Here is a 72,089-nt window from a genome sequence, read left to right as displayed (position 1 = left end):
CATTTTATTTAGAATTTTGAATCTATTTTCATTAATAGAATTGTTCTAGCCAGTATTCTTTTTGTATGTGCTAACTCTGGCTTTGGTCTGAGGATTATGTCAGATTTATATAACAAACCAGGAAGTTTACCATTTTTTTCAATGCTCATTCATTAATTCATTAGTCAATAAATCTTTATGTCATTTTAGGCATAATTTTAGTTGTTTTTTAATTGAAGCATATTGATTTAAATATTTATGAGGTACAGAGTTGTATTTCAATACATGTATACAATGGGTAAGTGATTAAATTAGGGTATTAGCAAATTCATCATCACAAAAATTTATTTTTTCTTTGTGATAAGAACATTTAAGCTCCTCTCTTCTAGCCATTTGAGAACATACAGTAAATTATTGTTAATGATAGATGCCTAGTACTATTATACAACATTAGAATTTATTTGTCCTACTCAGCTGTGATTTTGTGTTCATTAACCAACCACTCACTATGCCCCTGTCCCCCTCCACTTCCCAGCCTCTGGTAATATAGTTCTACTCTCTACTTCTAAATGTTTAACTCTTTTTTGTGTGTTTTCCCACATATGAGTGAGAACATGCAGTATTTTTCTTTTTGTGTCTGAGTCATTTCACTTAATATAATGCTTTCCAGGCTAGTCCATGTCGCCGCAAATGACAGGATTTCATGCTTTTCACGGCTGAGTAGTATTCCATTGTGGAAATATATTACATTTTCTTTATCCATTTATCTGTTGATAGACACCTAGGTTGAGCCCATATCTTGGCTATTGTGAGCAGTGCTGCAATAAACATGGGGGTGCAGATATCTCTTTGGTATGCTAATTTCCTTTCCTTTTGATAGGTACTCAGCAGTGGGATTGCTGGAATATATGGTAGTTCTATTTTTAGTTTTTTGAGGAATCTCCATACAGTTTTCCATGATGACAGTATGAGTTTACATTTCTACCAACTGTGTATAAGAGTTCCCGTTTCTCCACATCTTTGCCGGCATTTGTTATTTTTTATCCTTTTGATAATAGCCATTCTAACTGGGGTGAGATGTGGTTTTGATTTGCATTTTCCTGATAATTAGTGATGCTGAGCACCTTTTCATATACCTGTTGGCCATCTGTATGTCTTCTTTGGAGAAATGTCTCTTCAGGTCTTTGCCCATTTTTTAATTAGGTTATTTGTTTTTTGTATTGTTTGGTTTGGTTTGATTTTGCTGTTCAGTTAAGTTCCTTGTATATTCTGGATATTAATCACTTGTCAGATGAATAGTTTGCAAATATTTTCTCCCATTCTGCTAGTTGCCTCTTCCCTCTGTTGATTGTTTCTTTTGTTGTGCAGAAGCTTTTTAGTTTGATGTAATCCCATTGTCTACTATTGCATTTTTTGCCTCTGCTTTAGAAGTCATCTCCATAAAATTTTTCCCAGACCAATGTCATGGAGTGTTTCCCCTGTTTTCTTCTAGAAGTTTTATAGTTTCAAGTCTTACGTGTAACTCCTTAATCCATTTTGAGTTTATTTTGGTGATCTGCATATGGATATCCAGTTTTCCCAGCACCATTTATTGAAGAGCTGTCCTTTCCTCACTGCATGTTCTTGGCACCTTTGTCAAAGATACGCTGGCTTTAAATATGTGGATTTATTTCTGGGTTCTCTATTATCTCTTGGGATAAGCCCTGGGGTGCTCTGCAGCTCCTCAGCTTAAATGGGCAACACTGGGTGGGATTGCTAGGGTTGTGGTCAGGACTTTGGACTTTGAAGGAGAAAATGAGATGCTCAGTAGCTCCTCAGCTGAAATGGATGACTCTGGGTGAGGTCACTGGGGCTTTGGGCTGAGCCCTGAACCCTGAAGAGACACACTGGGTTGCTCTGCAGTGCCACTGTCAGAGTGGACCACTGTAGGCAAGGTCATTGCAGTTGTGGCAGGACACTGTGCCCCAAGAGGAACACTGAGTCACTCTGCAACTCCTCAGCTGGAGTGGGACACTCTGGATAAGGTCACTGGTGTCATAGGCAGGACCTTGAATCTTCAAGAGAGATGCTGGGGAACTCTGCTGCTGCTTAACTGAAGTGGGCCACTCTAGGCAAGGCTGCTGTGGTTGTAGGAGGGCCCTTATTCCCCCCAAAGAAATGCTGGGTCACTCTGCAGCTCCTCAGCTGGAGTGTGCCACTGTAGGCTAGGTCACCAGGACTATAGACAGGCCATTGTACTCTCAAGAGAGACACAGGGTTACTTTGCAGCTCCCCAGCTGGGAGGGGTGGATCTGGGTGGGCTCACTGCAGCTGCAGATGGGGCTCTGTGTCCCAGGAGAAGTGTACAGGCACTCCACAGATTCCCAACTGGAATGTGTGGCTTTGGGAAGGTTTTATGGAGCCTCAGTGGGACTCTGTGCCCCTGGGCAAGGTGCACAGGTGCTCCACTAAAGACAGCAGAGCCACCAGCAGTGGCAGAAGGCCCAATCGGTTTGCTCTCTGGCTCTGGACAGTGTGTGCACTGGCTCCCTCTGTCCTGGGAGTGACTTCTGCATTGCACTGGACCAACTGTTCTTAGGGTGCAGCGCACTGTGTGGTCTTGAGTGCTGGAGTACCAGTGTGATGAGGGGCCCTTAGGGCTGTGGTGATGCCAGTGATATTGGGCCCCAGGGCAAAATGCACTTGGGTGTTGGCTCCAATACCAGAATGGTGACATGCTGTGGTAGTCTGGGGCTTGGGGGATGGGGGGATTCAGTGTGAACTCCCTCCCTGGATGAATGCATTCACGTGGGCTCCTGGCAGCTCACCACATTGGGCTCATGGCCTGCAAGGGCTGCATGGCTCCCTTGTAGTTTAGATTGCCGATGTCTTGCTTACCTTCTCCCTGCAGGCAGATCTTCCTGGTTTCCTGCTGCTCCTGGCTGGGGGATGGGGCAGCAGAGGATAAGCATTTCCCTCCATTATCTATCTGGCTATCCTGAGATTCTGTGCTCACTAGCACTTCTGTAACTTTTTTTTGATGTGCTCCAGTGCTCTCCTTTAGTTATTTTCATCCAAGTGTAGTTGCATATTCATTGTTTTATCTGTCTTTGTGGGAGAGACAAGTGGTAGAATCTTCTAGTAGGCCATCTTGCTCCACCCTCCCTACCGTGTCTTTTTAGGTTTTGTAGCTGCAATGATCTGAATGTTTGTGCCCCCTCCCCCCAATTGATATATTAAAACCTAATCCCCAATGTGAGGGTATTTCGAGGTGAGGCCTTTGGGAGGTGATTAGGTCATGAGAGTGCAGCCCTCATGAATGGCATTAGTGCCTTAGAAAATAGGCCTAAGGGAGCCCATTCACTCCTTCCATGTGAGGACACAGCAAGAAAATGCCATCCATGAACCAGGAAAAGGAGTTTCACCAGACATCAAATCTTCAGGTATCTTGATCTTGGACTTCTAGCCTCCAGAACTGTGAGAAATCAATTTCTGTTGTTTATAAACAACCCAGCCAGTATTTTGTTATGGCAGCCCAAATGGACTGAGACAGGAGCTACAGAAGTAAACAACACAGACAAGGTTCCCACAGCTATGGAATAGAGCTTTAATTCTGAAGTGGCGGAGATGGTAAATAAAGAGATAAGTCAATAAGAAAAAACAAATCAGGTATAATAACTGCTTGGCAGAATATGAAAACTGAGCAACTTCATACTAGGTGGTCTGACCAGGCTTCTCTGAGGAAGTAATATGTAAGTCAAGACCCAACAATAAGAAAGGAGACAAAAAAAAAGAAATATGTAACTTATATTTAAGCAAATCCAACAAATTTTAGATTTGCCCCATGATGACCACAGTGAGTTTTTAAAGAAATATTAAACATAAAATATTTTTAAATGCTTTATTTTCTGTTGTCCCCATTTTGCTTAAGCCCTTAGCATTGATTAAGGTCAATCCTGCCAACTGGATCCCACTCATTCACTTCTACTTTAGTACTTTTCTTCTTTAATTATCTCCACTCCTCTCTACTGGACCACTAGCACTAGTCAAAAAACTTGCTTACTATCTCATTTCTTAAAAGAAAACAAAATCTTCCTTGATGCTCTGCCCCTTTCATGTACCTCCCTGTTTCTCTGCTCCTCCTTAGACCACTCAAAAATGCTATCTATACCTACTCCAGAGCAGGTGAAAGCACTCTCTCACAGTCACCGATGGCCTCCTTGTTGCCAAATCTCTAACGGTCAATTCACAGGACTTATTTTATTGGACCTCTCTGCAAGATTTGATGTAATTAATCATGTTCTTCCCTTTTACCCCTTTGTTTATTTGGCCTCTATGACTCTGAAGTCTTCTGGTTTGCCTCCTATCTCGCTGCTTTTTCTGTCTCAATTTTCTATGTTGGATTAATTCATTTTGCTGAGTTCTAGACATCTAAGTCTAAGTGCCTCAGAGTTCAGTTCTCAGACCTCTGTCTCTTTCTCTCTCTCTTATCAACACTGATGGCTTTATCAATTTGGTTTTTTATCAATAATTTATCAATGCTAATGGCTTTTTAATCTTTTAGGTCTATGGATAGAATGATATTTCAATATTATTGACTTCCTTTGTAATCCTACGTATTTTATGTTTTGAATCTAAAAAATTTTTTTTGAGAATGCATAGGAATTACCAAAAGGTTTCATGGCATAAGAAATGTTAAGAACACCTGCATAATTTCATTCAGTCCTTTAAATTCCATTTACATGAAGATTTTCCTCAAATTTATATTTCTAGCACTTAGATTTTAATCTAGTTATTATAGCTATGTAACAAATCTCCATAAAAAAATAGCAGCATAAAACAACCGTTTATTATATCTTACCATTTTGTAGGTGAGGAATTTGATGTTGACAGAGTCACTCATTGTCAATATACTAGCAGATGGCCAGGTCTGCAGAGTCTAAGACAGCTTCACTCACACATCTGGCATTCTGCCATCTGGCTGGAAAGCTGAGGTTATCTGGGACCATTGACTGAAATATCTACTATAGCCTCTCCAGCACGGCGGTCTCAGAGTGGTAAGATTTCTTTCACGGCACTCAGGGCACCCAGAGAGTGTGTTCCAAGAGGCGTGAGTAGAAACTACAAGGGCTTCTCATGGCTTAAACGTAGGTGTCCCAGAGTGTCACTTTCACAACTCTTTGTGGGTCAAGTAAGTCTTTAAAGCAGCACAGATTCAAGATGAGGGGAATTAGACTACACCTCTCAAAGGGAAGGGAAACAAAGAATCCATGGTCATCTATAAATTATCACAGAGGCCTAATAGGTATCTCACTTGTAACATGTCCATAACAACTCTTCATTTCCTCTCCAAATTTGCTCCTTCCTAGAAATCACCATCCCAGTAAATTGGACCAATTGCTCAGGCCCCAATTCTTGGCATTATCCATGACTGTCCCCTTTGTCCCATACTCTACATCCTGTTCATTAGCAAATCCTGTTGGCACTACCTTGAAAATACATCTTCAATCTGACTGCTCACTCTCTCCACTTGTGTTGTTATCCCCTTAATACAATCCGCCATCATCTTTTTCCTGGACAACTTTAATAGTCTCCCAACTGAATTATCAGCTACCACTCTTTTCCTCATGGATTCCTCTACATGATAGCCTCAGAGATCCTTTTAAAATGTAATTTAAATCATGTCATTCATATTCTCAGAATGTTCCAGTGTCTTCACATCTCAAAGTAAAATCCAAAATTTTTACTATGACCTTCAGAGTCTTATATTGCCTGTATGCTGGCCACTATTCTGACCTAATTTTCTACCTTTCTTCTTTTCCCTCACTCTATTGCAGCTTCACTGGCTTATTTGTTCTTCCTTGAGGAAGCCAAATGTGCTCTTCCACAGGGTCTTTGCACTTGCACTTCTCACTACATGGAACTGTCCTTCCTTACGTATTTGCTTGGCTTACTCCTTCACTTCATATAGGTCTTTACTCAAATGTCATTTCTCTAGAGAAGCCCTAGCTGTCACAGCAGCACCTACATTTACTCTATCTTCTCTCTCACACTATCCAATGTACTTATTTTTTTATTGCCTGCTCCATTAGAATATAAGTTCCATGAGAGCAGAAACTTAGTATTGTTTACTGTTTATTGTTTACCATTTACTCAAAACGGTGTCTATTCACATAATAGGTGCCCAATAATATTTGTTGAGTGAATAAATAAATAAAGGTGCTTAGTCTGCCTGTTGGGTGCTCCAACACTAGGAGCCAGAAGAGAATGTTCACTAAAATCTTGGGGGTAATTTGGTTCGGTGTGGAACAGCACTTTCACTGATATTAATCATGGGGTTGTTGGTTAAATTGCAAATCAAAAAAGGCACAAAAGTTTGAATCTGCTTCTCATTCATTCTCTTCTAGGGATCTAATAATAGTTCCTCACAGAATACTTGTGAATTACCAAACATAATGCAACTACTTTCTTTTTGTTCCTTCTTTACAATTTTAGGGTATTTCCTATCTCTTTCTTGCACTCTGACAGGAATCCAGTCCCACTGATAAATATATGTACCTAGCAAAGGCTAGTTAGTGCTATAATCATGGAGCAAATCAAGGCCCATGGTCAGGTGAATGGAGGACATGAAAGTGAGAAGAGATTGGGAAAGGCACTGTAATATAAGAGCTTATAAATGCTAATGAAAGTTTCCCTTTCCTAGTTACTCTTAAGTTAGGATATAGCCTGACTTTCATTGCACCATGTATGCTAAGTGGTCAGTAAAACATCCCAAGTTAGCATAAAAATATTAAGTTCTATCTTTTTGGAATGCTAAACTGCCATAGCTACAGGAGGAGCTGAGGATGGAGAATTGTGGAATATGCACAAGTGCAGGAATGAGTGGAGCACCGTTATTAAATTTGACAAAGTAAAACAAAACAAAACAAAGAAAGAGAAAAAACATTTTGCAGAATTCTCCTAACCACCTGGAGGGCAGCAAGAACATTTAGAAAGATATTGCTGTTAATCCAGATATGAATGATATGGATAGTCAGAGCCTTGCTACTCAAAGCAGGATCTGTACACCAGCATTGGCATTGCCTGGGTGCATATTAAAAATGCAGAATCTCAGGCTCCACCCCAGGCCCACTAAAATGTAATCTGCATTTTGACAAGATCCCCAGCTGATACACATGCACATTAAATTTTGAGAAGCTTTGGCTTAGAGCATTGGTAATGAGGATTGAGGAGCCAAAGTGAATTTCAAATCTATCCCAGTGGAAGAACAGTCAAATTATTGAAATTAGACTCTGCTTATTGCTTCCCTTTCCAAATTTCAAAAATGCAAAGGTTTAGATCCATTTACTAGCTGTTTGACCTTGGGTAAATTATTTAACTCCCTTATGTGTCATTAATATGGCTCTGCTGTCACTATGGTATCCAAAAACCTCTAACTGCCAACTCTATGGATTTTTTTGTAATCTTCCTCCTCTTGCATTGCCCTGCCAAAGGGTCATACTGTTCACTTTAATTTTTATGTATTTGGTCTACCCCATAGTAAAGTTAACAAATTATTGGAGGAGTGAATACCAGAACTAATAATGGGTCTAGTGGGGTCCTGCTTTTAGCTGTTGGGAATGAAAATATTGCCTCCCTATGGACTGCAACTCTGGAGATGATAGATAGTCTAATTGGAAAATTGCTCAAAAAGCTTATTAATTATGCTTTGCTTACACATAAAATAAATTTGGTGGAAATAGCTAAGCTGTATACCAAAGGAATAGCTTTCTAGATTATATAAGAATTACTTCCTCTTCCCTTAGCATGGCAATTTTGGACAAGCAGGAAATCATCACCATCATTTTTAAGCCTTAAGATAATATTCCAAATACCAGTTTATCCTCAGGGTGGAAATGGTGAGCAAGAGTAAAATAGGGCTGAGAAGAGTAAAATAAATAGAGCAGATTTTAAACTTAATTGATAATGCCTTCCAAGGACTTAAAAGCTCAGATATCGCAAGGGGAAAATTTTCCTCATTTCTTATCAATGGATAATTAATAATTCTAAACTATGTCCATTTAAACCATTTTAAACTGTTTTTATCCAACATTTGTTCCCACCTAATGCCTCATTAAACAGAACTGCCAGTAAAGTCTAGCCAGGATTAAAATGCTTCATGCCAAACAAAAGCTGGAGAACACTTTGGAATGGCAGAGAAAGGACCTCTGAAAATCTTCCCCTCCATAAAAGCAATGTGAACATTTGCAAAAAAATTGTCAAAATTAACTTTTTCAGAACTCTGGAAATCAATGAAAGATGTACAACTATCTGAGGAGACTTTATTCAAGAAAAATGGCTGAATTTAGGTAAAAACAATGAGCTTTGTGGAATTTTAATGTGCCTCCTTTCCATACTTTGAGGTAAATGGAAACAAAACTGCTACATACCTAAACTCATGGGATACAACTAAAGCAGTGCAGAGAGAAATTTATAGCTGTAAACACCTATATTAATACAAGGAAAAAGATCTCAAATTACTTCCTCCTTAAAAAGCTGGCAAAAAAATAAAAAAGGCAAACTGAACTTAGTGAAAGCAGAAGTAGGAAAATAATAAAAATTGAAGTGGAAATAAATGAAATAAAGAATAGAAAAACAATACGGAAAATCAGTGAAAATTTGACAAATGTTCAGTTAGACTGACCAAAAAGACCTATAACAAGTAAAAACATTGAAATGCTAGTTTAAAAAAAAATACTGAAAAGAAAAGCCTAAGTTCCAATAGCTTTACTAGTGAATTCTACCAACCATTTAAAGAAGAATTAACACAAGTTCTTCTAAAATGCTCCAAAAATTAGAAAAGGAGGGAACATTTCCCAACTATTCTATGAGACCAGTATTACCCTGATACCAAAACCAGAGATATTGCAAGATAATAAAACTATAGACTAATAAATCTGTAACATAACCAGCGCCACTTGAGACAAGCCCAAGTACAAAATGGTGCCGCCCACCTCCACCCCTCCCATACCCTCTCCCTTTACGAGAAGCCTCCTGACTTAAACAGAAACCCCTTTTGCTTCTGCAAGGACGCAGTTCTCCACCCCGATCCACGTTAGCATAATGACCCTCCTTGATGGTATCACCCAGCTCTTGGCGCCAACATACCAATATAATCTCTACCACCCCCACACCTGGGACTGTCCCCTTTCCAGGGCAGCTCTGAGCTGCTTGCTACTTTGAGCACAGCCCAGCAGATTTTCTTCCTTTAATAAAGCTTGAACAGTACCCAGCACCTCTGCTCACTTTCTTTCATAGACCAACATCCATTATGAATATAGGCACAAAAATCTGTAACAAAATAGTAGCAAAGTAAATTCAGCAATATTTAAAAAGAATTATACAACATGATCAAGTGGGATTTATTTCAGGAATGCAAAGTTATTTTAACATTTTAAAATCAATCAACATAATTCACCATATTAATAGAATAAAAGAAACCACATAAACATCTCAACAGGCACGGAAAAAAACGTGACAAAATTGAACACCCTTTCATGGTTAAAAAAAACTAAAAAATCTAGGAATATATGGGAACTTCCTCAACCTGATAAAGGGCACCTATGAAAAACTCATAGTGAACATCATAATTAATGATGAAAGACTGAAAGCTTTTCTCCCTATAATCAGGAACAAGACAATGATTGATGTCTGCTCTTACCACTTCTCTTTACATTATACTAGAAGTTCTATCTGGTACAAGTAGGCAAGGAAAAGAGAAAAGGCACCCAGATTGTAAAGACAGAGATAAAACTATTTCTATTTGGAGATGATGTAATCTTATACATCTTAATCAATGTGATCTTAATGGATCCACAAAAAAGCTATTAGATCTAATTAACAAGTTCAGCAAAGCTGCAGGATATGAGATCAATATACAAAATTTAATTGTACTTCTAGACACTAGCAATGAACAATCCATAGATAAAACCAAGAAAATAATTTCATTTGCAATAGGATCAAAGAGAATAAAATACTTGGAAATAAATTTAAGAAAAGAAGTGCAATACCTGTACACTGAAAACTAGAAAGCATTGCTGAATGAAATTAAAGAAGCCTTAAATAAACGGAAAGGCATCCTATATTAATGAGTCAGAGACTTAATATTGTCAAGATGGTAATACTACACAAATTGATCTACAGATCCAGTAAAATCTCTATCAAAATCTCAGCTGTCTTTTTTGCAGAAATTGACAAACTGACCCTAAAATTTATATTGAAACTCAAGAGATACAGAAGAATAAAAAATATATCTATTGAAAAAGAACTAATTTGGAAAATTCACACTTCCCAATTTCAAACTTACTACAGATTGACAGTAAACAAGACCGTGTGGTACTGGCATAAGGATAGACATGCAAATCAATGGAATAGAACTCAGAGTCCAAAAATAAATCTATACATCTGTAGTGAACTGATTTCTGACAAGGGTGCCAAGACCATTCAATGGGGAATGAATAGTCAACAAATGATGCTGAGATAACTGGATATCTACATGAAAAAGAATAAAGTTGGACCCCTATCTCACATCATACACAAAAATTAACTTGAATAGGATTAAAGACCTAAATATAGTCACTAAAACTATAAAATTCTTAGAAGAAAACATAAACATAAACATTGTGACCTTGAATTAGGCAATGGTTTCTTTGGTATGACCCCCAAAATTCCAAGTAACAAAAGAAAAATTAGATAAATTAGACCATCAAAATGAAACACTGTGTGCTTCCAATGACATCACTCAGGATGGGAAAAGAACCCACAGAATGGGAGAGTAATTGCAAATTATAAATCTGATAAGTGACTTGTATCTAGAATATAGAAAAATTCTTACAACTTAATAAAAACCCAATTAAAAAATCAACAAGATATTTTGATAGACATTTCTTCAAAGAATATAAACAAATGTAAATGAGCCCATAGAAAATGCTTAACATTATTAACCATTAAGGAAATGCAAATACCATAATAAGAAACCACTTCACGTTACTGGGATGGCTATACCAGATTTTGGTGAGGATGTGGAAAAATAGTAACCCACATATATTGCTGGTGAAATTGTAAAATGGTGCAGCCACTTTAGAAGAGTCTGGCAGTTCCTTAAAAGGTTAAACAAAGTTACCATACCACCCAGCATTCCTAGGTATATACCCAAGAGAAATAAAAATACGTTTCTACACAAAAACCTGCACATGAATGTTCATAACAGCATTATTCATAATAGCCAAAGAATGGAAATAATTCAAACCCAAATCAACTGATGAATGGATAAACAAAATGTGGAATATCCACATAATGGAATATATTTTGGCTATAAAAGGAAATGTACTGCTACATGCTACAGCATGGATGAAACTTACAGCATGCTGTGTAAGAAGGTAGTCACAAAAGGCTTCATACCGAATAACTGCATTTTTATGAAATGTCTAAGATAGGCAAATCTGTATAAAGAGAAATTAAACTAGTGGTTGCCAGTGGCTGGGGGAGGGGATGGGGGATGAGGGGTTTCTTTTTGTACTGAGAAAATGTTCTGAAAGTAGATGGTGATGGTTGTGCAAGTCTGTGAAGATGCTCACTGAAGTGTATGCTTTAAAAGAGTGAATGTTATGGTATACAACTATATCTCAATAAAGCTGCTATTAAAAAAACAGCTCCACGAGAATAATAAAAGCTGAATCAGTTTACCAGGGATCTTTTGTATTTAAAACTTCCTAGAAATGTTCATTGTTTTCGAAAAACTCAGTGTAGTGGGTATTGTGGTTATTTCTCCAATTCTATTTTTCCCCCATCCATTATGCAGCTGGCATGAAGTTTGGGTGGGACTGTCATCACTGTCAGTTTCAATGGTTCCCAATTTGACCATTCTAGTCTTCACTGTCATAGCCTAAGTCAATTAGCAAATGATATTCAAGGGTACTCCATTAGAAAAAAGCTTAAGATCTTTGTTAGGTAGTTGCTATGGTCTGAATGTCCCCTCCTAAGCTCATATGTAATTTAATCCCCAATATGGTATTTGAAAAGTAAAGCCTTTAAGAGGTGATAGGATCATGAGAATTATGACCTCATGCGTGGATTAATCCATTCACAGAGTAATGAGTTAATGGCATAATGGGTTATCAGGGAGTAGACTGAGGGCTTTATAAGGAGAGGAAAAAAGAATGTGGAAATGAGCTTTTGCTCAGCTCTCACTATGTGATACTGTGCATTGCCATGGGACTCTGTACAGCATCCCACCAAGAAGGCCCTCATTAGATGCATCCCTTGACCTTGGACTTCCCAGCCTCCAATCTGTAAGAAATAAATTTTATTTTGTTTCTTCATAAATTACCCTATTTCAGGTATTCTGTTATAAGCAACAGAAAGTGGACATTATTCACAGTAGTGGTGAATAACTAATGCATTCTCTCTCTTCCTGGATGTGAAGGGAAAACCCTAAAGTACAGATAATTGTTGGCAGCTATCTTACAATCATGAGGAAAGTCAGCTTAAAGTCTAAACTGACACATAGAGGAGTGAACCAAGACTAGCACAGAAAATAGAGCAAGAGCCCTGAGTAAACTATGTTTGACTCTTTCTTGTGTCTTTAAATGGGGTGTGACTGTGTGACTAATTTGCCTAAGACAGTATCGGTTTACAAAAGTTCTAGACTGATTTTAATAGTGCCCTCTTTCTCAAAAGCGTTCTGGTTTAGATGGCCATTTAAATGATCACACTCTCTATAATTGAATTTTCAGTTACATATCAATTAACTTATTAGCTAACCAAGGCCAACTGTTTCTTAAATTGTGTCCATTCTGGCTGTTTTATTGCTGACCCCCAGCATGCTCCCTCAGATAGTTCAATTGTTTAAAATACTTAGATTCAAAAAGTAACCAAAGAAAGGAGGGCGGGTGGAGGTTTGGGAAGTGATAGGTCAAAGAGCATAAAGAAATATCACAATTTGTAACAATAAATATGCTAATAATAAATTTAAAAATTTATAAACAAATAGAAATATTAAAAAAAAAAAAAAAGTAACCACAGAAGACATCCAACTTTCCTCACTCTTTACCTGGCAATCTCTTAGTTTCTTTTCAGGACCCAGGTGACCTTCTCCGTGAAGTCTTTCTGAACTTACCAAAATAAAAGTAATCACTCCAACTCCCAAGCAATTCTCCTCACACCTCTATATCAACACTTATTGCATTACAATGATAAGTTTTTGTATGTATCTTCCAAAGCTGACTGTGAACTTCTCTGGAAAAAAGAATTATATCATTTCTAACTTTGTATCCAACGCATGAGAACTCTGTGTTCCTGGAACACAATATATTTTGATATTTGTTGAGAAATAAAGGAAATGAAATAACTGGCTAGGAGACCCATCAGTTTGTTTACATTATCATCTTAATAGTCTGTTCTATAATTTTGCTTAATATTTTCCATTGTATAGTGACTGACTGTTGATGGCTCTACAGCCCAGATGATCCCATAATAGTTAATTAAGGTGGGTGGGCAATTGAATTTAGGCATGAGCTTATGTTATAGAAAAGGCCCCAATAAGTTGTTTCTATTTCATTGAGTTGCAAAATGTGTTGTTTCATGCTTTTTCATGTTTGAGATAACACTTGAAATTTATACTACAAGGAAATAAAGGCATAAAAATAATCAGATATGATTTTAGAGCCTTAACATTACTAGGCTGGGGGAGGACTCATTTTCTCTACAAATTCATTATTTGGTACCCATTTATGCAAATGTTATAACTTTTTGGGGGGGGCCAATTCTGAGCTAAAAAAAATTTTTTTCATGTAAACTTGACTTTGAAAACTGTCTTGTATTAATCCTGATATATTTTATTCTGAGTATTTTCTAAAATATTTATTACCAAAAATAATTTTAACATGTTTGTCAGAAGGCTCCCATATGGACCTTTCCAATCTTACACTTTTGCTTATATAAAATATTTTATTTCAAGGCCTGAAATTTATTTTTTCCATGGAATAAAAAAATCTTTGTTTGCTCTTTACTGTTTAATTATATTTTTTTCCTAATTCATACAATTATCATCTAATGGCATTTGTTTCTTATTGACTAAACCATGTGTATCATCAAGAAGGTGAGGTTGTAGGATATTCTGATTTGTGTAATAAGCAAGAATTGTTGAGTATTGCATTCTTCTGCCACAGAGACTGATTTGCTAAAAAGAAATCTTTATAGCTATAGCTAATTTTATATTTTATAGATAGAAACAGGAAAGGGAGAAATAGAGTAAACAAAGTGATCTGAATGAAATGATACAGAATGAATAAACTTTCTCTATTAAGGAATAGTAATAAAACTTTCATAGAATATACACGTGCCTAGAACTGTTATAAATATTTTATATATGTTAACTTGTTTAGTCCTCACAACAACCTATTTTATGTACAAGGAAACTGAGGCAAGAGAGGTTAAGTGACTTCCTCAGTTCACATAGCTGGTAAATTGTAGAACTGGGATTCAAACCCAGTCAGTCTGACCTTCAGTGTATGAATACACAGTGTATGTAGTAACCAATAGTCTACATTGTATCCGAAAACAAAGCTTTCTTAAGACAGAAGGTATTTTGTAGACATCCTAAGCTCAGAAGATCCAGTTTATCTCAACAGCCTTAGTAAAAGTTAAATTCACATTTTCATTGTATTGTTGGTGATTCTTTAAAGGAATACAGTAAGAAACTGATTTTATTGGCATTTTTCTGAATTTTTTTATGAGAAGCAAGCACTCACGTAAAAGACTGTTCTGTTAAATTCTTCTACTTGTCACTCTCTTAAACAGTTCAGAAATGACAGTACATTTCATGAAATTCCTCTTAACTGAAACAAGTGATGTGGCAAAAGGAAAGAGCAAGATGTTTAAATTGCCAATGCACCTTAGCAGAAAATCATATGATCTATTTTTAGTATACTTTCCTAAAACTCAGATGGTGAAATTGACTTATACATAACATTGGTTATCAAACTAAATAATGCTAGACAAAAATCTACTTTGCAAACTGAACTGTGAGGACTGAACATCTACTATATATTGTTTAAATTAACTCAGTACTGTACTTCTTTATATCATTAGCACTGGCTTTGGAGTCTGACAGATTTGGGTCCAAATGCCATCTCCCTCACTTATCAGATGTGTTACCTGGTTAGTTAACTTAATCTTTTTGGCTTCCATTGTAAATTTCCTGACTGTTGTGAAAATCAAGTTAATATTTTAAAAAGTGTCTGGCACATAACCTATGTTCTTGTGTTCAATAAATATTAGTCAGTCTCTCTCCACAATAAATTTACCAAGTTTGTTTACACACACATGCATGCATGTACACACACTCACACAGCACACACATAGACTAGATGAAGGTTTTAACATTACAAACTTTAATAATAATAAAGTGAATTGAGTCAAAACTATCAAAAAAAGAAAGAAATTTCAAAAGACATTTTAAAAAAGAAAATAGTTGATATTTACACGGGGCATATTTGAAAATCTTTTAAATTTAGCTTCCTCTAAGAATGAACATTAGCGCTTCAGACTAGCAAACTGTGGGTTAAAACAAGATCAAGTATGAAATTTTGAAAGAAAAAATGAGTATGTGGTAAAGTATTTTAATTAGGCATTTGGATATGAGTTAGCAGAGTATGAGAATGACATAAACTTTAGTGAACTCTAGACACTCCCCTGGACACACCCACATATATAAACACACTATACCAGTGGTTTATCAACAAGATCAGGGCCTGAACCGACAATTTGCCTGGAACCTTTGTATCATTTGAAGTCTATTCACAGTAATATAGTATCTTAGGATCTGAAGACTTTTATAAAGTTATTATTTCATGGAAAACAAGCCAATGTAAGTTAATCACTTGAGCTGATAAGTAGATAAGGTATTTTTCTACTAATTCCAAACATGCCTGGAAAAGAATAAGACAAGAATTATTGTTTCTCTTGGCATTAGCACCGCAAATTTCAGGTCAGTTGATTCTAATTTTATTTTTGAAACTTCAAATTTACTTGATTTCTGGAGGATCACCTTTTTTTCACCTTTTTAATAAGGTTTTAAAATTCATGGAAAGATTCTTACTACCTTTTAATTCTATTTTTCCATGAACTTTCTCATATAGAGCTGAAAACTTACAGTATGCCTATCTTTTAAAAATAACACATTAACTGTAGGGAACTGAATTATAATCTTTGAAATGTTTATATGAAAGATTCTTTATAATAATATAATAATATTCTTTATAATAATGACAAAGGTGGAAAATATGTTCAATATTAAAATGAAAATTATGCTGTAGACTGTCAAATAGAAGATGGACTTTGGAGGAGGACTTCTGGTTTCGATTAGATGAACATACATAGTTATTCTTACTGTAACTCTATGGCTTAATTTTGTAAGATGAAGGAAGGGGTATGGAAGTTAATGGGTTTTTTTTTTTTTTACAAAGAAAACACCATTTTACAATATTTACAAAGGAGAAAGCTGTGCAATTTTTCCAGTGACGTCTATCAATGTAGATTAATATATTTATTCACTCCTTCAACAAATATTTGAGTGCTACAAGGTGCAAATCCCTGGGATCTGATGGCAAACTAGTTTATCTTATTCAGACACTTATAGCATTTCCAATTATAACTTGTATTTATATAAATATATATATTTATTTTAGTGGAGCACTCACTGATTTTTTAAATAATAATTAGACTTTATTTTTTAGAGCAATTTTAGGTTCACAGCAAAACTGAGCAGGAAGTACAGCTGATCTTTAATCTACTGATTATACTCAATTATAGCAATTCTGTTAACTCTTATGAATATCTACTTTCATCTTTCTTTGACCTCCTTTTCTGTGTTATTGATCATACTGTATAAAATCCTTTGTTGTAAGGTTCCAGAAGACATTTAGGGAAAATGCAAATTATAACAAAACACTTAAATAGAGCAATTGATGTAGTTCATTATATCTAAGAGAGCATTAATTATAAGATGCAGCATTATTTTATACACCACTAAGAAGCACCATTATTTTAGATTTGACTAAGAAGAAAACACCTGCCATTGACGGTGAGATGCATTCCCATTTTGGAAATGTTAAAATGTGTTAAAGTGTTATTTAAAAGTGTGTCTCAGAAAAAGCAAGCACATTTACAATAGTCACCAAAAAGAAAATACCTAGGAATAAGTTTAACCAAGGAGGTGAAAGATCTCCACAATGAGAACTACAAATCACTGCTAAAAGAAGTTAAAGAGGACACAAAAAGATGGAAGGACATTCTATACTCATGGATTTGGAGAATTAACATTGTGAAAATGTCCATATCATCCAAAGCAATCTACAGATTCAATGCAATGTCCTTCAAAATACCAATGACATTCTTCACAGAAATAGAAAAAAACAATTCTAACATTCACATGGAACAACAAAAGACCCTGAATAGCCAAAGCAATCCTTAGTGAAATAAATAAGCAAATAAATAAAGCCAGAGGCATTACACTACCTGACTTCAAATTATACTACAAAGCTATTGCAACCAAAACAGCATGGTACTGGCATAAAAACAGATACTTGGACCAATGGAACAAAATAGAGAACCCAGAAGTCAATCCACATACCTACAGCCAACTGATCTTCAACAAAGGCACCAAGAACATACATTGGGGAAAAGACTGCCTCTTCAACAAATGATGCTGGGAAAACTGGACATCCATATGTAGAAGAATGAAACTAGACCCATACCTCTCACCATATACCAAAATCAACTCAAAATGGATTAATGGCTTAAATATAAGACCTGAATCTATAAAACTCCTAGAAGAAAGCATGAGGGAAGCACTTCAGGATGCAGGATTGCGCAAAGACTTTATGAATATGACCCCAAAAGCACAGACAAAGGAAAAAATAAACAAATGAGATTATACCTAACTAAAAAGTTTCTGCACAGCAAAGGAAACAGACAGCAGAGTGAAAGACAGCCTACAGAATGGGAGAAAATATTTGCAAACTATGCATCCAACAAGAGATTAATATCCAGAATATACAAGGAATTCAAACAGTGAAAAAAGTGTTTTTTCACTTAACAGTGAAAAAAGTGTTTTTTCACTTAACAGTGAAAAAAGTGTTTTTTCACTTAACAGTGAAAAAAAATGTAACCCAATTTAAAAATGGGCAAAGGACCTGAAAAGAAATTTCTCAAAGATATACAAATGGTCAACAGACACATGAAAAAAATGTCCAACATCACTAAGCATCCAGGAAATGCAAATGAAAACCACATTGAGTTATCATCTCATCCCAGTAAAACTGGCTAGCATCAAAAAGGATTAACAAATGCTGGTGAAGATGCAGAGAAAGGGATACCCTCCTACACTGTTGGTGGGACTGTAAATTAGTGCAACCATTATGGAAAACAGTATGGAGGTTTCTCAAACAACTTCAGATAGAATTACCATATGATCCAACAATCCCACTACTGTGTATATACCCAAAAGAATGGAAATCATCATGTCAGAGGGATACCTGGACTCCCATGTTTATCACAGCTCTATTTACAATAGCTAAGAGTTGGAACCAACCTAAATGTCCAGCAACATATGAATGGATAAGGAAAACGTGGTATATATACATGCAATGGAATACTACTGTGCCATAAAAAAGAATGGAATTCTGCCATTTGCAGCAACACGGATGCGCTTGGAGAAAATTATGTTAAGTGAAATAAGCCAGGCACAGAAAGAGAAATACTGCATGTCCTCACTCATAAGTGGGAGCTAAAAAATAAATAAGAAATTAAGATACAACAATCACAATAATATATTGAAGTTTCAAAAGGAGAGAACACAACTGTGGTTACTAGAGGTGGGAAAGGGGGAGGGGAATAGAGGCTAGAAAGAAATTGGTAAATGGACACAAAGAATGATTACATTTTGTAATGATGAATATATTCATTATCCTGATTTGAGCATCACATATTGTACACAGGTATTAATATTCAACTCTGTACCCCACAAATATGTATAATCAATTATATTTCAATAATAAAACAACCAAGAAGTGAATGAAGTTATACACATAAGTTAAAAATATAATAATTTAGGTCATTAGAAAACAAGTGTTACTTGTCAGAATTAACAATATTAAATGATTGGGGCAGTATTCTTTCAAGTCCCTTATTTCTCTTATTGCAAATAAGACTGGTGAGATGCCTGAGACCAAAAAAAAAAAAAAAATTATTGATGAACTACAATAGTGATGTTTTAAGATTTCCGTTTGAAACATTTCAGTGTTAGGATTCTGTCCGCCTGTAACTTTATCAACTAGTAACTTTCAACAATGGGAATTTTATTTCTAAGCCCTGTTCTCTTCCACCGACTTTATGATGGTGGAACAAAGGGCAAATCAAAGATTGGTTCTCAGTGCACATGTTAAACTTTTTTAAAATTATAGTTTATCATTTAATTGTAGGTTGAGGTACCTCATTCTATCACTATTAACTATAATAAATAACAATAATAAAATAATTTCTTTTCAAAAGTGTATTCAATTCTGAAATCTCTCAAGGGAAGTCATGGATTATTTGAAATTGTAACATTGTTGAAATTGGTAACATTGTTTAAACATAGAAAATCGAGAAACAATAAAAACTCATCTTGGCTAAAGAAACATTTAGTTTCAAACAGAAACATTTAGTACTAGCACCTCGTTGTACTGATTTAAATTTAGGATGCATTACCTTACTATCTTCAGAGTGAAACTTCTTTCCATTTCAGAGCAGTGCTGTCCACATGTGTAATTAAGATTTTCTAGTAGCTAGCCACAATTTGAAAAGTTTTTGAAAAGCGAACTTAATTTTAGAAGTTAATCGAACCCAATATCCCCAAAATATTATCGTTTCGACATGTCATCAGTATGAAATTTATTAAGAGATGATGTCAGACGTCCGGTGTGCTGTTTACACTCACAGCACACCTGACCCCAAGGAGCTCCCTTTCAGGCGCTCGCCGAGCCACATGTGGTTACCGTACTGGACAGCAGAATCTTAGGGGATTTCAGCATTCACTGATCCTTGACATTCTGGGCTTGAGAATTTCTTTTATAATCACAGTGTCTCTAAGCTGCTTAGAGATCTGTGAGGCACATGGAAATTATTTTATCCTCGGCCCCGTTTTGATCTGAGATCCCACAGCACTAAAAGCAGTGGGGTGGGAAGGCAACGGGAACGTGGCCCCGAGGAGGGCCCAGCCGCTCCGGGAATGCGGGGGGCGAGGCTGCAGACACCGTGCTGGAAGCTGGATTTCGAGACAGGCTCAGGCAGCTGCCCGGACCCGCTTGTCTTTTTCTGGGGCGCCCCAGAAGAGCAGAGTCAGGGGGAGGGCAACCTCCGAGCCGGACACGGGGTCCCGGGCCGCCGCCGAGGAAGCCCGGCTCGGGGCTGCGATGCTGTCCGCCTGGGCGCCTCGGCCCGACGCCCGGGGAAAGCCCGGCCTGCGCGGAGCAGGACAAGCCTCCCCGGGGCGCGCTCGGCCGGGCGACGCAGCGGCAGGGTGGGCGGGGAGGAGCGGGCGCGCCGCCTCTCGGAGGGCGGGCGCGAGGCGGGGCGCGCGGGGAAGTCGGGGCGCCAGCCGCCGGCTTCGAGTAGTGCGCGGAGCTGCGGCGGCGGAGCGGGGCGGTCGGGAGCCCGGGGAGAGGCGGCGGGGGCGCGGCGCGCGGGAGGCCGCGAGAGGCCGGAGAGGCGAGCCGGGGCGCGGGAGCGAGGCCGCCCCGAGCACGGAGCCGGGGCACCGCAGCGCCTGCAGCCGCGGGCGCGCCGAGGACAGCGCGCGGTTGAGCGCGCGCGGCGGGGGCGAGCAGGCCCTGCCCGCCCCTTCCGTCCCCACCCCCTTCCGCCCCTTCCTCTCCCCACCGTCCTCGCCCGTCCAGCGCCCCTGCTCTGGGCGCCTGCCGTGTCCTCCTCCTGCCGGAGCGCTGTCCGCGGCGGCGGCCGGAGAGGGCCGGGCCGGGCCGGCGGGCCGGGGGATGGCGCTGCTGGACCTGGCCCTGGAGGGAATGGCCGTCTTCGGGTTCGTCCTCTTCTTGGTGCTGTGGCTGATGCATTTCATGTCCATCACCTACACGTGAGCGAGGGGCAGCAGGAGGAGCTGGGGGTGGGGGTCGGGGCCTCGGGGACGGGCGAGGCTGGGAGGCATTTGCGCTTTGGAGGGGACCGGGCTCGGATGGGGGTGGAGAAAGCTAATGCTCAGACTGTTCCCCCTCCCTGGGGACCGGCTGGGGTCGGGGGTCCTTGGGAGAGAAAAGTATTTGGCGAGTGAAGGGGTCGCCGCGTTGCAGGGGACCGCACAGCCAGGGAACAGGAGACTGCTCGTACGTGTCAGGAGGAAGGTTGCTTGCTTGGTTTGATTGTGCTGGCGATTCCTGTGATTTTTCATCTGGGCCGAGATGTATGGTGTGTTGTTTTTTCTCTCGCCATGGGCCACATTTCTGTTACGGTGATGATCGTTTCCACTCTTCTGGGAGCTGCTCACAGCTACCTGGAGACCTCCCTGTGGATTTTCCTCTTGAAAGAGCTCTGTGCGCTTAGATAGGTGTGAAGCACCTGTCTACCTTAAAAAATGCCCACCAAACCTCTGGGCTGGTATTATAGCTTTGATTTATGTCAGCTTGTGCATTTCAATGTGGTTTTCTTTCCTTTTTTAAATTCCACATTTTCTGTCTTGCTTAGATGTACCCTGCCCTCCACATCTTTTCGTTATTAATTTAACGAATATTTCTTGAGGCCTACTAGATGCCATTCACTATTATTGGACTGGTGACACAGTGGTGAGCAGCACAGAATTCCTGTCCTCATGGAGCTTACGTCGTAGAAGGAAGAGATAGATAAAAATTCAAACAAGGTTATTAAAGATAGTGACAAAGCCTATGGATAAAATAAAATAGGGTGATGGCATGAATTAGAGACATGCGGTATGTGCCTAGTTTTGGCAATGAAATCTGCCTGTGTGAAATGAACAAATGGTGTAGAGCACGTTACTGATACGGATTCGCTTGGCTTTTTAGCCGAGGGGGCGGGGGAAGAACGGTCTGTACCACCTAGAATAGAGTATATGTTAGGAGAGGAGAGGGGAGGACTGTAAGAAATTAACATTTTTTCCTTTTTACTGCAGAATAACTGTGCTTTTCTTTTTGGAAACACTGTATTTTATTAGTATAGTGTAGCATTTCCTGGTACTGGAGAAAGATGCTAGTTGTACAAGAGATACTACTGTTTCAACGTGAAAGAAAGCATGCCACTGGGGTATTGTTGATCTTAGCTCTGGGAGTTTGTAAGCTATAGTCACTGAACACATTCTGGAGTTCATTTTAAATATTTAAGTTCTTAAAAACAATTTTGTTACTTTTTCCAGTCATAAAAATAAAATATAAGGAATTTAGACAATGCAGAGAGGACTAAAGAAGAAAGTTAAAACACATGCACACCAAAACCGTATTACTTTGTTATCCTTTTGTGACTATTCTTCCAATTGTATTTTTTTTTCTGTGTGTGTCTGTGTGTCTGTATGTGTATGGGAGAGAGAGAGAAGCAGGGAGGGGGAGAGAGAACTAGGGACCGACCATATTATGATTATTGTTCTGTAACCTGCTTTTAAAATTCATCTATTTAATAAGTGCTGAGAAGCTGTTTTGTTCAAGGTACTATTCTAGGTGCTGGAAATAAGAGTGAAGAACAGGACAACCAATGCCCGTGCTCAGATGGAGCTGCTATGTAGGATGTCATGACCATTTTTTTCATGTCAATAAGTGTATAATCTCTGCATCATTTTTACAGATGCATAGTATTGTAGTTTATGAGGTACTAATAATTATGATTATTGATGGGCATTTAGGTTGTTTCCAATTTATCAAGATCAGAAACAACACTGATGAATTCGTATTCATGAATCCTTAAGAGATGACCTCCTTAGTTTCCATTTCTGAAAGAGGAATTTGGGGGCCAGACGTGGTGCTCACTTTAAACTTTGATACATGTTGCCCTATAGAAATGTTACATCTATTCTTAGTCCAGGTAACATTGTACATTGGTCCTTATTTCCCCTTACTAAGTATCAGGCTTTCACTATTTTTTGGTTTTATTTATATTCTTTTAATTACTAGTTGCACAGAACGCTTTAGCATTTACATTTAGTTGCGAATTACATACTCATAATCCTTTGCCTGTGCTGTGCTGAATTCACTGGGCAATAATGATATATGATCCAAGAATTTGATTCAATTTATGGCTGATTTCCCACCCCCTTGGAAAGTATTAGTTTTATTTTCATTTTAATATTTTAACACTTTGTTTTAAGTGCAGTTCAATACAAATGAGGTTTTCTTATAGTTTTTTAATTCAAAATATTTTAACATTTACTTGTACATATTTGTTGAGTACAGTGCATTTTTTCAATAAGTGTGTGTACTCCATAATGATTCACTTAGGGTAGACAGCAGAGTTTTGTACCCATTAATGCACCACTTCTCCTCCTCTTGCCCTCCCACCTCCCGCCTCTGGTAACCATTATTCTACTCTCTACTTCTATGAAAACCACTTTTTAAAAAATTGAATCATAATTGATTGTACCTATCTGTGGAGTACCACATTGAATATCAATACCTGTGTGCAATATTTGATGCTCAAGTAAGGATAATTAGTATATTCAACATTACAGAATGTAATCTTTTTTATGGCCTTTTACTGATTTCTCACTAAACCCCCCCTTCCGCTCCCCCTTTCCCACCTGAGGACCACTTTTTTAAAAAAATTGTTTTTTTAAGATTCCACATGAGTGATATCACGCAGTATTTGTCTTTCTGTGCCTGACTGACTTCACTTTCCTCATACAGTTTTCCTTTTAAAATGTATGAACTAGTTAATGGACAATATTTTAATAATCTGGTGTATTAAATTTCAAAGTTTAACATTTAGCAAAACTTTGTTTCACAAATTTACATTTAGAGTGACAGGATATATACACAACTTAGAACCCATGTTTAGACAAATGCCCTTTCCTTTCCTCAAAATAAAAGCTTTGAAAAGTGCAGCATAAACATTTTAAATATTAAGGCACTGCATAATCTGCATCGTATGGCTGTCTTGCTTAACAGCAAGAATTATGAAAATATTCTACCTTTAATTTAATTGAGCATCAGAAACTTTTTGAGGAAGGACCGACCTAGCTCTCATCAAAGAGAAGCTTTTGGCCCATTTAGTTAATGAATTCGTTTCCAAGAATGCTTTTCAAAAACTTGTTATCTGGAAAAGCAATCTAGAATATGGCAACCACAAATAGCCTGATTTTATTCTTCATGAGTGTCAGAGGATATGGGGAAGAGTACTACAGGTGTGCTAAAATATGTTTCCACAATACAAACATCTATTATGGTAAAGCTAAAATATACCTTTATAAATCCACTGTTCTTATATAAATACTGCCAACAACAGATGACCTATCAAAAGAATTTTAAAAAGTTAAGTTCATAGTATATTTATAAACCTAATGATCAGCTTTGAGCTACTATAGTCTCCTATTCTTAAACTTAGGGGGTTTGTATTTGCTTCTGATATGTTGAATTCACTGGGCAATAATGATATATAATCACGAAGTATTCTGATGTCCTAAACTCTGTTATAAAAACAAAAACCATAGTCAGAGGACCTTATAAACAACTAGCCACATCTGTTATTATCTTAAAAGCCAAACCAAAGTCTGTCTGACATTCCTTGAACTGCAATAGTAGCCATAAGAGACTTTAGGTGGCCTGGAAAAATCTGATCCTAAAGTTCTTGGTAGCATAGAGTTAATTTCAAGTACCCCTTTTAAGGACATGCCGAAGAATAAATATTTGCCCCTTAAATTAAAACCACACTACATGTCTTCACGGGAGGACACAATTTAGTTTGTGAACTTTGTTCTTTCAAAGGCCAGTAAAATAGTGGTCTAAAGATTATTGTCCAAGGAGCTAAGTTATCTTTACAACCTGATCTAATGATTAATATTTTTCTCTAGAAGTGCTTTAATTACATATAAAGGAGAGGAAAATAATACCTAAGCTTTAATCAGATTAGTTTCAGAACTAAATTAATAATTTAATTTGTACTGAAGGGATGTCAGGTGGTCACATGCAGTCCATGTGGGATACTAATATGACATTTAGTGAGTTTTCTGACATGGACCATCCCTTTGGTGCTGAAGGTAATGCACCTGTTGAAAGAAGCACCTGTAGATTTGACTTACTGCTCTCTGCACCTTCCAGTTTTCTGTATTATCATCCCAATTAATGCAGAATCTTGTGACCCTGGGATTAGAGGCCAGAATGTTTCTTTGAAGCTTAGGAAAGTGTGATTAAACTGGTGAATGTCCCCTTCATTTTATCTCAATATTTTAATTATTTACATAATAGCCAACTCTAATAAATTCTTGACCTTGATAGGTGCAAATTGTTAGCACAACTGTTTCACCTACTGCATCTGCATCTGGAGTGAGTCCTGGATTAGGTACATCAGCCTGAAATACAAACATGCTTTTCTGCAGGAACAGGGCCCCTGAAAATAGTCTAAAATTTCACCTTCTACAGTGCCCTCGTAGATAATTTTCTGTTCCATCTCTTTAGACAGGTCCTTGATGTACTCAAAGGGGATCTCAAATTGAAATGTGTTGTAGAAAGGAGGAGGATAATCCAGCACCACTACCTTGTTCACCTGAACTTTTGTCATATTTTGGGGGGGAAAACACAAACAATGGGAATGGGGGCTTGTTGTGGCACTATAAAGCCCAGCAAGTGGCTGCTTGGGAGAACACAGATCCCCTCCAGCCAATGTGTCTGCAGCAACTTGAGAAACTTTTTCTCCCTCTTTTTGTTTACACAGGAGCACTCCACAGTGTTTGTAGCTTTCCTGTTTCACTAAAATGCAGCCCATTCTGCTCTGATAACTCTTCTGATATTCAGTGATGGGTTTACTGATTCATTATCCCTCTCTTACTCCACACCATTAGTTCAGTATCCCTTCATATCTACCCGAGACTGTTGAAACCATCTCTACTCAATGGTATCTCTAGGTGCAACCTTGCTCCTCTTTTCTGTTTCTCTCACTGTAGCCTTATCCTTCTGGAGCACTAATCTTCAATTATGTGCTTATCTTATCATGACTCTCCAGTGCCTCCAGGTTTAAATTCAGACTCTTTAACAAGACGTGCACAGCTCTTCAGGAGCTGAATCATCCCCTTTGTACCTATTTCCTCAGCAACCATTGAATTACTGTTACTGACATTCTCCTGAGTGCGCAGTGTACTTTCTTAGGAAATTTTTTCTTTTCCTTTTTCCTTCCTTTTTGTTTAATTGACTCCTATTCGTTTAAGTAGTTTTAAACTTTAGTTTCCTGTTGAGTATGTGACCCCTCTTATGTCACTCCATAGTAATTTGGATTTACTCATCTAATTGTAGATGTGTATTCAGTTGTCTCTTTTCCCATGAGATTGCAAGCTTATGAGGGTAAGAATCATGTCTTATTTACTACTGTATCTCCAGAATCTACTAGGCTCTCAATTAGTACTTATTGAATAAATGATCTTTGAATTTTATCCAGTAGTAATAGTGGATTTTTGCTCATTCATTAATTCAGTCTCAATTGGCCATTGTGGTTTGAGGTAGATGGTCAGATTTGGAATGTTTTCAGTGGCCACAGACTTTAATGAAATTAATTAGATCAAATGGAATCTTTATCTCACTATTTCTAATCAATTGCCAGTTAAAATAGAAACAGAACTGTATCAGTAACTTGTTTATCTACAGATTCTTTGTTAAATGTAAATCGCCACCCCACAACATTTTCTGAAGGGAATGCCTGTCTTGCCATAAGTAATCTGCTGTAAGTAATCCTTACACTTAGACCTGTCTTTCAGGGCTGCAGCCCAGGGCTATCCTGGATTGATTGACAAATGCACATCATTTTTCCTCCTCCATAGAAATTTATTTTCTACACAAAATAATTTAATTCAAACATTAAGTTCAGCTTTAAAAAGGGTAGTTTTAGGAATTACGTAGAAGAGGATAGAAACAGTCTCATTCGTTTCTCTTTGATGCGAAAAGAGTGGATTTGGGGTTTATGGTGTATTTGAGGGTGTTCTGTGTTTTTGAGCGCTATCTGGTGGGTCCACATCTTCTGCTAGGTGCCTTTCCTTAGTTGCTGTCAGCAAAATACCATGCTCTATCCATTTCCCGTATGCTAGGGCTAACTCTGTTGTCACTAAGAGGTCAGTGAGTTGGGGTTTTGTTATTGCTGTTTTGGTTTGGGAAATTAATAAAGATCTCCTATTTGTTTTCATTGATGGTGGAATCCTTCGTATTCTGTGGTATGTAAGGTCATTGTCCAGTGGATATGGTTTGTGTTTTCCTATAAAGCTAACTCACTGTTAGTTATTTTACCTCCTCTGGGGAATCTTGTGTCAACAAAGTTGTTTTCACCAGAAGGTGTGCTTTGTGTTGCTGATGAAGCCCATTCTGATGCAGCATCATTTTTGAAATGATAGGTGCTATATGGAGTAACTTTAGTCATGACACAGACTGATCACAAACACCCGGTGGTAGCTTTCCAGAGCACAATCATAAGTAACAACAATAAGAAAGGACTTTAAATCATTGGAAATTGCTGGTCTGGACTATATGAAGTAGGGGACCTGCTGATACAGCAATCAACTTAAGTTTACATGAAATATTAACAAGCTTGGTGGCATGGAACAGAGGTGATAAATTCCTAGAGTCAGATAAATGGGTTCAACTTAATCACACATCAGAATTATAAACACAGCACAATCTGGGGCTGTTAAGCAAGGTGCACTTTGCCCTGGTGGAATCCATATTCTTCCTTAGAAGTGTTCAGAGATATACTTGTGCCTCACTTCTGTGCGGTGGTGTATGAAGGTTGCTGCAAAGGCTGCTGCCAGCTGACTGAAGCCCTTGCTGAGCATCTCTCCTCTCTTCCAGGGGTTTGCCTGTGTACGAGGCTTCCTTTCTGCTAAAGCAGAATGTACTAGAATACAGAACTGTACAAGAAATCATTTAAAAGTTATACAAACTATAAAATATAAAACCTCATTGGGAGGGTGAGACTAAAAGTTAAAACAATAAGCTAAAATAATGAAAAAGACAGTAACAATTTTGGAGAGTGAAATGTTCAGAAATAAAAATCAGCTAAGCTAAAATAGGCCATCCCATTATTTCAAAGGTTGAAAAGCCTTGTGCAGAGAGGCAGTTAGGATTCATCAAGCTAAAGCAGCTGTAAAGTTCAGCAGAACCCCTGAATATTTCTTGGATTTCTTTGAAGTGTTCCCTGAATAGATATCCTTCTAGCTCACAACAGAAAGCAGGACCCTGAAGGCCTCTCTCTCTTTTGCCCATGATTCATCCCTCACAACCTTTTGGATGTTAGGCAGGTCTAAGTTACTCAGAGAAAGCACCCCAGATGGCACCTACGCTCCTCTTCTGTCCCTGCTACTGGCAGGTGCAGCTCTGCAACAATGAGCTGAGAGCACTTCCCCCTCCCTGGCCTTGAGGTTGGCAATGCCTTAATTACATGAATGCAGTTTTCTTTTTTTTTTTTTTTTTAATGGAGAGTGACTCTAGCTCCTGATTTAAAATTTAATTTAGAAATAATTCCTCCAGAAAATGATATATGTATTGGAAACTTCCTATGCTTACTAGCTCCTAAAAATTGCCCATTTAAGTTTCAGGATCATTTTATTCTTTAAAAATGAAACAAATCAAAACCATTGACCAGCCATTACAGGAAGCCCATTACCTTTACACCCAGTGCATTCCTGAAAATGTAATGATATCAAATTTCTGACAATTAAATGGACATATGTGTTAGGAGGGGATCTTTTATTTCAAGAGAACTAAGACTGTTGTTAAAATCCCAAATTATGACTTCTGCTGGTTCTGATGTCTGGGACGTGCTGCCACTGAGTGAGAGCTTTCCAGGTGTTAGGTGTTGTGGGGAGGGGCTTTCTCTTCAGCCTGGAGTGGGGTGGGAAGGCTGACTTGTAGTGTAGCCTTTGCTCTGGGGACAGTGCTAGACATGGGGATAAAATGGCCAACAAAGCAGAATGGAGTCTCTTCTGGAATCCCTCAAAACATCTTCATACTAGAAGGTGGTATTGCTTGGAATTAAATAGTAACCGGTAGTTGCTTTGCACATTGTTTCTGCTGCAGGATGGAAATCATCCTGCCCCTGCCTCTCACTTCTGAGGGCAGCACCCTCTCCCTCCACCAGAGCCAAGCGAAGGGGAATTCTTGTGTCTGCCTCATCTAACATCTCGAGTCAGGCTCCGAGGATAGAGGAATTAAGAGGAGCCAGGATTATGCAGCATCTCTGCCCAACTGAGAACCCATCGAATAGTTTAAAAGGAGAGCTAAGCTAAAAAAAACAGTAACAGGCCATTTGTAATTGATAATAAATTGTGAGATTTAGTGTTCCTTATTCTTATCCTTGCATCGTTTTTACACTTTTGGGTGATGTCTATAGATACATTTGTTCCTAAATAGTAGGTGTAATTTTAACTTTGAAAATAATGTTAACCTAAATATTGTATGTCAACTGTGCATTAGATCTGTTTTATGCCATGTTTTGACTTACTCTGTTTTAACCATAATTGGGGGGCTTTAATCATTCCTCTTTCCCTTCTTAATCTTTTTTTTTTTTTTTTTTTTTTGGTGGCTAGCCAGTACAGGGATCCATACCTTTGACCTTTGTGTTATAACACCATGCTGTAACCAACTGAGTTAACCAGCCAACCTTAATCTTTCATAATATACAAGAGTTGGTTGGTTTTATGTTTCAAAAAAACCCAATACAATGTCCTAATATAAAAATATATGAAAGAATCTTTTAAAAATCTGTGAATTTCCAGTCCTTCCATTTAGGTGTGTAAATCTTATTAATGTTTGACATCTCTAAATCTCTTATCAGAACTATAGTAATTCAGAGAAGTTACATTTGGTGGAAAATATCCTTGAAATTAGCAGAGGTTTTTTTTTTTTTCTTTTCCTTTTATTATATATTATAATAATAGCTATCATTGCATGTTTATGTTGAGGCTTAATCTCGTGTCTTTCTCACAACTACCCTGTGAGGTAGGTACTATTATCTGCATTTTATTAAAAATTTAAGATAAAGAAGTAACTTGCCCAAGGACATATAGCTAGTAGGCTGGGATAGAAACCCAGGCAGTCTGCCGCCAGCCCAGGCTCCTAAACCAGTATGCTCTATACTGCCAGAGGTAACCTGAAAATAACCCTGGAAGTAATCCATAGGGACAGAGTGTCTGTGTGGGATTTCTCCCGTCGCTGTGAATCAGTTTCCAATAGTTGGCAACATTTCATTTACTATGGAGAGAGCCCCTGCTCATTCTCTTCTACTGCTTTTCCCATTCTCTCCCCCCTTGTACCGCTCCTTCCCAGACTTCACATTTTCCATCCATCCCATAACTGCTGGTCTTTCTAAAATTTTCTATCTCAGCCCTCTTTTATTCTTACAGTTATCTAGTCTTCCTAGGTCTGTTGTTCTCAACTTTGACTGCCCTTTGGAGACATATGGAGAGCTTAAAAATATAAATCGCTGCCTGGGTCTCTCCCCTAGAGGTTCTGATTTAATTGGTCTGGGCATCAGGAATTTCAAACATTCCCCAGATAATTGTGATGTGCAGCTTCAGCTGAGAATGACTGCCCTAGGCTGTGGATCTACAGTTGTGTTCTGCACCTGCCACCTCAGGGCTTCGTTTAATTCTCCATCTAGCTCAGAACCTAGAGCTCATCCCTTCATTATCTTATCTTGTCCCAGGCTTGTCACAGATCAGTCTGTCCTGTTATCCTGAATCCATCCAATAATTTTAGCTTCTCAACTTTCAAAATCCTGCAGAGGGTAATCACATAGCCGTGTGGGTTAGTACTACCACACATTCATGGTCTCAGATCTCAGCTAAGCTCACAGTGCTATCTGGTTGTACTTTGTCTCTATATTTAGCTCTGTCACCCAGCGCTGACAGAACCTCTTCCAAATCCTCACCATTCTACCATGTTCTTGGCAGATGACCTTAACTCCTTCTTTACATGGTGGGTGGAGCCTATCATGTCATTAACTATTTTTTTGTTATCTTTCTCTTTATCTTTTGACTAACCTATGTGCTCAAGGATGATTTTAAAATTAGACTGAGAAACCTTCTGCTCCATCTAACAGCTCTTTGGCTCCTTCACTCATGGTCAGGTTTCAGGAGAAACTGGTGTTTATTCACCGTTATCACACCTCACCTCCCATTTCATTTACTTTTTAACCTGTTTTTATCTATCTATTATGTTCCATCAGTTGTCCAATCCCTGCCAAAACTACTCAGAGTTCACCAAGTACGTACTTAATCTAGTGGACATTTTATTCTTGTCCTGACCTCTAGGCAGCATTCAATCTTGTTCTTTCCTGAACTCTCTGGAAAAGAAAACAGCCTAGCCAATTAAACCCTTCTGTGGCTTTACTTTTATCCTGGCTGCCTTTTCACTTGTCTGGTCACTACTCACTTTTAGCCTCCTTCATGCATTACTGGCTCCTAATATTAGTTATATTCATTCCTGGCCACCTAATAAATAGCATGCTCAACCTTGGAGAGCTTATTTATTTACCAAACTGGGGGTGGCCCTGCTGATTTTATCTCGGCTGATCTTACCTCCTGAACTTTATATATCTGTTCATTTATTTACTGTTCATGTATTCAACAATTTTATAAAAATTGAGAACATGCTACGTATCATTTCTTCGCTGGGCCCTGGAGAATTGATAGTGTACCATTGTGTTTCTCCCAGTGTGGTTCACTGCCAGTCTGCATCAGAATTACTTGGGATACATATGAAAATGTAGATTCCTAGGCTCTGCAAATGGTCCACTAAGTTGTGTTCTCTACCTACGGTTATTGAGTATACCAACTGTTGCAAACGCCTAGTTTACTGGATAAGAGAAACCATCACTTGATGTCTTAAGAGCAACTTTGTTTAAAAATAAGTACATAAATAAAGTTAGTGTGTTCAGAATAATGCTCACTACTCTCTCACATCCCTCACTGTGCCTAGATTTTATGAATGGCACACTAGTTACCTAAGCCTGAACCTAGGAATTATCCCCACCGCCATTGCCCGCTGCACCAACCCCTCTCCCCGTCACATTGGCCAAGCACCATGAATTCTGTATTCTCACTTTCTCTAGAGTCTTCATTTTCTTTGCTCCCTTCTACCGTTTTTAGTTGCACACCTGTCTTTTTCTTTTGGAACTTTATAATATTTTCCCTTGCCTTTCATCTCCCATGCCTATACTTTAATCTCTTAACTTCTATAAATACAAAAATCCTTAGTCTTTCATGGTTATTTCTTGCCCAGAGGATGAGCTACAGGCCTTTTCAGCCTTATCTCTGAAGACAAGGAAGAGTTTATAAGAGAGATGAGTCTTAAAGCAATACTTCTCAAACTTGAAAGTGCCTGTGAATCACCTGGAGATTGTGTTAAAATGCAGATTCTGTTACGGTAGTTCTGGGAGTGGGCCTGAGATTCCGCATTTCTTGCAAGCCCCCAGGTGGTACTGATGTTGCTGGCTAGAGGACCATACTGGGAGTGTGAAAGACTTAAAGAACAATTTCCTAGAAAAAGTTAGATGCTTCCTTCTCTCTTTTCTCAAAGTGTTCTAAACATACTTCTATTATGGGCTGTATCACACTGCATTGACAGAGGCTTATACAGAAGTTACTTCTGAATGAGAGGTGGCTTGTGCACATGTGAGAACCACCTTTCCTATTCTAATTTCATGGAAATGTTAGATGCTTCCTTCTCTCTTTTCTCAAAGTGTTCTAAACATACTTCTATTATGGGCTGTATCACACTGCATTGACAGAGGCTTATACAGAAGTTACTTCTGAATGAGAGGTGGCTTGTGCACATGTGAGAACCACCTTTCCTATTCTAATTTCATGGAAATGCTGTAATGATTTTACACTTACACATGGACACAGACATACACTGACACACACGCACACATGCAGCCTGAAAATAAGGAAAAATTTCCATGTTCCAGAAATGAAGAGGGAAGGCAAAGCAGTGAATGGCTCTTGCCTGCCAATTCTAATCCCAGTGAAATTTCTGGGTGGTTCCTATTTATTTATTTTTCTCCTCATTATTGGTTGTATTTTCCTACTTCTGTGTGTGCCTAGCAATTTTTTATTCAATGCCAGAAATTTTGAATTTCACTTTGTTGGATTTGGATATTTTTGTATTTCTGGATTTTCAACTACTCTGCCTAGGTTGCCTTCTGTGCACCAAGGCCTGGAAATTGTCTCAAAGCAGTAAGCAGGGCAGTTGTAGGGCTCACCTCATTTGTCTTCCATTTCTCAGGAATCACGTTCCTCCTTTGCTGATGTCCAGTGTCTTAAAAACCATTGTTTTCTATATTTTGTCTGATTCTTTGGGTTGTTTCAGGTGGGAGAGTAAATCCAGTCCCTGTTTCTTCATCTTTTCCAAAAGTTGAAGTACTGAGGGGGAGAGAACAGAGAGAATAAGGTTTTTAATACTTGTGTAAGGACAGAGACAAGGCTACATGCTATTTGTAGTAACCCCAAACTGTAAACAACTCAAATTCCATCAACAGAAAGTAAAGTATGGTGCATTAATACAAGGAATACTACACTGTAATGAGAACGAATGAACTATAACTAAATGTAACAACGTGGATGAATCTCACAAACATAGTGTTAAGCAAAAGAAGCCAGATACAAAAGAGTACATACAGTGGGACTCCATTTATATAAAACGTTAAAACTGGCAGAACTAGTCTACGGTGTCAGAAGTCAGGATGGTGATTACCTTTGAGGGGAGGGTAGTTAGTAGAAGGGGACATGCAGGGACTTCTGGGGTTCTGGTAGTATTGTTTCTTGATTTGGGAATGGTTACATGAGAGTTTCATTTTGAGAAAATTCTTTGAGTTGGATACTTATGTGTGACTTTACAATATGTATGTTATGCATCAGTAAAAAATACCATCCCACTTCACCCCCCAACTAAAAAGGACATGGCTGCAAGCCAAATGCTTGATAGGAAGGTAGAATTGGGTTCCCAGGACAGAACCTGGAACTGGCGAAGTGCTGTACGCAAGATCCTGGCAAAAAGCAAGTCATTTGCTCTGGGCCAAGGGTGGAAATGGGTGCACCCATGAGAAATCCTGTGCAATGTATAGGTTGCCACAGGCTCAAGTTCATAGTGTCTAGATAATGCAGAAACCCTGATCCAAGATATTAAATTAAAAACTGGTATGAAACCAATGATCTGTGTAGGGCCCTGTCAGAACCACTGATGAAACTGGCCCAACTGGAGGATTCCACAACTGAGGCCACTTTTGATATACAAGGCAAATGGGCTGTTGATCATATTTTGAAAAATACAGCTGTTCATCAGTTTACAACACACTGGCCATGGCCAAAGCATCATTTCCGTGTGTGGCTGCCAAAGTTAATACCTTCTTGCTCTAGAGCACAGCTTTGTTGACATCTATGAGAGTTTTGTAAGAAGAGCTTCTGTACATGTGCAACTCCCCCATTAAACCATAACTCCTTGACAGTAGGGAGTTTGCCTGTTCATTGTCATATCTCTAGTGCATAGGATAATGCCTGATGTATATTTGGGGCTCAAAATATATTGTCTGATGAGTGAATGCTACATAGTTGTGGAGCAGCACTGTGTGCCGAGCACAATGCTAGGTGTGTTTTCTTATTTATTTAGGGGTGACTTAATGGATATTCTTTTATTGTTCCGATGAACATTACAGGAAATGTGTAACAAGGGGCTTTGTCAGTTGTATTACATAAGTCAAAACAGTATTTTCCAAAGTAGGATTCTTATTTGTAGGGGGTACACTACAATCTGACCCCTTTGGGTATGGAAAGAAAATAACAGAATGGTAGAAACAGAGGTGGGAGGGTACAAATGAGAATTTATTAAAGGTCCTGCAGTATAGTCTGGCTTATAATTATTTTGCATAGAAATTTCAGGTATAGTACTTATCAGTTCTCTTCGGCCATTGACTATTGTTGTTTGGAAAATCAGAATGAGTCTATGGTAAAATACTACATTTTATATGAAAAGCTCTTCGAAGGATAGAAAGTATGTCTATATTAACATTTAAAGTGATATATCTTAAAGAAGAAGGGGAAGAAGGGAAAGATAGGATCCATTGTAAACTTTTACCAAAATATAAAAGCCACTAGACTATTTAATATAGTTCAGATGATCCTTTTACTGATCATCTGATGTCATCTGAAATCATATGATTTCTCTCTCTCTCTCTTTTTTTTTTTTTTTTGGCGGCTGGCCAGCCTGGGGATTTGAACCCTTGACCAGGGTGGAACTGTTGACTATGGTGTTACAACACCACTCTCTAACCAACTGAGCTAACCAGCCAGCCCAGTTCAAATGATCCTTGTTGCTGTTGTTTTTAATCTAGAGCCTTGCCAAATGCAATGAAATTATTAGTGGGCTGCGTTTCTTTGTTAATTGGTCATCACTTCACATGCATGTTCTGATGCAATTTAATAGCACTTAATGATCACACAATGGGGACTGGTAGATAAAAGTTACTGGGATTTCAGACCTTCTTATTCACATCTCAAACTATTTCGTAATTTCTTTGTCTTTGCCTGTCATTCTCTCTGTGCTACATTCTGAGTAATTTCTTCAAATGTAGCTTCTGATTCTCTCTTAAACCGTGTGTGTATACAATCTTCTGTTTTACCTGTTTATTGAGTTTCTAAAGTCAGTGATCATAATTTTTATTTCTAGACATTGTGTGGTCCTTTTCATATGTTCATGGTCACGTATGGTCTCTCTCATTCCTTCTCTTGGGTTTTGTTAAGGCAACACAGGTAGTATGCAGTCTGGGCCCCAAACCTATGTGGTAAGGTGCTCTCCAGGAAGATTTTTTCTTTCTAATCCATTTCTTTCAGGACTAGCAAGGTAGGCAGTATCCCCATCTTCCCTCTGTGGGCCAGCGTTTTTCTACTCTGTCTTTCTGGGATTCCAGATTTATACAAGGCTCTTGGAAAAGATTTTCTATCATTCTTTTTTTAAATCAATATTATTTTTGATTGACAAATCATAATTGTATATATTTGTGGGATACAATATGATGTTATGATATATGTATACAATGTAGAATGGTTAAATCAAGCTAATTAACATATGTATCCATCACCTTCCTTACCTATCATTTTTTATAGTGAGACTTTTGAAATTTACTCTCTTAGCTATTTTGAAATATTCAATATGTTATTATTGACTGTAGTCACCCTGCTGTGTATTAGCTCACAAACCTATTCCTCCTGTCTGAAACTTTGTTCCTTTTAATCAGCAATGCCCCATTCATCTGTCAGGTTTATCTTCATCTTCAGGTCACCAGAGACCAACAGATGGCCCCAAAGCAAGCCTGGGCTCCAGCACTCACTCACTGAGAGGTTTTTCCTTCTTTTTGACCTTAGAGGCTTTCCTTTATTTTCCTAGCAGTTCAATCATGTATTTAAAAGCATGTTTTTAGTATACTTGTACTAAAAAGAAGGGGAGAAAGTTGCATATATTTAAAAACATATGTATATATGCATATATAATACAAACATACTATATGTGTTTATATTTTGTTTTGTATGTGCATTAAAAAAAATCTCTGGAAGGATGAATAAGAAACTAATAATGCTGAGAATATGGTGATGGGAACAGGGCAGATGGAGGGAGAGAATTCTTTTGTGAGAACTTTTTAATAGTTTTAGTGCTTTGAACCATGTGAATATATTACTGGTTCAACCAATTAAATGTGTAATAAACTTTTCCCCCCAGCAGTCTAGATATCCTGTACTGGGGGGGGGGGTCTCTCCAGACATTTAGTCTGCTGTTTTGTTAGGAATGGAATAGTGATCATATTTGTGGTTATACAAATTTTAGATCATGCCTCTGTCTAGCCCTCTGGAGGAACTCTGTAGATCAATATTTTCCAAATTCTCTGTAGCAAAGGATTAGGTCTTTAAAATTTTCTAGTCTGTCATGGACTGATATTTTGGTGAACTACAACAAAAATAAATTGCTGATCACATGCTTGGATGTCATGGCAATGTCAAATTGCTATAAAAGTTTCTAAAAGCTTTCTCTTAATTTCTTCTCATTGCAGACCAGTAAAAAGCAACTTGTGGACCAGACCACTTTGAATAGCACTGCTATAGAGGGTGCTCCATTACTTTTTGGCATTCGGTGTTGTGGATCAGAAATTGATATGACCCTGTTCTTTAAATTTCTTGTTGGTTTTAATTTTTTCCATTATAGTAATCTGTTTCTTTTCTGTAAAGATGTCTGTATGGCCTTATCTGAAACATTAGGTGTTTTCTTCAGCACACTCTTGCCTTAATTAGGTGGCGGCGAGCCTGTGGCTATCTGGTCTGCATAGTGGTGCGGGTGTACTTCCAAAAGTCATTTATAGATTAACAGTATATTTCATCAAATCTAAGATGCATTGATACTAGTGTTTTCTTGACCTTCTAGAAGGTCTCACTGGTTGGTTGTCACAATACTAAGTCAGGACTGTCACCTAGCTGGCAGCCATTGTAAGATGCCACTGATTTCAGAGATGTTGAAATGTAGAAGAACGTGTGTCTTAGAATATCTTGCAGATGGCCGCATGATTATTCTAGCATCTAATTACTCTTGAATGCTTGGAGACTTGCTTATGAGAATTGCTTGCAATGCGCTTGTGAGAAGCAGGGGTGACAATCTTTCGTGAGTTCCTTTAGAAGCTTCACTCTGCTGACTGACAGCTCCTCTTGTTGTGATAGCCTGACGTTAACTGGGGCACATTCTCTCTTCTCTAATTGGCCTGGCTTCCCTCTTTAGGAGCCCTGTGCTGCAGAACCCTTGGAATGAATCAGCAGTGGGAACCTTGGCCACTTACCTGTGAACTGGTGGCATGGTATAGCTTCCAGTGACATTAATAGACATTTTTCTCATCATTGAGATTTTGTTTTTCTTACTTTCAGCGTCCTCTGTTGTTCCCCTGCTGTTCTGAGCTTATTAATATCGGTAGTTCCAGTTATCCCATTTTCTTGTTTCCCGTAGGGCTGCTTGGCACTTTTAATTGTATATTATTTGGACTGTTTGTTAAAGAAATTTCTCAGAAATTTCTGGTCACCCTTCCATATTTTTCTGATACAGATAGCAATTTCATTTTACTTATTTTTATAGCTGTTTGGCCGATAGATGGCAATTTGAGAGGAGGGGCAGTTAATGTGTGGGCTAACACTGTTCTTTCTTCACCGTGTATTTACTGAATGCCTCCTCTATGCCCAGCATCGTTCTAAGCACTGAGAACACAGCAATAAACAAACATGCAGAGTCCACCTAGATTCTGGACTTCATTGGAACATTCACTCTGCTTAGTTGAGGTTTTCCTAAATAGGAAGCTGACCTGGTCTTCTTCCTTTGATTTTCAGGTCTCCTTTTAGAAAGATGTCAGCTTTTAAAAATATTAACTTAGAATTTTGTAATTTATTTATAGCTTGGTATGTGCTTTATTTTGATTTGGCACTAATATGTTCTCTAGAAATAATTTATGTATCATTTGCTTTTTAGCCGATTACACCTCAACAAGAAGGCAACAGACAAACAGCCATATAGCAAGCTCCCAGGTGTCTCTCTTCTGAAACCACTGAAAGGGGTAGATCCTAACCTAATCAACAACTTGGAAACATTCTTTGAGTTGGATTATCCCAAAGTAAGTACAGTGTTGTACTCATTAGGAATGACTAGGCCATTTTGGGGTTCCCCCCCCCCTCACAGTAAACACTTAGAGAGGAATTATATCACTGCATAAGGTAAAAGTATTAAAAATTCACAATGATATTAGCCTCATAAAATTTAAGCTTTAGCGGTGGTCATCACAGGACAGAAATGGGGTTGGGGAAGGGATAAATTCCCTTTCTAACCACTTATATGTCCATCCGAAGTAGAAATCCTTGAGTAAACCTCCTGGAACTCAGACGTTGTCAAGTGCCTGGTAGTTTGAGTATAAAAATCTTGTTTCATAAGAGTCATATGTAAACAGCAGGAAGAGGAGGCAGTGAGAGGGAAAACGTGGTGTTCGGTGGTCTGAAATGGGATGCAGGACAGCTAGAACTAAATGTGAATCACCTTGAGAAACTGGCTTTGAGCCAAGAATAGGTTACAATAAGTGGCAAGACAGGGCTTCAATTACCTAATTCTTAATTTCTTGATTGTTCTGATTTTTGATACTTAAGTGTATTGCACTTACCATTTCTCTGAACAATCTGTATGTCTATAAACTTAATGTTACTCCCTTCATTGGGAACTTCCAGTTTTCTGGAGATGGAATTAATCTTTTTATAATTTGCCTTCAGTATTCCACCTATAGTTCCTTGGGAGAACTTAATATTTCTTGATTTTTGTACCGTATTTAGCTTTATTGCTGCTTTTTAAATTGCCTACTTATACACTACTTTTGCAAGGGGCACATTGATGGTAGTAGATTATTTGTGAGAAGAATGTCTTTACATTTCTACCTGCTTGATATTTGGTACAGTTTAATTTTCCCTTAATGTTCTCTATTCACTTGCCTCAATTTTTGCCCTGTTGCCTCAGTTTTTCCATAGCTATTTTTGCTACTTGGAGACCCATCCCTTCTATTTCTTTAGGGTAGTGTAGCCCAAGTAATCAGAAGGAAGATCTGTACACACCACACTTCTCATGATGACTGGTTTTCACGCTCTTATTTCTTTTCTTTTAGCTCTTATTTTTCTCAGTAGTACCAATGCAAGGAATAGAGAAGACACAGACGTGATAGCCTTAATGCAGCTCTTATTAAGTATGTAGACATGAGTATCATTGCTATTTTTTAGAGTTGTTTTCGTATTATCACTTTGGGAATTTTAGAGTTTAGGTTTTGAAACTAATTCAAAGCAAACAATTATGTATTTCTAGTTTGTGTGTGTTTATATATATTTAATAATTTGGGGTATTTGAATTATGTGCATCTATTATCTGTTCAGTTAAATATGCAATTTTCAAAAAACTAAAAGATATAGGTATATATACTTGATTTTTTTTCAAAAAAAATGTAAAACACGGCCTTTTATAATTTAGAAAGAATGATATAAATTAAATGTAAAATAAGCTTTGCAATTTTTTTTTGCATTTGCTTGAAAAATGGAAGTTTTTCAAGCCCATATTATGTAAGTAAATGCAAAAGAGAATTTATTTTTATGAATCAAAGAATATTTTCATTGATTATGAATGAATCTTATAGCATATCTTAGAATCACATGCATTTATTGTTGTGGAACTTAATTTCACATTTCAGTTTTGTAACCATCATCCTACCCCTGACCCATTTAACCACTCTGAAAGCTTAATTATGGAACTTTTATGTTGCAGTGCTTGTGAAATGATAGTCATAGGATTTAAGTGGTTGAGAATGATAGTGCAGGTTTTACTTGTAGAAAGAGTTTTTTAAAATAACTCCAGGAACATATGTATCCATTAATTATGAACATTTGGGGTAAATCCATAATTGATTTCTTCTGAATGAATGAAGATTTTTTTTTAAATTACAGTTCAGGATTATCTCAAGAGTTCTAGTTTTCACTTAGTTCTTTTTCCATTTAAATTATATCATTGAGGCATTTAAATTGGTTGAGGAGAAAGCTATTTTGATACTCATTATAAAATGAATAACAGCATATGCAAGAGATTGTTTTTATTCCTTTTTAGTACACAGTTTTATTTTGTAGTTATTTCTAAGTATTGTTAGCTGTGTAAATAGAAAATGTGGAAAGCAGAGGAAAGGTGCAAAGTACCTGCAATCTAAGGGAAATTTTTATCTTACGGCGTTTTATTTGCTTTTTTTTTTTTTTTTTTTTTGTCTTTTTCGTGACCGGCACTCAGCCAGCGAGTGCACCGGTCATTCCAATATAGGATCTGAACCCACGGCGGGAGCATTGCCGCGCTCCCAGCACCGCACTCTCCCGAGTGCGCCACGGGCTCGGCCCTTATTTGCTTTTTTAAGAACCAAGCACAATGGCAAATGTTCCACAAGAGACTAAAGTTAAACCACTGAATCACATAAATCTGACTATGAACAGATGAGGCATTTGTGCACCAAGGAGGCAAGTCGTCACAAAATAAACATTCACATGACTACCAGGCCCATCACACTTAAACGTTTGCTTTTTGTTTGCTGTGAACATTGTCTTACAAAACTATAGAAACATTTTAATTCTGGACATGAAGTTTTCCTCTATTATTTGATTTGAAACAGCATAGGCCATTTTGCAAGGGAAAAAAATAGAACACATGTTGACGTTTTTAAAATTTTATTTAAATTTGAACATGTACAAGAAAATTTAACAACTGATACCTGTTCTGAATTTCTGGGTTTCAATTTATATACTATTTCTAGTGTAGTCTAGGTGAGACTATACTAATTGGCCCCAAAGAATTCTATGCTGTAAATATCTTACAGATCTGCCTTTATATTGATACTTATTAATTAGGGGAAAATGTAAGAATGAAAAAGTGATACAATTAATTTTCCACAAAATTGAATATTCATTTGGCATTAGCATAGAAGGGATTTGGGGAGAGATTCAGCAGTAGCAGAAGATTCAGTAATCTGCATCTGAAGTGGCTTGCTGGCTTTACTTCAGTAAATTATGGCCATATGAAGAGTTTTTTAATTAATGATTAGAGTTACTAGCAGAGTGAGGCTATGGTAATTAGGATTTTTTTTCTTTTTTGCAAATATAGAATTAGGTTAAAATGTTACAAGTCCAGTGCCATGTTTTGGATTCTTCCTTGTCAGTGATATAATTATCCTTAAGAGGAATTGTTCTCTAACCAAGAAGTATTCTAAGAAAAAATTAAAGACTAGAAAGAGGATCAAGTGAAAGATCAAGCACAGGTGTTGTTAATACATGTAGTAAAACTAATTCTGAAAGATTAGGAATTTACCAAATAAATTTGAAAAATTGTATAAACCATCCGGTTCTTAAGAACAGATAAAAAATATTCAACATTACTTGTCAAAACTTTATATTCAGAGCAGTTTTCTTACAAAACATCCCCTTCCGGGCCGACCCCGTGGCGCACTCGGGAGAGTGGGGCGCTGGGAGCGCTGCGCCGCTCCCGCCGCGGGTTCGGATCATATATAGGACTGGCCGCGGTGCGGGTGACACCACACCGAGGGTTGTGATCCCCTTACCGGTCACGAAAATCACAAAAAAAAAAAAAAAAACATCCCCTTCCTGTCATCTGTCCTTCACTCATAAGTTACCTAGGACAAATGCATTAAGCATATTCATCACCTACTCCATGCCAGGAAATGTTCTAGATACTTGGGGTCTAAGTCCATTCTGTCATAGAACTTATATTCTCCTGTAATCCAAATATCATAAAGTTTCTCTGTAAACATGATGTGTAAGATATTTATTTATAAATAATTTGAGATATTCCTACTTGATACACAATATAATTGATTCATATGTTAAAACATTTTTCTATTTAAAAGGGTATCTTGTTTACTATAGTAAAAAGATATAATCAATAAAAATTAAAACTTTAGACCTTGCACTGGAATAAATGCAAACTATACCTCCCTTACTTAACACCGTATATGAGTAGAGTACTTCTCAAAAAAATTCTGGCATAACCCAGTATACTTTTTTTCATCCCAGTGAGTACATCTCTAGTACTATATTTTACAAAGTTTTCTCTTGCTAGGGGAGAGAAAGCTAAGATTAGGTTTTTTTATTATATTTTATGGAATTACATTGCTTATAAACATTTCCTTTAATTGTATTCACTCATATCTGAAAAACAGCATAAACTATAAAAGCATCAAAGAAACTGCTATGTTTGAAAAGACAAGGAACTCTTTAGATCAAGCCCGGCTGAGGAGCTTACCATGGTAGGAAAGCTAATTGTTACTTTTTTGCCCTTTGGAAAGTCACTTAACCTTTCTAGTCTTCGTTGTTAAGTCAGGATGGGAGAATGGCTGACACTTTATATGACAACCTTTTGGGAAATTTCAGGATTGTGGTAGGAGGGCCCTTTCTATTCTCAGATTTTTATCTCATCTCTGGAGACCAGATAATTGTGAAGCTGGTTTCAAAACTTCTTGAGTGGCAATTTTGGTTACCCATCAGTAAAGGTAGATATTGATAGAGTATATGATAAGAACAGTAGGTAGAAAGTAAGAGGAAAGTATACATTTTTTTCCCCATTGACTTAATTATTGAAAAAAACCCTATGTTTTTCACTTGGAAAAAAAAAAAATCTTACCTTATAACTAAACCTTCTTTGTTGACCTTAGGGCTGGTCCCTTTTGTGTTCAACTACAAATTTCTCCATTTCCAATTTTTGCTGAGATAATATGTATTAGGCAAATAGTAATTAATTATTATTCTCAAAGGCACCATAAACATTTTTTCCACTTTTTACTTGTATGTGCTTATCAACAGAAGTAAATAAAACAGGGTTTTCCATTATCTGAGTATGTAAGACACTTAAAAAGTTGTGTCCTTAGCTCTTTTTACTTTTTAGAAACAAGTAGCTTTTTATTTTTTCATGAACATAATTAACCTCCCTTATGTGCTTATAAATGTTCAACCAGTTTTAGAAAAAAGGTTTGGTGGGAAATTTGTCATTGAGTCAGCATGAATTTATCACCACTTCTGAAAAAAATCACTACTTAGAATACATATCCCACAAAATAATAGAGTAGCTTCTTTGTATGTAAAAGCAAACACTTAAAAAATTTAGTAGTTTGCTAAATGGTAACTTAGAGGTTTAGCTCAAGATTTTATGAACCTGGCTATATGTGTTTATAAACTTGGCTACCAAGATTCTGATTCAAAAGTCTAAGAATAGGATCCAATTCTCTTTTTTAAATAAATGTCCCAAGGTAATTTTGACATAGCCGGTCAAGTGTTAAGAAATGACTCTTAATTTACTATAAAGACTAAACATAGCACACAGCAAAATAAAATCCTGGCTATTTTATAGTTACAAAGCTAAGCATGCTTTTCAGGATAGTAAACGTTCCATCAAATCAAATTCTGTTTTATTTCAAAAAATTGTACAGCAAAAATTCTAATCTCACTTTGTCCTTTTCTTGTGAGGAATGTGGAAAAGCCCTTTAAATTGATCATAATGGGATTTTATATGTAATTTATACCGTCTTCATGAAATTATAATATTAAGTTCAGAGGTAACACAAAGCTTCTAAAGTACGGAGGGTATGTTTATTTTTGCTTCCTTTCTGTGGTGCTTTTTGCTCTGGTGGGCACCCCGTGAGCATTTAGTAAACCTTGCACAAGATTGAGATCCATTCTAATTACTAGGACATACCTGTCTGGGAATGGCATGACTTCACCTACAGGCACCACAGATCGCTTCCTTATCCCTTCTGCTTGCAAACAGGCCCCTGTTCTGGAGAAATTGCTCTCCATGAAAGCGACACTTATGATAAATATTGACATACTCTCTTACCTTTTAAATTTTGTGTATACAATTGCTTGTTTTTTAATGATTTTTGATCAATCAGTAAATGCTAATAATTGGTGCTTATTTTTTAAAGAGGTTAATTTATATAAAATACGTTCTTTTACTAGTATGAAGTACTCCTTTGTGTACAAGATCATGATGACCCAGCCATTGATGTATGTAAGAAGCTTCTTGGAAAATATCCAAATGTTGATGCTAGGTTGTTCATAGGTAAGTAACAAGCAAATTCCGTGCCAACCATTTTATTTTGGTAGTAGTAAGATTAAGTGATCTTCTCTTCATTAAACAGTAAATAAAGGTGTTAGTCATCCACTGGAGTTATTAGCATGTTTGCTGTAAGCATGTTTGTTGAAGTAGTAAAAGGTGTTTACATCTTTAGAAAAGTTATGAAAACACAAAGACTTTTTTTTGTTCATATCTGGAATTAACAAACTAACTCAAAAAATTACATTTTACTCATTAATCAGACATGAGAGTTTGTTATTTTTGTTTAATATTTTCAACGCGTGGCCTTTTCTGTATCTTATTAACTGTAATTGTGAGTGTGTGATAGAATTCACTTACTTTTATGTTTGCAAAAAGAGTATTTTTTGAAAAGCCTATAGGTTTATTATAAAGACTTGTAGAGGTGTATTTGCCATAATTATTATTATTTTATTATTTTTTTTACATAGGTCTGATATAAATTCTCTATTCCACCTTATTGACCAATTTCTCTATACGGTTTTAATTACCATAGCTTCAAAATGAGTCCTATAGCTTTTTTTTTCCTTATTATCATTCTTTAAAATTGACAAATAAAATTGTATACATTTATGGTGTACAACATGATGTTTTGAAATATGTATACATTGTGAAATAGCTAAATCAAGCTAATTAATGTGTGCATTACCTCATACTTATCATTTATTTGTGGTGAGAAATCAACTGTGAGGTTTTTTCAGGTATATAATACATTGTTAGTAACTATAGTCACCATGTTGTACTGTTGCCATTAAATATTGATTCATTCTTAATGAAAGAACTTAAGAATTAGAAAACTGAAACAATGACTTTTCAAAGACAAATGATATCATTCTCCCCTTGAGAATGAACTTTTTTTTCTAAATATATTATTATGAATAGGGAATGTAAAAAATAATGTGAAAATATGTTTGTTTAAATTATTAATATGTAAGTACTGTTCACTTCTGCCTACCATTTATCTTCATAGTAGAAAGTATCTTCAATGTTACATAAATCTTTTACTACTGTACCTTTACATTTTTAGGTGGCAAAAAGGTTGGCATTAATCCCAAAATTAATAATTTAATGCCAGGATATGAAGTTGCAAAGTATGATCTTATATGGATTTGTGATAGTGGAATAAGAGGTGAGGTTTTTCTTATTTATTTTGTTAAACTTCTCATTTGATGATAAAATGCCAAAAGCAATCTGAAAATACATTTATCAGTCCTTTTTGTTTGCCTTGCAAAGTTATTATTTCGTCATTATTATTATGGTAATATGTTCAGTTATACTTACTCAGATTTTGATTTTTTTTAATCCTAACCTAAAATGTTACATGTACTAAAATGTTTTCATTTTGAACAGACAATTCCATCCATTAAAAGAATTAGTCATGGTCTATTATACAATTTGCAAGCTTTCTCATGTGTGTAACTTTTCCCTTGTTTGTGTGACATTTATCTTTTACTTCAATCTGTTGTGGTTCACATAATACAGTCTCACACAAAGGGACAGAAATCAATAGGTACATATTTTGCTAGAATACATTTATTAGAATACTTACATAGCTTTTTACTTAGATGATTTTAGCAAGAAGCCTTTTATATACTAAAATTAAAATTTGCATTTTAAATATTTATACTTATAATTGTTTTGGTATTTCATAATATTTTGTTATGTTCTAATTACCTCAAGTTTCTCAACCTCAACACTATTGACATTTAGGTCCTGATAATTCTGTGTTGTGGGGGCTGTCCAGTGAGATGTTTAGCAGCGTCCCTGAGCCTCTATCCAAAACACCAAAAATGTCTCCAGACATTGCCAAATGTCCCCTGTGGGGCAAAATTGCCCCCAGTTGAGAACCACTGACCTAGAATATGAATACTTAAGGTCCAAATACAACTTTGTTTTTATACAGTAGATTTGGGTTTTAAAGACTTGAAGGAAATAAAAAATAAAGAAATTCATGTAAAATTATATGAGATGCTTGCTATTTGAAAATAGGGCAATGATTTAAATTTTATTAGCTTAAAATGCAAATTTGAAAAATAAGTGTAGCATGCCTGTAAATTAATCAGAACCATTTTAGATCTGTCAACTCATGGTCACAGATTATGTTCATTCTTCACATTTGCTATCTTAAATTAGCTACTATTATATATTTATGTTTTTCAGTGTACAGATCTCTGTTAAAAATAATCCCATTCCATGCTCGTTAGTAGTTCTATGAGATCAGACACATATTATACCCACGGAGAAAGTAGAGGCTTATTTCCTGTGGGTAGAGGAGTAGAGAAGCCAGCACAAGAGCTAAAGTCTTTTGACCTCTGCTCCTGAACCTTTTTCACTTGGACACATTGTCCTTATTCCAGTTTGGAGGCTCTGACATGGGAGTAATAACATTTTCAAGGTATATCCTGCCTCTGGTACATATTAAGTGTATACTGGGCTGAAAGTGTATAGAGTAAATTAGCTTATCATAAATTATGCCTTTTTGAAATTTTGTATTCTATTCAGAAAGGTGATTGAGATTCATTTTATTAGATCCCATTGTTTTTTAAAATTTATTTTTAAGAATTTAATAACAATTCACAGAATATATTTTACATCAGTGGGCATTTTACTAAAAAGAAATTTTTTTCTCTCCCCCTCCCCACCTTTTTTTCTTTTTTTTAATTGTAGTAATTCCAGACACACTTACTGACATGGTTAATCAAATGACAGAAAAAGTAGGCTTGGTTCATGGGCTGCCTTACGTAGCAGACAGACAGGGCTTTGCTGCCACATTAGAACAGGTAAGTATGGTGGTTATAAATAATATTCATGTTATCAGATCTTTAATCTCCCAGAAGCATAAGACTGTTCTGAGTCTGAGAATTGGGACTAGCTACCTGAAGTTAACTATATTAAGTTCATTTAGGAACCTGCTGTGTACTAAAACCCTCAAGTTGAGAGCAGCTATTTTCATTAGAGAGGAAATTCTTGGGCCCTTGGGATTACTTATTGCTGAGCTGACTGCACCCTGGCAGTGAACAGCTGTGCACAGGACATGTCTTGTGGTCTTACTGTCAGCTGAACACAGTATTTTCTCTTTCCTTATGGTTCTCACTTTCAGTTCTAGACTATTGACTTACATAAAAGGACATGTTAGTATAGTGTTCTTTCAAAGATTTAATCTGAAAAGAACCTTTTTAAAATATGAAGTATTTCAAATATACAAAAAAAGGAAACTTGTTCATACAAGCCATTATAAAATGCACTGATTTCCTTTTAAAATAGACTCCTAGTAATTATCTGAGAAACTTATTTTATGTTTTCCCTCTATTGTTTTCTCTTCAATTTATAACAAATATTAACTTCTGTGTAGGAAACTATAAATTATGGAAAATTATAAGAAGCAAAAAACAAAAAACCAAACAGCCCATAACCCTACCAATTAGAGGAAGTTTCTATTTTAAAAGTTATGGTTTGTTTCTGTTTTAGCATTTTGGCACTTTGGATTTTTCTTTTCTATGAGCCTTTTAAAAAACATAGTAGAGATAGTATTCTAAAAGTAATTTGTATCTTATTTTGTCCCTTCATAAACTTTCCCACATCATTAATAACTTTTTGTGACAGTAATTTTTATTGGCTGTATCATAGTTTATCATATGTATGTCCCATACTTAACCATTCCTGTACTGTTAAACATTTAAGAGGAAAAACTTGTCTTAATGTTATAAGGAAAGGATACATAGTTTCACTCTTTAAATATATCAACTTGCTCTTAAGCATATCTGCGTTTATGTTCTTTTGAATAGCCAGTCTTGTGATTGCCACAGGATCTGAAGGGTAAAGCTACATTGTGGGAACTAGTGTTTGACCTTTGGCAATTTGAACCATGAGCTCTTTCTTTAATATTGCCTACTAATATATTTGCCCTGCTGCAAAAAATTGTCAGTCTTAAATTCCAGAGTTTTTTGTTTAGTAAAAGAAACTCTGGGTAGCTGCTTTAAAGTACTGTATACTCTTAAATACCACATTGTATTTTTGTTTTAGAAATATTCATGTTAGTGTATAAAAGTCAGTGATAAACATTTCCCCGAACACACCCACAGTGTAGGTTTAATCCCTAGAAGTGACTCTGCCGTACTTAGAGTGAATAGAGATAGGCCAGAGGAATTACTCTAGTCTGTAAAGAAATCCTGGGAGCCTTCAACCTAGTCCTTAGTCCTACCTCATTCCTAAGATCTCACTTAATAACTGCTTAGGGAATTAAATGTGTCCCACAGACACCAGGGCTTCAGTGGAGTAGGGGCTTAGGGTAGGTGGAATCATTTTTTTAATCACCCCTTAAAATTCTCCTGTTCTGCACTGTGCGTGTGTAACTCCCACCACTGAGAAAGATCACTGCTCTTTATTTTAAGCTAACCAGAAAAGGCATCATATCTGAGGCGTAAATAATAAATAGGGTTTTATGTCTGATAAGTAGAGTGATGACAATCTTTTTTTTTTTTTCTTTACCATTGATTTATTAGCTTGCCGATCTCCTGACTTCGAAGTATATCTAAGGAAAGGGCAGTAAGAGACGGGAGAGAGAATGTTAGTATTTGCCTTATTTATGAAAAATACATTGAAAAACAAAATTGGGAAAATTGGGAAGAGTCTTAGGGATTCACAGATAGGAAGCATCTAGCAATGAAAGGATGCAAGAAAAGGAATTAAGAAATAGGATGGTCCTGAAGTTTGATATTCCTAAAGGTAGTATGTGTATATACACATATATAACTATGCATACAACTATATATGTATATATCTGTGTGCATATACGTGTCTGTATGTAGTGTATTGATACAAATAAAATTAGGGGTGTGTGTTTGTGTGTATATATATATTTTTTTTTCTTTTTTACATGAACATCCTAAAAACAGGATACATTAAATATTTGTTAATATTTTACATGTCAGTGAGTGATATTTTTACCTGTCTTATTTAGTATCCAAATTAAATTTTATTTGGATAAATATTTGAATCTTACAGTTTTAGAGAAGACAATATTTATTTGAGAATAGTATATGCGTTTCCCTCTAGAAGTAAATATTTCTTTGTGATGGTGATGAGTAGTTAACCAAATAAATTACTGACTGTCTGCTATTTGTAAACACTATTGTGTGCCACTTTTAACTCAGGTAGTTTATGTAAGAATAATAGGATAGTCACTTAATCATATTTAAAGAAAAATCATTAGAAAAAAAACAGTTTATAAATACCATACTTTTAACATAAAATTCTAATTGTATATATTTGTGTTTTTTGGGGGCAGGTATATTTTGGAACTTCACATCCAAGGTCCTATATCTCTGCCAATCTAACTGGCTTCAAATGTGTGACAGGGATGTCTTGTTTAATGAGAAAGGATGTGTTAGATCAAGCTGGAGGGCTTATAGCTTTTGCACAATACATTGCTGAAGATTACTTTATGGCCAAAGCAATAGCTGACCGGTAAGAAAACTTAATTAAGCTGTAGTATTTTTAGTACCTAACTTCTGTTGGTTTGTCCTTTTTGTCCATCCCATAGATTAGGGCTTTTTAATTTAATTTTATATTTTGCTAGTGAATACAGAAGAGACTAATAATATTAGACAGTAATTCATATTAATTGTTCATAGATACGTACTAATGTAGCAAGGAAATGTTCTGATTCCTCTATATTCTTCAAATTAGCGTGGTTTGAAGTGATTATAAATTTGCATTAGTATAGATGTAAATTTCTGTGTTTTAGAAGAATTAAAACTTTCAGTGCAGCCATATGCCAGTAGGTAAAAATTTGAAGAATATTATTTCAAAATTTGAAATTTCACAGTAGATTGTTTGATGCATTGCTGAGAAGCCACCTAATGATTCATATGATTGACTTAGCATTTCTCTCTCACAAAATACTTCCTTGGTTTTAAAGGGGATCACTGCTTTATGTGATAATTCATTGAAAATGTAGTTTTAAAAACTAAAGTATGTTTTTAAAATTCTCTCATCGCAGTGTTCATGTGGTTCATGGTTTCCTAGTGTCTACCATAAGATACATAATACCACTTTTTGATTATGTTTCTTGTTTCTTGCTGAATATTCATACCTTTTTCCTTTTGGTTAGCAGTCATCAGACGCTAACCTATTAAATATCGGACTTTCTCCATTTAGTACTTCAGAATGACTACATGTTAAGTTTCTCAAACTATAAAATGAGGTTATAGTTTCTTCCAGCTCTTAAATGGTACTGTCATGGGCCCCCATAATTGCTAAAACATCCATAAGTATGATATACCTTAAGTAGTGTGCTTGTCCTGAGAACTGGGCTCACCCTGACTACCAGCAGTTGCTTACTCTTTATAGTGATTAATGAATGCATAACCAGTCATGCTTGCATGTGTTCACCATCATAGCTTATTTTATAATTGTCTTCATTTTCAGAGGTTGGAAGTTTGCAATGTCCACTCAAGTTGCAATGCAAAATTCTGGCTCATATTCAATTTCTCAGTTTCAATCCAGAATGATCAGGTAAACTGTCTTCTCTTTATACCTTGTTAAAAGAAAAGAGCAGGAGGGTGGCACATAATTTTTACATGGTCTATATCTAAATGTCAGATTTTTGTTTAATTTAATTCCAGAAAATAGAGTTCAACCTCTGTATTAAAATAAACTTGATGTCTACATATATTTTCTCTGCTTTGTAACACTGAAAGCATTCAAAGAGATGTGGGGACTTTGAATTTTTTTATATGGTGATCTCTATTTGCTAACTTTTATTGAATTTTATAATCTATATTTATCAGAGTGTAGGCCAGACAAATGAATGTATAGACTTTTTTCCTTTGATATACTAAATAAAAAGAGAAAAGAAATTCATTTAAGAAAACCTCTTTAAAGAGGAGGGTCTTTATATAACAAGGTAAAAAGTCAATCATTTGGGGGAAAAAAAAAAGGATTAGTCTTATAACCAGGCTGTTGTTTTAAAGAAAATCCTTTTTATTTTTTTAGGTGGACCAAATTGAGAATTAACATGCTTCCTGCTACGATAATTTGTGAGCCAATTTCAGAATGCTTTGTTGCCAGTTTAATTATTGGCTGGGCAGCGCACCATGTATTTAGATGGGATATTATGGTATTTTTCATGTGTCATTGCCTGGCGTGGTTTATATTTGACTACATTCAACTCAGGGGTGTCCAGGTATGTGGATAAGCAGTCATTTGGTGTAATTAAACTATTTTAATTTAGAAAAGACTGAAGAAAATCCACCTGAGCCATTCTTAGCTTTCCACTGAAGGTTAATATCAAGTTTAAGCATTACTTTCCTTAGTGGAAAATTGATGCAAAACTTAACTTGATTTGCATCTTTCAGTTGGTTATACAATCACTTTTATTATAAAGCCTCCAAAAACCAATGTTAAGCAAATCAAAGAGTATTCAAACTAAGAATATGTTAGGATAGCAATTATTTTAATGCTGCTTCTACTAATAATTAACATTTTCTTAAACTGTGTAGCATAGCAGTTAAATTACCTAAGGAAGCAGGCTTGATTTTATGTAGTATAGTTAGAAGAGTGAAATCCAAGAATTTCATTTTTTAATTGTATCTTTAGCCTGACAGTGAATAAATTTTTTTTTTTTTTTAATTCCTAGGGTGGCACACTATGTTTTTCAAAACTTGATTATGCGGTTGCATGGTTCATCCGTGAATCCATGACAATATACATTTTTTTGTCAGCATTATGGGACCCTACTATAAGCTGGAGAACTGGTCGCTACAGATTGCGCTGTGGAGGTACAGCAGAGGAAATCCTAGATGTATAACTACAGCTTTGTGACTGTATATAAGGAAAAAAGAGAAGTATTATAAATTATGTTTGTATAAATGCTTTTAAAGATCTACCTTCAGTAGTTTTATCACATGTATGTTTTGGTATCTGTTCTTTAATTTATTTTGCATGGCACTTGTATCTGTGGGGGGTGGGAGAAACACATCTGTAGTCTTGGCCAAATGGTACATTTTATTTTGTGGAAGTAGGGAATCAAGAAAATTGGTTCTAGGAACCTAGATTTGTTTTTTGTTGTTTGTTTATTTTTTTAAATAAATAAATACATATATATATATATGAATGCTCTGCAACAAACACTATGACAGTATCCTTCAGTAGAGAAAGTTTCTTATTTGTGAGTACACTCTTAGAACATTTATGGGTGGGGTGGCAGCAACTTTGTTTTGGGGTTTAGAAAAGACTAGAAGGTAATGACTTTTCATGGTTAAAATGAATGGTATTATGTAGTGAACAAGCCACAGTGAGGTACTAACTGAGAAACTTTTTCATGCTTTATGCCTACCTCTTGTAGTTGTTGCAGAGCAAATATGAATTGTAATAAGGAATCTAGGCCTTGCAAAAACAAATGGAAAACTTTTTAAAAATATTAATAATAATAAAAGAGCTGGTGTCTAGTATTTACATGAATCTGCAAGAGAGATTTTTTTTGATCTCACTGCGATGAACCAAAAGTGGCTGAGTTTGATTTTTAATTGTAACCATGTATTGAAGGCATCTTTTTGACCAACTCTTGTTGGTTCTGTCTCGAACCATTGTTAATCACTGTGCTGTAATAAGTATAGCTAAATCTTTCCTTCCCTGCTCCTTACCTGACCCACCCCACCTTTCCTTAACTCTTTTTCAAGGGGGGAGGGGGGTGGGTGATTTTGTTTTAGTGTGAGTGGATGTTTTGATAGTTGTAAGGAAAAAATGCATTTCAGACACATTTCACACGTGAGCTATTTTCTTACACAGTATGTCTTATTGTTAATAAGAATGTAATTTCATGATACAGGTGTTTAATATCTTTTTTAAGTAAGTAAATATTCTAGCCATCAATAAATAAATTGCAGTAGAGTATTAAGAGGGGACAGGATGAGTTTTACTCTTAAAATTAATCAGTATCAAATTAAGTCTACTGGGTGTGTGTGTGTGTTTTTTTTTTTTTTTTTTTTTTACTGTGATAGTCTAGCCTTATTTAAATTGGATTTTTGTATTCTAGTTTGTATGACAAAATAGACTAGATCAGCTCTGGTTGTAAATGCATGCTCTACTTCACTCTTCTCTCTCCATCAGGCTGCTGAACTTGCTTATCAGGTTGTGCTTATCTCGTGGTGAACTGGACTTGTTTTTGTTTTAAAACAAACAAAAAAAAAAAGCAAAAATGTAAGGGGCAGTGCATAAGCCTTTCTTTTTTTTTTTTTTTCTTTGTGATATTTTGCTTTTTCTTCAGGATTGGATGGCATGTTGTCCATATGAATGCCTACTGCAGGGCTGACACTGGCAATTTGGCAGCTTTAAATTCTCAGTTACTGTGGTTTCCATGTCAAAGCATAATGTGTAGCATATTAGCAATAACTACATATTTATAGAAAATGAACACTTTTTCACTTTACTGAGCCAATTCATTTAATTGATGACTATATACATGGTTTAAATTGCAATATATCTATAAATGTGTATATACTGTGTATACACATTCTATTATGCTCCTCTCTGGGCCAAACTGCTTCATCCAAAATTTTTTTTTTTTTTTTTTTTTTTTTTTGCCTTATGATGAATTTGTTTGAAGGGCATTTTCTTCATGAACAAAGGCTTGGATGCATATTCCTTTCTGTGTGTGAAACGAGTGGTATCGTTCCTGAGGAAAGTTGCACAGTGAAAACCAGTCTAGTTGTGACCCACTACCTGTTTTGTTTTGTTTTTAATCACTGTTCCATGAGTCGAATTTTGCTGACCGTGTTTATAATGTGTTGGTTTGTTTAATGAAGTTTGGTTGATGCCATCCTTTGCACTGCTGAAGTGAAATCTGGCTTATTACTTAGCTTTTTGTTGATCTCAGTATGGGCAATGTAACAACAAAACCAAAATGGCTGGACAGACTTCTTGTGTTTTGTAAATATGAATAATGACTGTTCTGTATGTGTGTTTTACATGGCAGTGAAGTATTTCCTTAAAGTGAAGCTTCACTTAAGTAGACAGAGTGATTCTTTGTTTAGCAAGTTTGAAGTGATGATAAAATGGTAAGAATAATGCAAATGTTGAAGAAAGCATCACAACAGAACTGTAGGAGTCCAAATTAAATAAACGGTCTAAAAAAAAATGTCTAGAATATACCATGTTTTATTATTTAATATTATTGTCTTAAGTTTTTTGTTCAAAAAATAAAAATTTGAATACAATCAAAATATTAGCAGTAATGTAGTTCTTGTTTACTGTCTTTCTTTTTATTTACATTTTTATAAATAGTCTAACACGTTCCACCATTCATCTAAGAATTCTTAGAAGAGTTCTGTGAAGAGTTAATTTTGAAATCTTCCTTCCACCTGTGCTACAGGCAGTTGTCTGACTTAAAGTAGGGTTTTTCTACATTGGTTGCATGTTCAAATCACCTGGTGAACTTTTAGAAAAATACAGATGCCAGGATCTACCCACAGAAATTCTGGTTTAATCACTCTGGGTGGGTCCTGAGATCTGCTCGTGGCTCTACTTACTAACATTCAGAAAAGACCCAGTGGTCACTTTGGCCCCTCCCTCCTGCGCTCACAACCTGAACTCAGCCTTTTAGATCTTTCCACTCCAATGGCAAGGAAAGGTAAATCCAAGGAAAGGAATGGAAGGGCGTTGCCGCTTGAGACCTAAAGGGGAGAAGCTAAGCTGCACCCCACACACTGTCCGGGGTCAGGCTCCTCCCATGCCAGAGACATTCCCAGGCTTGTTTTACCACCAGCCCTTGAGAAAGAAATACTCTTAACTGGAGAACAAATCCCAGGGGAGAAAGAATCTGCTACAGACTGAATGGATCCCCCCCGACCAAGTTCATATGTGTAAACCTAATCCCCAATGTGAGGGTATTTCAAAGTGGGGCCTTTAGAAGGTCATGAGGGTGGAGCCCTCATGAATGGGATTAGTGCCCTTATAAAACACCCCAGTGAGCTCCCTCACCTCTTCCACCATGCAAGGACCCAGCAAGAAGATGGCTGTCTGTGAACCAGCCATCTAGTTCATTTTTGATCAGATTTGGTGTTTGGGCCCTCACTAGACACCAAATCTGCCAGTGCCTTGGTCTTAGACTTTGCATCTTCCAGAACTGTGAAAAATAAATTTTTATTGTTTATGAGTCACCCAGTTTATGGTATTCTGTTATAGCAGCCATAACTAAGTTAGAATCTAGAAGGGATCTGGCTGGGGCTGCTTAGAGTCTCCATTCTTAGCACCTTGACCCGGTAAACAAGCTCATTCCTCCTAGTTTGTATACATCTAACCCTGAAGTGTAGGGTTAAATGATAAACAAAAAGTTGAGTAACTCTTAGAATTTTATAGTTAGGTGAATCTCAAAAATTCCTCACCCTTATTTTAGAGTGATGAAGCTGAGGCACCCGCTGTGAGAGTTGGGATCATGAGAGTTATGTGCTGTGGCTTTGGCGGCACAGCTGAGATTAGCCCCTGTGTAACCAGGTTCCAGTGTTGTCCGTTTCTCCACTGGGTCACATTGTTTAAAGTTTTACCTACAACAGCTTTAAAACTTATCTAAATCTTAACATGAAAAAAAAATCCATAGCTTTAATAACATCTGTATTTTTTTTAAAGGAATATAAAACTATTTATTGACCACTGCTCACCAGCATTTAGAATAAGCAGTATACAGTTGGGTAACATTCTGATTACTACGAAGTTATTGTTTTCCCGGCTTCTGCTGAACCAGTCACCCAAATACTGAAAGATTGGAGCCTACATGTAAGGAATGAATAGGGATAAACAAAAACCATGCAGGTTGGTAGTTTGGTTTACAAGTTTGTTTATCCATTTATGTCAGCAGATCCTAAAGTGCCACATCTCTAACCATGTGACTGTTTTCATGAGCCAAGTCTTAGACATTCCATAAGTCATGAACTTTTAGTCAATGCAACAGAGGGATTTCAACTTTTTGTAAAGGAATGGCTCGCCAGAGGAATCTTTAAATGTCCTTTTAACTTAGTCTTGCTTATCTGATTAAAACACCAGGATTTGTCCAGTTTCCTCATCTGGATAGGTTGTTGGTAGTGATTAATTTTGCAAATAAATGGTTTCACTTATACAACTATAGATATAGATATAGATTCTGATACGGCTCTGCTTTTAAATTATCCAATTACAGAATCATCTATTTAATTTGAAGGGTTATGGCTTCAGAAAAAATTCAACTCGAAGTGATTTATTTCTTAGGTTGTTCAGAATGATGGCATCTCAGAAACATGAGCTTACCCCATGGATTTTGCTTCAGTGAATGTTTAAAAGCAAATTTAAAAAGCCATTTATATATGTATTTCATGTATGCACACACACAAAAACAAACCCAGAATGGTCCTTAGGCATATGAGTTAAACACAAGTTCTGACTAAGTAATGACTATGGAAATTTCCCCCAACATTTAGAAAAGGTGTTCGCTAATGCAGAGGAAATAATATACCATGGTATCAAATGTCCTTTCTGATAAAGGCGGTAACTACAGAAAGCTTTTATTTATTTGTTCAAAGTAACCAGTGCTATCGATGCAAAAGAACTCAACAACTCCCCCAATACTACTTTCAAAACGAACACATCAAACTTGATTTTCATTAGAATGTAGTTATTTCTTCATACTAGTAAATCAAAAACTAAGACCCCATATATATATAGCAATGCAAACAATTATTGAACTTCATCTTCTGGACAAGAATGCCAAGTGAGCCTCTCTTCATAAAAAGCAATTGCAAGTTGAGGACACTGCATATTTGCCTCTTTTGCCAGCACCAAGTCTGCCTCATCTGAATCTTCCCATCTCACGAGAGACATCAGTTCTCCGCTGCTGTCTGTGGCACCAGTTATTCTCAGGATCAAGGCCTCTGGCAAAGCCTCTGGGTTTGTCAGCAGCATCTCTTTTCTTTGATTGGCTATCATCCGATTCACTGTCAGATAAAGATTTTTTTTTTTTTTTTTGGTACCATCTTTTTCTTTACCAGCTTTTTGAGAATTAAGAAATGCTTCAAGTAACTCTGGACAATCTAAATTTTCTTCAGGTTTCCAAGTATTGTCAGCATCTGTAAATCCCTTCACCTTCCCATTCACCACCTGTAGGTCCAGGACTTTCTCCACCACAACTTCTTCAGGCTCTGCCTCTTCAACTTGTTTACTTTTTCCAGTTTGTTTCCTTCCCATTTTTTGCTATGTAGTTTATTGGAGGCCATTTTTTACTGAAGGCTTGAGCTATTATTCACCACCTCCAAGCTGCACCGCGTCGCAGGTCTGCGGCCTAACCATCTGTATTCTAACTCTTAAAAATTCTTTTAGAGAATCAGATTCAAAACTACAGAACAAGAACATAAATTACTATCAAGCTAGTTTAAAGTAAAATGCTTTACATACATTACTGATAGAGATTTATGCATACCACCGGACTATGTTCATGTAAATGAAAATAGTTCAGACCTTTCCTTCTGAAGTTTATCAGGATCTAGTTCTTGAGTCATTATTTATTCATTTCAAGTTATAGTTAGTGACCATATCAACTTCATTTTGGTGGAAAGAAAACAAACATTGCAAAACGGTGAGCAGTGATCTCTGCAGAGCGGCAAGGATAGGCATTTAATTGAATAATTTGCTTTCAAAATATTGATGTCTGCAAGAGAGTTTAAAATCACCATCTCAGCATTTTCTAAAAAGAAGTAAAAATGCATTGTCTTTAACAGATCTTTAAGCAGCTAGTTTCCTAAGAACCAAAATGTGCTAAACCCTTTATGAGGCCCTTCCACAGTTCTGGGAGAGAGTGATGGAGATTGTGGATGTCAGTGGACTGGTTTCATGTGGTTGTGCTGTTTAGACTATTAGTCATCAAGAAGACATCCATGCTAATAGCATGGACTTGTAATTATCTAATTTAAACAATTTAGGGATATCATTCATTTCTCCATAGTACTGAGGGTGTGTGCACTGCCCTCTCTGCTGCCTGCATGCCTCCCATGGCAGTCATTCCATTTTTGTTTTCTGACCCTTGTCACCAGCTCTGGAACTTCTATCATTTCCCCTCATGACTAACCAACACCAGGCCCGCCAGAGAAACAGAGGCAGGATGTTGGAGAAGTCCAGCAGACTGTTGTGCGGCTCTGGAGCATGAAAAAGTAGTGAGGTTAAATGTGGCTGGAGAAGTGAATGTGATAACCAGAGACAGTGTCCACTGATGAGAGCTAAGGACAGAATCTTGGGGACCTATTTAGAGACACAGCGGGAGAAAAACCTCCAGGAAAAGAGGCTGCCAAACCTGGGGTCAGACTGAGCTTTTGGGTAGCTGCAGGACTTTGGGCAGCTTACTGAATCTTTCTGAGCCCAAGTCTATCACCATGTAGAATGAGGATATTAAAGCACCTCCTAAGGTTGTAGGCATTGGATGTGGTATATAAAGCACAGTGACAGTTAAATGAGGTGTATAAAGCATGGTGACAATTCCTTTCCCCTTTCAAAGAAGAAAGAAGCAGTAATAGGAATACCACAGTTACCTTGGAAAGAGATTTCAGGAAGGAAACAGTCAAGAGAGGGGTCGTGGGCCATAAAGAACGAGGAGAGGCTGGTGAATTCTGGAGCGGGCATACCCCCTGCACCGTCTCCGCTGTGGCCGGATCACAGTACACTGTGAACTGCCTCAGGTAATGACAGTTGAAGCACCCACAGGAGAGTAATATAGCTTATGTACGAATGATTTGTCTTGTTTTACATGACATATTTTCTTCAATGAGCGAGCAAGGGATGGGATTTCAGGACCAGAAATTCTTCCTGACCCTGAGAGTGCCCAAAGGACTCTTGTGCCAGAGAAACGTTTTACAAATGGCGGCTACCAGGAATCCAGTTCAGTAGAATGGAAGAAGCAGAAAGCAGATTATTTTCTTAGGAGCATGTGAAGAAGAAATGAAAATTATGGACACATATATTTGGAAATTGCAACAATGATGCATTTCCCACCCAAAGTCCCAGAATACTAGGCTAAAAAAAAAAAAAGAAAGAAAGAAAGAATTCTGATTGGAATTTATCAAGAATTTAAGTCAGAAAGAGATGATGAAAGATATTGTCTGTATCAATCTTCCAGTCCTGTGACTTTATGCCAGACCATCTCCTACAGCATGACCACCATCCAACAAGGAGCTTTGGGCTCCCCACCCCTGCCCACAGTCTCGGCCTTTCCATTTTGTTCTTATTTGCTTATTTTTGCTCACGTTGCTTGTTTTAATTCCTGCTTTGTCTCTGATTGACCTAGAGCTTTCTCTTCTTTTTCTGACCCCACGTTCCTCAGCATTCCTCGAAGCCCAGTAAAAAGCGGTCCTTACTTTTCTATTCTCAGTCACCCTCTCCCCCAACCCAAGGCCTCACTCTCACCAGACCACTCTCTTCTCCAAAGAGAACCAGAGCTTTCTTGCTCCCACGCTGGTTACTTGGCCTGAAAGTTCCTTTCCTTCCATCTTCACGTTCTCTGCCTATGGGCATACCTTGTCCTTTAAACCTCAGCTCACATTCAGTCAGGACCTTTCCAGAGTTGTGTGCTCACGTTTTGTACCTTTCATTTTGCCAGGCATTTCACATGGGTATCTGCGAGTTATTTCCAGCTTTTTTAGGGCATGCATGTGCATGTCTTAGTAGTCATTTCTGCACACTTTTTCCACCCCCCTTTGCCTTCCGGTGCATTCACATAATAGTCACTCAGAAAATGTTATTATGTGTGTGTATATATATTTTTGTTTGTTTGTTTAGTTTTGGTTTTTGGCAGCTTGCTGGTATGGGGATCCGAGCCCTAGACCTTGGTGATAGCAGCACGACACTTTAACCAAGTGAGCTAGCCAGCCTGAAATGTCTATTATTGGTAGTCAAAGAGAAATCCATTAATTCTGGTTCAAATGTCATTTAATACCTTTTTACCTTCTCATTGTATTAGCAAGGAATTTGCTATTTCATTCTCTCCCACTGTGCTTAACAAAAGAAATTCTCTCTACATGATTAAAATACTAAATTTTTGTTCTCCTCGTCTGGAATCTTCTAGTTCTGTTTTGTTTTGTTTTTTACTTTGAGAAGCCAACAGTTATTGAAAGGAATCAAGACATGACTGTGTTAAATCTATCTCATCAACACCCTACAAGCCCATTGATTCTTGTTGTGTTTTATTTTTTTTAAATCACACGTTGCTTTTTGGATCATAAAAATAGTACATATTTACTATATAAATCCTAAAATATAAAAAATTAATAAAAAGCACACCTAGGTATATACCCAAGAGAATTAGAAAAAGAAAACATATATCCACACAAAAACTTGTACATGAGTGTTCATAGCAGTATTATTCATAAGAGTCAAAAGGTGTAAACAACCCAAATGCCCATCAACTGATGAATGGATAAACAAAACTTGATATATGAAGACAGTGGAATATTATTCATCCCTAAAAAAGGAATAAAGTACTGATGCATGCCACAGCATGAATGAACCTTGAAAACATTGTGCCAATTGAAAGAAGCCAGATGCAAAAGGCCACATAGTGTATGGTTCTGGTTTGTATGAAATGTCTAGACTAGGCAAATCCATAGAGACTGGAAGTAGACTAGTGGTTGCCAGGGGCTAGGGGTTGAGAGGAATGAGGAGTGACTACTAACAGGTACAGGGTTTTTTGGGGGGTGATAAAAATGTTTTGCAAAGGAGAAACTAAAATCACTGTTAATGTATTATTTCTTTCCAGTGTTCTGGCACAGATGCTGAAGTGCTTTCCAGAGAGGGTGTGTGCACTGCTTATCACTTGGCGTCCTTGCTAGAACTCAGAATTGCTATTCTAAATCTTTCTAAATTTGATAAATGAAAATACTGTACCTCACCGTTTAAATATATGCATTTTTTAATGACTGGTAATATTATTTTTGCATGTATGATTTTTAGCCTTTGGAATTCCTCCCATATTTTAATCTTATTTAAATGAAGGTCTAAATGTTTTCTTATTTCTTATTCCACTCTTTGCTTTTTAACCATACAAAACCATTTATATTACCAAATAGAATGCTTCACTCTTCTAAAACCTTTGCATTTAGGACAATGTTGCCCAAGGCAAGATGGGGCAGGCTTTGAAATAATTGATTAGCATTTGTGCAACTAAATGGCCCGTGAAAATTGTCCAGATCAGAGATCAATCTTCACAAACGTGATTTCCCTCTCTTTTCAAACAAAACCATTTTCAGCTTTGAAGTAACAGTATTTTCAGAGTCTATATATATTTGGATTTTTGAAATAAAGCTTACTTTGGCCTTTGAATATTGTTTTGTTTTGTTTCCGATGTATTTCTGAACTTTATTTGCTAGTATTTTATGATATATTTTCTAGGCTTTAGAGTTAGGTTTTTATGCTAACTGTGCAAAATCAATTGGGCTATTGTTTCTATGTTCCGGAAAAAAATTATTTATCTCGGAATTCTCTGTTTCTTAAAAGTCTGAAAGAATTCATCCATAAAACTTTAGGGGCCTGGCACTTCAGTAACATTTTCAGTTTATTTTATTGGTAATAGTCAGTTCATATTTTCTACATTTTAAAAATGTTTCAATAACTTATACTGTAGAGATGCACATTGCATTTTCATAATTCTTTTCAAATGTTTTCCTTTTTTGCTTATGTATGCTGTTGAGCAGGAGGTTTGCAGCCCCAAGCCAATTGAACTTGGGCCTCTGTGATCTGAGAGTAGAGTTTCAGGCAAGGCCATCTCTCCTGTGGCTATCAGCATCTCCTTACTATTAAGAAAACCTGACCCTGTAACTCCGCCTCTTAAAACACCCTAGTGTCTTGGTGTTGCCTTCAGGATAAAGCCCAAGTGTTCTCGTGGCAGACAGGCCACATTAGGTTAGGCCCTGGCCAAGCCCTCCAGCCTCGTCTCTCACCACCTTCCCAAATCCACTCCTACGAACTCTCCTCGGAGTAAACTTGCTGCAGTTTCCTGAGGTCTGGCCTTTCCTGCTCTGGACCTTTGTGCACGCTGCTTCCCCCACTGGACTCCCCAATTCCTCTAACTCAACCCCACTCTGCCTTTGGGACTCCATCAACTCAGATGCCCACTCCTCCATGAGAGTCTTCCCCGCTTATCGTCATGCGGTTACGTACCCCACTGTCTGTGCTTCCACAGCTTCACCCGTCACTTCTGCCCTAGAACTGAACTCGAATTATCTTCATTGCCCCTGGAGTTGGCTGTATTTATCTTTAGATAGGAAATGTCAAGGACAGGGAGTGTCAGTAACTTACCTGACTTTGTGTCCCAAGCACCTCACCGAGTACCTGACACGTAGTCCTTTTTATTGAATGAACTGATGAACAAATAAAGATAAGCAGGCCTGTATCACTAATATTATGCCTACAGCTAATCACATCATGGTGAGGAGGGCAGACTGGGCAGCAGACCAGGGTTCACTTTCCAGCATCCCCATTTGCTTCCTGTACAACCTCTTTGTGTCTCAGTGGACACCAATGTATCCACTTCTCACAGCTGATGTGAGAATCAGAGGATATCACACATATGAAAAGCCACTTCTCAACGAATGAAATACTGCCATTTGCAACAACATGGACGGACCTCGAGAGAATTATATTAAGTGAAACGAGTCAGGCACAGAAAGAGAAATACCACATGTTCTCACTTATTGGTGGGAGCTAAAAATTAATATATAAATTCACACACACACACACACACACACACACACACAAACCGGGGGGGGGGGGGGGAGAAGATATAACAACCACAATTACTTGAAGTTGATATGACAAGCAAACAGAAAGGACATTGTTGGGGGGGAGGGGGAGGGGGGAGGGAGGGAGGTTTTGGTGATGGGGAGCAATAATCAGCCACAATGTATATCGACAAAATAAAATTTAAAAAATTAAAAAATTAAAAATAAATAAAAATTTTTAAAAGGTTTTGTGTTGTTATGACGTGGATCTCAGCTACGAGGCTCTGGTCTCTAAACTCAGATGAAAGTTTGGTTACCCAGTGGACAAAGTAGCTCTTCTTCCTTCAAGGTTTGAAGGAAACGGTTTTTCATAATCCGATGGAGAGGGTTGCGTGGTCTTTTCTAGGGAAACTGACCTTCAGCCTTTGATGGTTGAGTAAATATTTCAGTGTTCAAGGAGAAAATCAATCTGATTTATTTGGACTACTATAAATAGTGCTGTTGTAGCCAGCACAATATTGTCCAGAATGTTAGAGCCCCTGGATTAACCTGGCAAGCAGCTGCATGACCTCACTGCACAGACCTGTGTTTCTTCAAGAATAGCCCACAAAATCTGAAGGCTAAGGTGTTCACAGCACAGCATTGCATGTACTACCTGGAGTAAGATGCCCTCATGCCATGGGCAACATTCAAGGATTTTATCTGGCTGGAATGTTTCCGGCTGTCATTCTTTTAATGGATAACTGATTCAAAGACAATTCCCCAGGTGTTCCCTGACTCTAGGCACTGAGAGCAGCGAAGTGCTTAGGTTTTTCTAGAACTGGCCGTCTGAAAGGGAGTTTTTTCCATATAGCTAGGTACCTTCAATGGTTGTCAAACCATACTCTGAATAAGAATCATTTTAAATGCCAGTAGCAGTGCCCCAGTCTGATGCAATAAAGCCAAGGACTCCATATCTTCACAAACTTTCCTGAGATTCAGATGCAGGCACTTCAGCCACTCTTTGAGAACCATCTCAGTACAGGTGTATGCATTTTACCAGGGGGATGCATTTTGTACAAGTCAAGGATAGTGGAGTGGGAACAGGGCCCTTGGGGGCTGGAGGACTGGTGCTCAGACCCTAGCCTCTAAAGTGGTCAGGAGATGTGTAATCACCAGAGGTTGCCACACACACAGGATTCTGCAAGCCAGGCCATGTGGAACTGCAGGTATTGATTGGTACCAGATAGGGGAAGAAAAGGCAGAAGAAAACTTCTTGAAAAGTTAACAGAAGCTTTTCTTTTCAAATATTTTTTTCTTAGAAACTGGGATTTTGAACTTTGTCACCAGGGTGGCTGGAACTTAAAATGTTTACTTTCTTTCCATGGATTAGCCCAAGAGGGGAAAAAGTACAGAGAAGCACCATTGCTGTGTCTAATGAGATTGAACCAAAGCTGCTGAGCAAAGACAGGCAGCTCTCTGTCCTTCAGAGGCACAATGACTCAGGCCAGCAATGTGTGCTTGCCCATCCTTGGGGAATTCTGGGAAAATGACAACCTGTAACGTCACTTCTGAGACTCAGACCCTCCCAACTAGGACAACTCAACCACCAAATGAGGAGCCTTACTGTTTGGCATCTGGGGATGAGGATACAAACCTGGCCGCCTTACCCCCTTGCTGTGACCTCCTCTGGGAGACACTGATTAATTCCACTGATGCCAGGCACCAGAAAGGTTTCACTTTCTCGACTCTGAGAACAGAAACTCTGCCCCCAAGAACCTCAACCAAAAAAATCCTGACTTCTCGTCCCCGTTACTGCTGGCCCATATTCCAGGGGCACTCAGTCCACCACTGCTTGAAAGATTCCAAGAAGTGACTTGCTAAATTAGGCAAAAAAGATTACAAACAAAGGGAACATGAAATATTCAGGAAAGAGACCAAATTGCATGACCAGAAGATGTGGCTAATGTAAAGGAAGAATTAATGGGAGAAAAAGAAGTGAGTTTCAATTTAACAGTAATGGGAGGGAGCCTAATGAAGACTTTTAAGGAGATATAATTAGAGCATTAAAAATGAAATTGTGGAACTAAAACGTATGATTTCTAAGGGCCGGCCCGTGGCTCACTTGAGAGAGCGTGGTGCTGACAACACCAAGTCAGGGGTTAAGATCCCCTTATGGTCATCATTAAAAAAAAAAAGAAAAGAAAAAGGTATGATTTTTAAATTTAGAAATTCAAAGTAGAAAATAAAGAAATGATTACTTCTGAAAACCAAATTAGCATTTGGTTGGATTCCAGTAACCCAGAGCAAAACAAAACAAACTAAATACTAAGAGAAATGCACAGATAAAAGACAGAGACGACCAATTAAGTGGAGATTTGATAGTCTAATAATAGGATTTCCAGAAGGAGAAAGGAAAAAAAAAATAGAAGAAAACTAAAGAAAGACTTGGTTCTTTAGATTTAAACAACTTTCCTAGACCCGAGTGGGTTTAATGAAACGACACACGGTCATGCAAAGAAGTGTCCTAGTGAAAGTTCTTAGCTCAAAGGATAGATTTAACATTCATCCGCCATAAGAACAAGTTATTGATAAAAGAAAGGAAGTTAGATCATCACTGGATTATAAGCAATACTGGAAGCTCTTAGGAGAAAATGGAATGATATTTACAGGCTATTGGGGGAAAAATGGATTGTGATCCAAAAATCTTATACCCAACCAAAATGTTATTATATGTGGGCAAAAAGAAGGCATTTGGGGGCATGTAGGGCCTCAGAAAGTGTACCACGCAATCTAAAGCAATCACATGAGAAAGTACTCAAGGAAATAACCCCACATAAAAATCTCAGCAACAGCAGAAGAGAAAGAATACAAGAAAACAATGATCCTTGTAAACTTGTAATAGTCATAAACTAAATAGATGCTTGCATGACATGGAATAATAAAAACTCTTGAATCAGATGAGATTTTAATGGCCTTGGATAAAATTCTAAGTGATCTCAAAACCTAGGCACAGGAGTGGAAAGAAGAGGACGGGAATGTGAAGGTGGTTTGAAGCTCTGTTGAGGTTTATGGATTGTGAGGGAGGGGCTGCGATGCCATTTATTCTAAAATGCACGACAAACAACTTAGAGCTGTTCTGAAAATCCTTCATCTGTTTTTCCATTGAGGATTCTTACTGGCAGTTGCATCGCTTCTCTGTCTCTCCAGGTAGATAGGTAGACAGATAGATAGATATGGATATCTGACCTCGCTATCTCCTGTCTTTGCTTTCCAAGCTCCTCACCCTTTTTCTAATCCTACCCATATTCTCCTCACCCTTAACACAGGGAAAATTAACTACAGATTGCAAAGTACAGATAGCTCCTGCGCAGCTCCAAAATCCATCAAGGTGCTCAACTGAACAAATGGAACAATTTCTCTCTTAATAATACAAAGGACTAGCAGAAAAGTTGTGACCATCCTTTTTCAGGATCCACCCTCACTAGAAGGCTGTGCACTTTTAAATAACACTTCTCCCCTTCTGTTGCAGAGTGCTGTAAGAAGTTCAGAGTCATTGGAAAGCTGCTGGGCTAAGAATAGTGGGAGGGTGAAGGTGGGGACGATGAGATGAGGATGGAGATGGTGGCAGGGCCAGGACCTGCATGGCCTGGAAAGTCCAGTTCAGGAATTTGGGCTTTTTTCTAAAGGCAGTAGAGAGTCACTGAAGGTTTGGTGTGTTAGAAAGATTTCTCTGGCCTGTACGTGGAGTACGGATTAGAGAGAATGATCTTGAAGGCAGAGAGACCAGCAGGAAGGTTGTTGCTTTAATCCTAGTGAGGAATTCAATATATCCCCATCCCTATGACCTAAGCATGGCTAAAAACTTTTCTTTTCCGTCTTGTACAGGTCAGATGGGAATGTACCACTTATAAACTGCCACTTTCTACAATGAGAATTCTTCTTTGTTTCATACCAACCCTAAGCTTTACTTGTGAGAGTCTGACCTCCCAAAGTCCCAGGAAGCTGACACCTAAGAAAAGTCCGTGCCAGGATCACAGCCCACTTCATCCAACTTCCTGCCTTCACGTGACCTTTCCAATCTGTTCCTGCATATGACTGGCTCTCAGTCCTCCTGTTCCAGTCTCCTACTTGCTCTTGAATTTGATGACCAGCTGGCTTTCCCACTGCTCCCTAATACTCAAAGTTTGATTCTGTAGCATGTTAAGTTAAAACTTTAGTTGAATTCAGAGCCTCATCAGGCCGATTGCAAAAGTTATGGCATTGACCAAAAAGAAGTATGTCTCAAAGAATTGATTTGGAAGAATTCAAGTGACTCAGAGTATCCCAAATCTCACCAAGCTTCTCTTGTCAGCAAATGCACCCCCTCCTCCTCCTCTTTCCCCTCTTCTGTCATAAAGCCCCTGATGATCTTGCTAGAGGGAGTTACCTTGCAAGAGGAAGCCAGTTCTCTTCATACCCCGCATTCCTACCATCTCTGAATGCCTGCAGACTTACAACCAGAATTCCATCTGAGCACACCCTCTGAGATCCAGACCCAGGAAGAAGGCTTATGACATCTAAAGAATTTTAAGCCTTGGCTAATTTTTATCAGCAAAACTCTGGAGAATGGGTGTGGGAATGAGGGCTTGACCGAGGAAAGAGGGACCTAGAGACTATGCTAAATTTTTCCATATGGTATCCTTTCCAGAGATTTTGGATGAAAATGCAGCAGCTGGGGGGGATTCTAATTGTTTTTTCTCAGTTGACTGACTGGAAACCATGACTCGAAGATGGACCACCCCAAAGGAAGCCGAGAGGCCAGACAGTCCTCTGTGTAATGCAGAGGACAGTTTAGTAAGCGAGAGATTTTGCAGTGGATTTCTTATCTGATTCACCCACCTCAAAACTATGCCCCCCCCCATAAAGACTAACAATATACTCAGGTCACCAAACCACTGGAAATACATTGGTTCACAGAGAGCCAGAATCTTTGTAAAGCACGTGTAGGCCAAGGCTGCAAATAGGAGGAAATGCACTGAAACAGTCTCCCTAATTCTAGCAAGGGTGACGGAACCGGAATTCGGGTGCACATCAGCTTGTCACCATCAGATGCAGGGTATCTATAATTGTCAAAATTGGCAAAGGTATTTAAATGGTTATCTGAATAGTCTGACTCTTTCGTGGGATCTAATCAACTCATCAGAAGATTCAAAGTGGAAACAGATGCACAGCTCACCACAAGGTTTCATTTGATTCGTGAAACAAAAAAACTCCAAGTCTGGTGGAAAGAGGCCTTACTTGAGCCACTGCACTAGAATCCTGCCTCCTCATTCAACTCCCAAGTCTGAGTCCAGAGACTCCAAATCCCTTAAAAGAAAGGAAAGATGCATACCCTTAAAAAAAAAACCTTTGTGATAACATGACAGGTATATACTCAGCCTCTTCTTCCTCACCCTCTTTAAAGAGACAGCTATTTACTGGGGTAAATAAATGTATACTTAGGGAAAGAAAACATCCAAACCTTTGGCTCGGAAATAATGGGAGACTAGAGTGCCACTGTGGAATACCCTTCAGTGGCAGCGTTATGGTGATCCAATTAGAAATGTTTTGATTCCAATCAGTCTTACATTGAGCCCTATAAGACCCCCTACTCATCTTGTGGTTGAGTGTATTGTTGGAATAGATGAAGTCAGCAATTGACATGATTTCCAAATTGACTTCCTAATCCCTATCATGAGGGCCATTATGGTAAGAAAAACAAATTAAACTCTTAACAGCCGTGCTGTCCAATAGAAATATAATATAAGCAGCATATCTAACTTTAAATTTCTTAGTAGCCACATTTTTAAAAGTAAAAAGAAATAGATGAAATTAATTTTAACAGTACATTTTATTTAACACAATATATCCAAAATAGTATCATTTCAATATATAATCAATATAAAACTTATTAATACACATATTTTCGTACTCTGTCATCAAAATATGGTATGTATTTTATACTTACAGAACATGTCAGTATGAACCAAACACATTTCAAGTGCTCAGTAGCCACGTGTGACTAGTGTACTCTAGAGCTTCCCCTCCCTGCCATGAGAGTAAACCAAAAGCAACGCTACCACATTCCTGGAAGAGTCTCTGAAATGCGTGTGCAATCAAAAGAGAGTTGAAAGTTTCAGGGCTTATGATTCCTCTTTTATCACATTTTAACTCACCTGTGTTGCCCGTGCAGCTGGAAGATAGATCTCAAAGAAACATAGAGGATTACTATAAGTTTAATCAAGTAGTGACTCAAATTGCGTCTGCTGATCCAGATGCGATCTCTTTACTGGAGCAAATCAGCACATTTCCTAACATCTGGTATGCGATCATGATTCTGGTAACTGTTTCCCTCTATTCAAAAACCAAGAGAGCATTAATTGCAATTTGCTTTCACCTGGCAGGCAGAACTATACACCTTCTCTGCCTTGCCAGGGGATTATATCAACACTGCTTCTGTGCCACATTTTAGTCCACGCTTGACTTTCTCCCTATTCCACAGAGCATGATGCTTGCCCATTTTATGCCCATTATATTGATGACATCAAGCTAATAGGACTTGGAAACCAGGATGCAGCAGGTGTTTTAGATACTTTAGGTAAGACAAATATGTGCATGAGTAAAGGATGTATCCCATGAAAACACAGGGGGGCAACCACTTCGTTAAGGTATATATCCCTCATAAAGTCCAGGGATTGAGTTATTACATTCAAAGGAAGAAGTAGGTGCACTTGCAACTTCTACCATTCAGAAAGAAGCATGTTTGATAGACCTTTGCATTATGGAGGCAATATGTACTACATGTAAAAATGCTGTTTTGACAGTTTTACTGAGTCACCTCAAAAGCTTCCAGGATTGAGTAGGACCCAAAGCAAGAAAAAATTCCAGCTGTTTTTAACACTTGGCACTTAGGGCCCCTGAAGATCCAGTGATATTTGATGTGTCTGTGTAGACACAGGATGCTGCATAGCGCCTGTGGCAAGCCTCAACCAGAGAATCACAACTGAGTCCCCTGAGGTTTTGAAAGAAAGCCATATTCTCTGTGGAAAGCAACTATTCTCCTTTTGAGAATCAGTCTTGGCTTGCTGTTAGTAGATAGAGTTCTTGTCAATGAAAACCAAGAATCCATGCAATATAGACTGTCCGTTATGAACTAGATGTTATCTGCCCACCAAGCTACAGAGTCAAGCATACTTATCAGCACACCATCAGAAGGTCGTGAAGTTACAAGCAAGTTGCATGAGCAGGCAACTCACTGTCTCAGTGTGCCTACTCTGTCACACTGCCACCTCTTCACTATCACATACCAATGGTCTCGTAGGTGAGATTCCTTGTACCTAGTCGGCCTAATGTAGATAGCTCCGTATGATGTGCCAGCACCAGAAGGAAATGGAATGCCAAGCATTTTGGGTTCCCTTAAGGATGCCCCTGAAAAACAGTGGGAAAAGGAAAACCTCCAATAGGCAAGAATGGTATATTGTACAGTCTCTTTAGCCTGTAAACCAAGATGGTCTCAGGTGTGGATCTGCAGTGTAGACTCATGGAAGATGACTACTGGTTTAGCCAAATATTCAAAGAGTTGGAACAAACAATGTAAATTGGTAACAGAAAGGTCTGGGGAAGAAGTTTGTTGAAGAACTTATGAAAATAAATGAGAGCGTGAGACTGTCTCCCGTGTGAATGTTTACCCAAAGCCCCACAGCAGAGGAGGGGCAAGAGTGAAGATTTTGAACAGCTCAAGAACAGGTTTCTCCTCCTCAAGGCTGACCTGACTATTGCCATAACTGGATGCTCACTTTCCTAGCAGTGAAACCAAACCAAAGACCCTGATAAGATACCATAATGCAGAGGGACCAGTCAGCTACCTTTGGGCAGGTTATATACATTGAATTCCTTCCATTACACAGAGTAGTCCTCACTGGAAAAGGCACTTTCTGAGTTTTAATTTGTCTTCCCTGTCCTCCATGCTTTTTCCAGGTATCAAACACTCCATCAGTTCTGATCAAGAAACTCACTTTACAATTTAAGAAAATGGGCTGGTGCCCCTGGGATTTACCTCTTTCACCATGTATCGTGGCCGCCCAGGGCAGCCAGCCTCAAAGATGGGTGAAATTGTTGATTGAAGATTCAGTTATGGCCAGGACTAGGAAACAAGACCTTGGCAGTTTGAGCTGAAGTTTATGCTCTGAACCAGCAGTATTGTTTCTTCAATAGCCCAAATATATGGGTCCTGTAACCAAGGATTAGAAATGGGTATAGCGCCTTTCCCTGTTACATCTAATAACCCTCTTAGATAATCTTTGATTCTCATTTCCACGTTATGAGCTCTGCTGGTTTAGAGATCTTAGTAACCAATCAAGGAATGTTTCCATCAGGGGACACAAATATCATGACACTGATATCTGGACAGATTTGAATTTGCTAATCCTTTCAGTTAAACCCCAGAAAA

General features: G+C 37.6%; 1 protein-coding gene and 2 pseudogenes across 1 annotated transcript; 1 reads left to right on the top strand and 2 right to left on the bottom strand.

The window, feature by feature from the left end:
* Positions 1 to 20,707: 20,707 nt before the first annotated feature.
* Positions 20,708 to 55,088, top strand: UGCG (UDP-glucose ceramide glucosyltransferase). The gene is made up of 9 exons (XM_063082462.1): positions 20,708 to 21,127; positions 38,727 to 38,868; positions 44,780 to 44,882; positions 45,943 to 46,044; positions 47,583 to 47,695; positions 50,203 to 50,381; positions 51,345 to 51,431; positions 51,912 to 52,101; positions 52,555 to 55,088. Exons 1-9 carry the CDS (start codon positions 21,030 to 21,032, stop codon positions 52,723 to 52,725), a joined length of 1,185 nt encoding a protein of 394 aa, XP_062938532.1. The 5' UTR covers positions 20,708 to 21,029; the 3' UTR covers positions 52,726 to 55,088.
* On the bottom strand, positions 25,164 to 25,761 carry LOC134365403 (histone chaperone ASF1-like; annotated as a pseudogene).
* A 2,532-nt stretch (positions 55,089 to 57,620) lies between the features above and the next one.
* Positions 57,621 to 58,136, bottom strand: LOC134366219 (chromobox protein homolog 3-like; annotated as a pseudogene).
* Positions 58,137 to 72,089: the final 13,953 nt, after the last annotated feature.

Source organism: Cynocephalus volans, chromosome 17, assembly GCF_027409185.1.
Source record: "Cynocephalus volans isolate mCynVol1 chromosome 17, mCynVol1.pri, whole genome shotgun sequence".
Taxonomy (NCBI): Eukaryota; Metazoa; Chordata; class Mammalia; order Dermoptera; family Cynocephalidae; genus Cynocephalus; species Cynocephalus volans.
The sequence above is the reverse complement of the archived record's forward strand: the minus strand, read 5'-3'. Positions and strand labels throughout refer to the sequence as shown.

Coding starts and splice junctions, on each gene's coding strand:
- UGCG (XM_063082462.1), top strand. CDS start 21,030: ATGGCGCTGCTGGACCTGGCCCTGGAGGGAATGGCCGTCTTCGGGTTC. Junction 47,696..50,202: donor TTGCTGCCACATTAGAACAG/GTAAGTATGGTG, acceptor TTTTGGGGGCAG/GTATATTTTGGAACTTCACA. Junction 52,102..52,554: donor TTCAACTCAGGGGTGTCCAG/GTATGTGGATAA, acceptor TTTAATTCCTAG/GGTGGCACACTATGTTTTTC.